This window comes from Bombina bombina, chromosome 2 (genome assembly GCF_027579735.1).
Source record: "Bombina bombina isolate aBomBom1 chromosome 2, aBomBom1.pri, whole genome shotgun sequence".
NCBI lineage: Eukaryota > Metazoa > Chordata > Amphibia > Anura > Bombinatoridae > Bombina > Bombina bombina.
Window position 1 is genome coordinate 1,418,752,244 of NC_069500.1, and position 72,089 is coordinate 1,418,824,332.

The 72,089-nt window shown below is 41.2% G+C and overlaps 1 protein-coding gene and 1 long non-coding RNA gene across 6 annotated transcripts; one reads left to right on the forward strand and one right to left on the reverse strand.

Annotated features, from left to right (window-relative positions):
• Positions 1–9,426: 9,426 nt before the first annotated feature.
• Positions 9,427–55,281, reverse strand: LOC128650432 (probable N-acetyltransferase camello). Of its 4 annotated transcripts, none has more exons than XM_053704375.1 (2): positions 55,247–55,281; positions 9,427–10,652 (listed from the first exon to the last, which is right to left on the reverse strand). In XM_053704375.1, the coding sequence occupies exon 2, from the start codon at positions 10,623–10,625 to the stop codon at positions 9,966–9,968; it is 660 nt and encodes a 219-aa protein (XP_053560350.1). In that variant the 5' UTR covers positions 10,626–10,652; positions 55,247–55,281; the 3' UTR covers positions 9,427–9,965. The 4 variants fall into 4 exon arrangements, with proteins under 4 accessions (XP_053560350.1, XP_053560347.1, XP_053560348.1 ...); XM_053704372.1 differs by lacking the exon at positions 55,247–55,281 and adding an exon at positions 43,299–43,407; XM_053704373.1 differs by lacking the exon at positions 55,247–55,281 and adding an exon at positions 42,901–42,998.
• Positions 43,364–45,073, forward strand: LOC128650433 (uncharacterized). Of its 2 annotated transcripts, XR_008400753.1 has the most exons (3): positions 43,364–43,473; positions 44,369–44,884; positions 44,962–45,073. It is a non-coding gene; the product is annotated as an uncharacterized LOC128650433 (long non-coding RNA). The 2 variants fall into 2 exon arrangements; XR_008400752.1 differs by lacking the exon at positions 43,364–43,473 and having other exon boundaries at positions 44,149–44,884.
• Positions 55,282–72,089: the final 16,808 nt, after the last annotated feature.

Here is a 72,089-nt window from a genome sequence, read left to right on the forward strand (position 1 = left end):
AGGGAAGGAGAGTAAAATTCATAGTAGACCTAGTGCAATCCTTAGGCCTCTCTGCTGACTATTCATTCCTTACAGTGATCCTGCACTGAACAGGCCTGATCTACACTGCAGTAATCTGTGTCACCCCTCCATATCTCAATCTTTAGCAGCCTCACATACAAGTGTTAAAAATCACAATACATTCACTATGTCTGGCTAAGCGGCCCACATGCTAGGGGGGGGGGGCTGAGGGGATGTGTACAATGCCACAATCTTAGCTGTGCTTCAACAAAGGATAACCCTATTCCACTGAAGGAGTTAAACCTGGTTTGCATCTCATCAACTCTAATTGTGTTTTGAGGATAATTCCAGAGCTAGATTTATTATTGTTTTTCTTCCTCTGTGAATGAGACAAACGGACTGTTGTAGACCACTTCAGCACCTCAGGTGACCCTATTCAAACCCACGCAGCACTAGTGATGGAGTCTAACTCCTTTCCTCCTTCTAGCCCAGAATCGTCATCTTTATCTATGGCAGCCTTGCAAAACCTACAAAATGGAGATCACTCCCAGGCATCTCCATCCTTTATTCTTCAGTCTTTGAAAACACTGTTGGATGACCATCATGCCTCATTTTCAGAGAAGCTGACCTCCACAATTGCTGACCTAAAGAAAGACTTACACTCCACCACTGAGAGGCTTGACACTGTCGAGCGTAAGCAGGAAGACCTCGTGGTAGAGCAATCAAATCTTCTCAACTACACACAGATTCTAGCAGGGAATATCACTGAATTGGAAGAGAAAATGGCGGACCTAGAAAATAGGTCCCGCAGGAACAATCTTCAAATTAGTGGTATACCTGAAGAAATTACCAACTCAGAATTGCTACCTTTCCTAATGGAATATTTCACACTCTTAGCCAAACCCCAATCTCCCACAGAAAATATGGTTGACAGAGCTCATAGATCCCTGAGGCCTAGAGGATTACCTTCTGAACAGCCAAGAGATGTCATTGTGCGACTGCACTTCTATACATATAAAGAACGTATACAAAGAGCAACGTTTCGCAATCTTGATTTGCCTGAAAAATACTCCAACATCAAGGTGTTTGCCGATCTATCTCCCAGAACCCTTCAACAGAGGAAAACTTTCAGTGACATAACAAAGAATCTGCGCCAACACAACATCAGATATAGATGGGGGTTCCCCACTAAATTGCATGTTTCTAAAGATGACCGTACTTTCACCATTACATCCGTTTCTCAAGGCCTTGCTCTACTGAAATCTTGGAACCTAGGCTTTGTGTCTGTGGAAGTGGAGGAGGACATGCTACACAAGGAAAACAGGAGGAAACAAGTCCCTCCTCTGGCTGGATCCTCACTTTTGCTGCCAACTCAGTCCTCTCAGGCTTCATTGAGGCCTTCAGCCCCAATCTGGAACCCTATGCCCCAACCTGAGGGACTTTGTGACAGTCTGGTCACACATGGTATGAATCTGTTCTCAAACTGTTAAGTTTATAAGTTGAAATGTTTATGATATTTTTCCATGTATTAAATGTTTTCCATAAAGATGGAGGAAAACAGTACACCATTATTATAAGTTAATTGCCTAGGGTTTATAATCTTTCACTACCACCAGGTACACTTATGTTTAACAGGGTGCATATTATGTCGCAGGAACTTGTGTAGAGACCTTGGGGGAGTGGGGTGGGGGGGTGCGTGCGTGTGTGTGTGTTAGGGAAGGGGGGGGTTTGTCCCCCTCCTTTTTTTTTGCCTCTGCACAACTGATTCATGAGCTGTGATACGCTTCTAACATGTTCTTCATTTACAATGTACCTGTAATACCTGCTAGGTGCCTTAGAATGATGTCAAACACTACTGTTAACTCCTTACAATGTTCACTTAAGTTAATGTTTAAGATATTTGATTTAATTGTTTTGCCTGCTATTACAATCTTATGGTATTGCTGCTCTGTTCATTTTGACAAAAGTGGATATGTCGTGGTCAACTAAGATAATGCTCATGGTAAATGGTTTATTTGTTATGGCCTCCATTATAGTTTAGCAGTACTACCACTCTACCGTGACCAATAGGGGCAGACATATCATGGAACCTTTTGCACTTTATTAAGTTCATACATAAAATAATATGCAATTACCACTACACACCTCATTATAGGATAAGGGTTCATTGTTGTTATTTAAAAAAATAATAATAATAATAATTTAATTCTTATTGTATGCAGAAATGTTGGGTTTACTTAAATGTGTGGCATTTTCCCCCTTGATCCCTCCCCCTTCTTTTTCTTTTTCCCCTTTATTTACACTCAGTTCTCACTCAGGCACTTTCTGGCCTATAGAAAAAGGAACTTAGGCGACAAAGGCCAGACAAGTTACACTATACTCCTTATACCGCTGGGTCCATTCAGTGCTTTTGAACATAGGAGCCCTTCATACCTCCCCCCCCCCCACTCATTTACCCACTTACTTTCACAATCACCCATCCATTCGTCCACCTATTCACCTATTTAATCACAAAATCATATATGCTAGGTCTTATTATTACTGTTGCATATATATCATATTTTAACGAAGTGAGGCCCAGACAATCCCCTTCCCTACCATACACCCATTTATCTATTCATTCACCCATCTATTCATTTAATTGCTTTTATCTGTCCATTTACCCATTTGCTTAACTATCAGACTTCACCTCATTCATCTACCTATTCCCCACCCATATACTTACGCAAGTTGTGTTCCTTCGAGGTTATAGGTTACACACTACACTTTAAAAACAGACTACAATTAGTTTTTTCATTACCTACCCAATCACGTACTCAGTCACTCATAAACTCATTCCTTTAACCATTCATCCCTTTACCCACCTAATTACTCAGTGACTAGGTTGCCTCTTGAATTAATCATTGAAGTTCTGAACTATTTTTCAATAGATCATTATTCACTAAATATTATTATAGATCTCTGGTAAATTTGTGTACCAGTGACTTTTTGTGTGGTTTTTCCTCGTATATACCGCAAAATTAATCAAAGTTATTTACCCTTCCCTTTGCCCTGACAGCCTTGCTACCTTCCAGAGTGTAGCTTACGCAAAAGTTTTTTTTTTTTTCTCCCTTCCTCCCCTCCTCCCCTTTCTCCCTTCCCCTTCCTCCATGATGTCTATTTCCTTTTTTTTCACAAAATGTTAGGGGTCTTAACTCCCCCACTAAACGTAGTCTATTATTCCGCTCACTGTAGTATTTAAAAGCACAGATTGTCTTCCTACAGGAGACCCACTGGCGAACCAACAAACCCATACCTATTCATTCCTCCTATTTCCCGGTAGTGGAAGCAGCCTCCTTTACAAAAAGAATTAGAGGCACAGCCATATTGGTTCACAGAGATATTACTTATGAGAAATTACAGGTATAAACTGACCCCCAAGGGAGATTCATTATATTGGTATATAAATTAGAGGGTAATATTTATACCTTGGCATCTTACTATGGTCCAAATTCATCTCAAGTCAGACACCTCAAAAAGTTTTTAACTCGTCTAGAAAAAGTAAAGCGGGGTCTTTTATGGCTTGCCGGTGATTTTAATATGGTCATAGACCCTATGATAGACAAAAAATTGCTGCACCATAAATCAATAGACAAAGCTACTATAGATATGTCCAAAAAATTCTTCACCCTACTAACTTAGGCCAACCTCTTTGATGTGTGGCGTTCCTTTAACTCTACCAGTAAGGATTACACATATTACTCCTCGGTTCATGATTCTTATTCTAGAATCGACTTCTTCTTTAGTAACCCTTGGCTTCTAGATAAGATAGAGAGTTCATCAATTGGTGAGGTGACTCGGTCCGTCCACAGACCAGTATCTGTACATTTTTCTAGAGTGTCAGAATTAACGTCTAGACCTCCTTGGCGATTAATGGACTCATTGTTGTCAATCCCGGGGAATATAGAAAGATTCGAGTCAGAGAACAAAACAAAACTTTATGCTAAGATATTGGCTGAACGCCTCAACAAACTGATTCCATGTTTGGTGGTCCCGGACCAAGTGGGTTTTACATTGGGGCGACAGAGCCCTAATAACACAAGGAGGCTGCTAAATGTATACTTTGAAGCGGGTCGGCTCGGTCAGTCATGCGTTGCGGTATCCCTGGACGCCGAAAAGGCATTTGACTGGGTCGACTGGTTATATATGAAGGAAGTGTTATTGCATTTTGGGTTTACACCTTCTATTTGCACCAAGATCTTGGCTTTGTACTCCAATCCATCAGCTAGAGTGAGAGGTCTTGGCTTTTTGTCTCCCGAATTCAAGATCACAAATGGAACCCGACAAGGGTGTCCTCTATCCCCTTTGCTCTTTGCCCTTATGATTGAGCCGCTGGCGGAGGCCATCAGGGGGTCTTCTGAGATTTTGGGGATCCCAATCTATAATACTACCCAAAAGGTAGTCTTGTTCGCGGATGACTTAACTGTCCTAGTCACCGACCCATTGCAATCACTACCGAAGCTATTCGGTTTGCTAGAAACTTTTTCTTCTATTAGTATGTATAAGTTAAATTACACCAAGACTGAAGCATTCGCTTTAAACATCTCAAGCTCAGACCTCCATACCTTAAAACAACAATTCCCCTTTGTCTGGTCCATTAAACAGTTAAAGCACCTTGGGGTCATATTATCACAGGATATTTCCACCATTATAACTTCTAATTTCCAACCCTTACTACGCAAGTTTAAAGATTACTTTACAAAATGGGATTCGCCAAATATATCCTGGTGGGGTAGAGTGGCTGCTATCAAAATGAACCTCCTGCCAAAATTAACATACCTCTTTCGATGTCTTCCTCTTCCTATACCCAAGAGCATTATTTCACACTTTCAGCGACTGTGTAATAACTTCATTTGGAGAAATAAACGCCCTAGAGTGGCAATGAAAATTATGTCTCACCCAGTATTAGCTGGAGGCGCAGCAGCTCCTAATATTGCGGCATATCACGAAGCATCAAGGTTAGCCCATATTACAGCATGGGGTAAAGATTCTTCTGAGAGTAGATAGGCAGAAATTGAACAGGCATCTCTGCCACGGGTGTTTATTTTGCGAGATCTAATATGGATCCCGAAACACTCCATAAAACCGGAAATTAGTACGAATTATATTATAGCTTCTAATTTAAAGTTTTGGTATAAAATTCATCATAGAACTAGAATTGCTCCACATCCCTCCCCAATTCATTCTATCTCCGGCCTATTGAGTGCCCTGGCAGACTCACATCCTTTAGAGTGGGAACTTTTGGGGATTCAATCAGTAAAAGATCTGTTTTCAGATGCTGGCCTATTTACAGCCATTCAATTTCAAAGTCGATTTCCCTCCTCACCTTTGATGAACTTTGAATTCTTCAGACTGTGAAACTTTTTACGGGCTTGGGGTTTCACTTCTGGACCTCTAAGATCCCAAACACTCTGGGAAGCTAAAACTCTTACCTCAAGGGTGTTCTCCTTTGCCTATTCTGCTATAATACAGGCACCTTTGTATAATAAATCTTTCTATATAACACACTGGGAAGGCGCTTTACACTTTGAGGCTCCTGAGAATGCCTGGAGATCCGCAACTCTACTCACCAAGCGTGCAGTTCACAGCACCACCTACTTTGAACTTTACTTCAAGATCCTGACGCAATGGCACTATTCTCCCTTACGCCTGTTTCAGATATCCAAAACAACTCCCCTCTATGTTGGAGGGGCTGTGGCAAAGTTGGCTCTCCCACACATATGTGGTGGGAGTGTCCCAAGATTCAAAGACTCTGGAATAGAACTTTATACTACTGCTCTAAATTAGGTTTGGTGGAGACTAATCGCCCAGTTGCAGCATTGTTCCATTTAATTTCTGATAAGATGCCTAGACACTTAAAACTTCTATGTATATATATTTTCATGGCGGTTAAGCTAAACATTGCTAGGGCATGGCTCCAATCTAAGGGCCCAAGATGGAGTCAGATTAAGTCCACTATGGTACATATTGAAACAATGGAATGTGCGGTGTTTGCAGCCAACAATAATATCACGATGCACTGTATGTGTTGGGAAGCTTGGCGACAATGCCTAGAAGGAGTGATTGCTGAATGCTAGTGGGTCTCCTGTGGAGATTTAGATCTAGAATTAATTGTGCTCTTTGGATATATGTGGACGAAGTCACTGTCTCCTCTCATCCCCCTGCCCGCCCATCCCCTCCTTTTCCTCCCCCCCCTACCCTCCCCCTTTTTTTTTTTTTTTGCAAGGCTGCCACAATCCCTACCCACCTTTAATACTTAGAGATACCTTGCTGTCTTAGACACGTGGTCTGAGCTCTAGTTTGATTTACATAAGTCGGTCGTCAGAGAGCTTAGATAGCTAGTTTCACTTATTACCACCATTTGCCATCATCTATCCTTTATAATTCCTCCCCTATTTCCCTTAACCAATGCACAATTTTTACATACATAATGTATATGCCGAGTTTTTCCGTTTCTCAGCAAAAGCTTGTTATTACTGTACATTTTAATATACATGTTTATATTATGTCTTATTGTTATTTAAATATTGAAGAAACGCTGCAATACCTAAAAGTAAAAAATGTATGAGGTTTGCCTAATCTTGGGACTCTAAATATGACATACTACTGAATACTAGTACTTTGTAATTGGAAATTAATGTGTATTATGTTACATCTCAGTTTATTGTGCGATGATGTTCTTTTCTTATTTGTATGTCATATCTTTATACACCTCAATAAAAATTATTTAAACAAAAAAAAAAAAAGGGTACAAAATGAGCCAGTCTGGAAAATCGATCCACCACAACCTAGATAACTGTATGATGGTCAGAATGGAGGGAGGTCCACAATGAAGTCCATTGTTATGTGTGTCCAAGGCTGTTTGGCAATGGAGTAAGCCAGAAGGCAAAGATTGGGGAGTCTTATTGGCAGCACAAGTTGTGCAGGCTTTCACATAATCCTGAGTGTCAGACTCCATGGTAGGCCATCATACATGTTGGGAAAGAAGCTAAAAAGTCCTTATCAAACCAGGATGTGCCGAAAGTTTACTATCATGAGCCCAGGATAGCACAGGGGTGCGTAGGTTCAGAGATACAAAGAAGATATCGGGAGCCACGGGGGCTTCAGGAGGCTTTCTAGACTGGGGACGTTGCAGTCTTTGAAGAAGAGAGGTGTTCAGTTGAGCAACCTCACAGGAGGGGGGTATGATGTGTTCAATAGGAGCTTCAGAGGAATTACTAGAGTGAGGAATTTGACAGGAAAAGGCATCAGCCTTCTTGTTTTTGGTCCCAGAAAGATAAGAGACCACAAAGTTAAAACGGGAAAAGAACAAGGCTCACCTGGCTTGTCAAGGATTGAGTCGATGAGCAGTCTCTAGGTACGTTAGATTCTTGTGATCAGTGAGAATCTGAATGGCATTGGCGGTATCCTCTAGCCAATGACGCCATTCAATGAGGGCCAGCTTAATGGCTAAAAGTTTACGATTACCCACGTCCTAATTTCTCTCTGCAGGAGTAAAGCATTTAGAGAAAAAGGCTACAGTGTGCGACTTGAAGGTCGAATGATCCCTTTGGGTTAGAACTGCTCCAGCTCCTATCTCGGAGGCATCTACCTCTAAAGTGAACTGCAAGTCAGGATCAGGATGGCGGAGCACTGGAGCAGAACAAAAGGCATTTTTCAGATGAGAGAAGGCATCTACGGCTTCAGAAGGCCAATTCTTACAATCTTTGTTCTGTTTAGTCAACTCAATGAGTGGAGCGACTATTTGGGAAAAGGTCTTTATAAACTTGCGGTAATAATTGGAGAAGCCCAAGAATCTCTGTAGTAGTTCCTTTAATAAAGTGGGTTAAGGCCATTCTAGAACTGCTGTGAGCTTTGGAAGGATCCACGGCAAAACCCTCCTTTGAGATGACATAGCCAAGGAACTGGATCTGAACTTTGTCAAACTCACATTTTTCCAGTTTGGCTACCAGATAGTTGTCTCTAAGACGTAGAAGTACCTGTCTCATTTGTTCATGATGCTCCTCAAGGGTGGAGGAGAAAATAAGGATATCCTCCAGGAAGACGATGACAGTGTGATTGAGGAGGTCACGGAAGACATCATTGACAAATGCCTGGAAGACTGCAGGGGCATTACACAACCCAAAGGGCATTACGAGGTATTCGTAATGCCCTGATCTTGTGTTAAAGGCAGTCTTCCATTCATGCCCTGGGAATATACGAATAAGATTGTACGCCCCACGTAGATCCAACTTAGTGAAGTAGCGAGCGTCTTGGAGCAAATCATAAAGTTCAGTGATTAAGGGAATAGGATAGTGATTATTGATGGTGATGTTGTTTAGGGCTCTGTAGTCAATACAGGGTCTGAGCCCACCAACAATCCAGCAGTTTAGGGGTTAAGCAGGCAGAGTAGTCAGGCAAGCAGAATTCAGCAGCAGTATATAAATCCAGCAGTTTAGGGGTTAAGCAGGCAGAGTAGTCAGCCAGGCAGGGTTCAGTAACGCTATAACAGTCCAGCATAAGCAGATAATAGCACCCAGGAGCACACATGGTAAAACCTATACTTGGGCAGTAATAGGTAGAAAGTGAACAACTTACATAGGCACAGGATTCACGCCACAGGAGATCCTGACCGGCTTCAGAGGAAAGAGACATGTGGAGATGACGTCACCGCCGCACACACACAGGAGCCGACTCTTTCTTGGCAACGGCCAGAGCAGCAAGTGTGGCATCCCTGGCAACAGCCAGAGCGATGTGACACCTGGGAGCCATAGATTGTACCTAAGTGGCACTCTAGGTGGTGCTGGGCGTGGGCACAGATCCTGCTTGCTCACACCTGACACACAAAAGGAATAAAGTCTCTCACACATTTACACCACATCTTTGAGTGCACCTTTGGTTTACTTAAAAGGACAGTCTAGTCAAAATTAAACTTTCATGATTCAAATAGGGCATGCATTTTTAAACAACTTTCCAAATTTACTTTTATAATCAAATTTGCTTTGTGCTCTTGGTATTCTTTGTTGAAAGCTAAACCTAGGTAGGATCATATGCTAATTTCTAAGCCCTTGAAGGCCGCCTTTTATCTCGATGCATTTTGACATTTTTTCACAGCTAAACAGCACTAGTTCATGCGGGCTATCTAGATAACGTTGCTCACTCCTGTGGAGTCATTTATGAGTCAGCACTGATTGGCTAAAATGCAAGTTTGTCAAAAGGACTGAGATAAAGGGGCAGTCTGCAGAGGCTTAGATGCAAGGCAATTGTCTTTAAATAATGGGTCACGTGACCTTCTGGATATTTAGTGATGTAGAAATTCAAATTATTTATCTCACTATGTACATGCGTTAGAGATTTAAACAAGGTGGGTTTTAAAACTACAAATATATATTGATATACTCTGTTCAGTAGGTTTTACCATTTTATTTCTCATAGTCATCATTTATTATTGCAATGGTGTGTTTGGTCATTTAAACATGTTAATTATAAAAAGTTCATTGTAAACTTCATGAATTGAGATTATTGGATAAGTGAAAACACCTGAATGTAATTACAGGCAGCAATCATCATCAGTACCGAATCAATTAGCTGCCATGTTTTAGTTATGTTTTGTAGGTTGTACGTCCATGAAGTTGTCTGAAACCCATTAAACCCCCTTAAAAAGCCAAGTAACTTTTCCTGTAGGTCATATACTGACTTCTAATGACTTTGAATAGTTTTCAAATGAAAGTCAGAGAGCACCTGAGTTTGCATTTAACGTTATTGGATTGAAGCATTGATTGGGTTACAAAAACAAAAGAACTTTTAAAATCTGTTATATTATGAGAAAAATGCCTTCCCAGTTTTAGATCTTTTTGTTAATTAAAAAAAAGTCCTTGTTACTAATTGAAATTTTTTTCTGAATTAGATTGTGGTATATGATAATATATGGTTAATTGAAATTGTTGTTAAGGTTTTATGTTATATTCATAACATAGAATACAAAAGTTTGTTAATCTTCCAAACAATGAGGGAAGAGTCACAGCACTGACCTTCTTGAAGCCTAAATGCTCATAAAGTTTTTGAGCAGCAAATTGTATTATAGATGTTTCTAGACTCATAACTCTGCACCTGTGTTGTCGTGCAAAGTCAATAGCCTTCAGACACAGAGCTTTGGCTATTCCTTGTCCCCGATGATCCTTTGCAACAGACATACGTCTGAGCACCATCTCTTCATTGGAATCTTGGGCTGTTTGGACTCCCACCATACCTACAACTTTTCCATTAGACTCAACCACCCAGAAGCAGGAGCGTTCCATCTCCATGTAGGACTTCTCAATATCACGCAGGTCTTCTCTCTTGCTCTTTTCCACATACTGATTGAATTCACTTTTCAACAAATGCCAGCAAACAGCCAACATGGCAGCCAAGCCTACTAGGGACAATAAAAAGGACTTGGAAATGAAAAGCAAGATAATAAAAAACACCAAAAAAAAGATGTTAACTTGTGGGTGTTTCAGAAAGTAGAAGGCCGAAGCAGGAACAAGCCCAAACATCCCCTCTGCAAACAGAAGCCGAACAGCATCATAGTCACTGTTGTTGTATTTCCGGATAGAAAATTTGGCCATGACACATTAAATGATGCACAGAGTATTCTGCAAAGGACAAGAATAAAATATGTTTACATCAATGGAAAATATTACCTCACTTTGCTTGAGACAAGTAAAACTGCATTTGTTCTTTTAGTGTGATTGATGTGGGTTGGTGCTGAATTTATACGTTTTCAAACAAATTTAGATATTTGGTTTAAAAAAAACAAAAAAAAAAACACAATTAACTAACAAACTGCACCACTGCCATTTTGTTTGTCTGGGGAACCAAGCAGCACCTGCGGATAAGTAAGGGGAAGTATATGGCACAAAGGGAGCCGATCTGGCAAAGCAAATAACACCAGGGGACAGATAAGGGGGAGCCGGCAGCATCAGGGGAAAGATAAGGGGAAGTCAGCAGCCCCAGGGAACAGATAAGGGGAAGCCAGCAGCACCAGGGGACAGATAAGGAGAAGCCAGCAGCGCCAGGGGACAGATAAGGAGAAGCCAGCAGCACCAGGGGACAGATAAGGAGAAGCCAGCAGCACCAGGGGACAGATAAGGAGAAGCCAGCAGCACCAGGGAACAGATAAGGGGAAGCCAGCAGCACCAGGGAACAGATAAGGGGAAGCCAGCAGCACCAGGGAACAGATAAGGGGAAGCCAGCAGCACCAGAGAACAGATAAGGAGAAGTCAGCAGCACCAGGGAACAGATAAGGGGAAGCCAGCAGCACCAGGGAACAGATAAGGGGAAGCCAGCAGCACCAGGGAACAGATAAGGGGAAGCCAGCAGCACCAGGGAACAGATAAGGGGAAGTCAGCAGCACCAGGGAACAGATAAGGAGAAGGCAGCAAAACCAGGGAACAGATAAGGAGAAGGCAGCAAAACCAGGGAACAGATAAGGGGAAGCCAGCAGCACCAGGGAACAGATAAGGGGAAGTCAGCAGCACCAGGGAACAGATAAGGGGAAGTCAGCAAGACCAGGGAACAGATAAGGGGAAGTCAGCAAGACCAGGAGACAGATAAGGGGAAGTCAGCAAGACCAGGAGACAGATAAGGAAAAGCCAGCAGCACCAGGGGACAGATAAGGGGAAGCCAGCAGCACCAGGGAACAGATAAGGGGAAGTCAGCAGCACCAGGGAACAGATAAGGAGAAGCCAGCAGCATCAGGGAACAGATAAAGGTAAGCCAGCAGCACCAGGGAACAGGTAAGGGGAAGCCAGCAGCACCAGGGAACAGGTAAGGGGAAGCCAGCAGCACCAGGGAACAGATAAGGGGAAGCCAGCAGCACCAGGGAACAGATAAGGAGAAGCCAGCAGCACCAGGGAACAGATAATGAGAAGCCAGCAGCACCAGGGAACAGATAAGAAAAAGCCAGCAGCACCAGGGGACAGATAAGGGGAAGCCAGCAGCACCAGGCAACAGATAAGGGAAAGCCAGCAGCACCAGGGAACATATAAGGGGAAGCAGAAGCACCAGGGGAAAGATAAGGAAGTCAGCAGCCCCAGGGAACAGATAAGGGGAAGCCAGCAGCACCAGGGAACAGATAAGGGGAAGCCAGCAGCACCAGGGAAGAGATAAGGGGAAGCCAGCAGCACCAGGGAAGAGATAAAGGGAAGCCAGCAGCGCCAGGGGACAGATAAGGAGAAGCTAGCAAAACCAGGGAACAGATAAGGGGAAGCCAGCAGCACTAGGGGACAGAAAAAGGGAAGCCAGCAGCACCAGGGAACAGATAAGTAGAAGTCAGCAGCACCAGGGAACAGATAAGGAGAAGCCAGCAGCACCAGGGAACAGATAAGGGGAAGCCAGCAGCACCAGGGGACAGATAAGGAGAAGCCAGCAGCACCAGGGAACAGATAAGGGGAAGTCAGCAGGACCAGGGGACAGATAAGTGGAAGCCAGCAACACCAGGGGACAGATAAGGAGAAGCCAGCAGCACCAGGGAACAGATATAGGGAAGTCAGCAGGACAAGGAGACAGATAAGGGGAAGCCAGCCTCACCAGGGAACAGATAAGGAGAAGCCAGCAGCACCAGGGAACAGATAAGGGGAAGCCATCAGCATCAGGGAACAGATAATGGGAAGCCAGCAGTACCAAGGAACAGATAAGGGGAAGCCAGCAGCACCAGGGGACAGATAAGAGGAAGCCAGCAGCACCAGGGAACAGAGAATGGGAAGCCAGCAGCACCAGGGAACAGATAAGGGGAAACCAGCAGCACCGGGAAATAGATAAGGGGAAGCCAGCAGCACCAGGGAACAGATATGGGGAAGCCAGCAGCACCAGGGAACAGATAAGGGGAAGTCAGCAGCACCAGGGAACAGATAAGGGGAAGCCAGCAGTACCAGGGAACAGATAAGTAGAAGCCAGCAGCACCAGGGAACAGATAAGGGGAAGCCAGCAGCACCGGGGACAGATAAGGGGAAGCCAGCAGCACAAGGGAACAGATAAGGGGAAGCCAGCAGCACAAGGGACCAGATAAGGGGAAGCCAGCAGCACCAGGGTACAGATAAGGGGAAGCCAGCAGCCCCAGGGAACAGATGAGGGGAAGCCAGCAGCCCCAGGGAACAGATAAGGGGAAGCCAGCAGCACCAGGGAACAGATAAGGGGAAGTCTGCAGCACCAGGGAACAGATAAGGGGAAGCCAGCGGCACCAGGGAACAGATAAGGGAAAGCCAGCAGCACCAGGGAGCAGATAAGGAGAAGCCAGCAGCACCAGGGAACAGATAAGGGGAAGCCAGCAGCACCAGGGAACAGATAAGGAGAAGGAAGCAGCACCAGGGAACAGATTAGGGGAAGCCAGCAGCCCCAGGGAACAGATGAGGGGAAGCCAGCAGCCCCAGGGAACAGATAAGGGGAAGCCAGCAGCACCAGGGAACAGATAAGGGGAAGCCAGCAGCACCAGGGAACAGATAAGGGGAAGTCTGCAGCACCAGGGAACAGATAAGGGGAAGCCAGCGGCACCAGGGAACAGATAAGGGAAAGCCAGCAGCACCAGGGAGCAGATAAGGAGAAGCCAGCAGCACCAGGGAACAGATAAGGGGAAGCCAGCAGCACCAGGGAACAGATAAGGAGAAGGAAGCAGCACCAGGGAACAGATAGGGGGAAGCCAGCAGCACCAGGGAACAGATAAGGGGAAGTCAGCAGGACTAGGGGACAGATAAGGGGAAGCCAGCAGCACCAGGGGACAGATAAGGGGAAGCCAGCAGCACCAGGGAACAGATAAAGAGAAGCCAGCAACACCAGGGAACAGATAAGGGGAAGCCAGCAGCACCAGGGGACAGATAAGGAGAAGCTAGCAGCACCAGGGGCAGGGGAAGCCAGCATCACCAGGGAACAGATAAGGGGAAGCCAGCAGCACCAGGGGACAGTTAAGGAGAAGCCAGCAGCACCAGGGAACAGATATGGGGAAGTCAGCAGGACCAGGGGACAGATAAGGGGAAGCCAGCAGCACCAGGGAACAGATAAGGGGAAGCAAGCAGCACCAGGGGACAGATAAGGAGAAGCCAGCAGCACCAAGGAACAGATAAGGGGAAGCCATCTGCATCAGGGAACAGATAAGGGGAAGCCAGCAGCACCAGGGAACAGATAAGGGGAAGCCAGCAGCACCAAGGAACAGATAAGGGGAAGCCATCAGCATCAGGGAACAGATAAGGGGAAGCAAGCAGCACCAGGGAACAGATAAGTGGAAGCCAGCAGCACCAAGGAACAGATAAGGGGAAGCCATCAGCATCAGGGAACAGATAAGGGGAAGCCAGCGGCACCAGGGAACAGATAAGGGAAAACTAGCAGCACCAGGGGACAGATAAGGGGAAGCCAGCAGCACCAGGGTACCGATAAGGGGAAGCCAGCAGCACCAGGAAACAGATAAGGGGAAGCCAGCAGCACCAGGGAACAGACAAGGGGAAGCCAGCAGCACCAGGGAACAGATAAGGGGAAGCCAGCAGCACCAGGGAACAGATAAGGAGAAGCCAGCAGCACCAGGGAACAGATAAGGGGAAGCCAGCAGAACCAAGGAACAGATAAAGGGAAGCCAGCTGCACTGGGGGACAGATAAGGGAAGCCAGCAGCACTGGGGAACAGATAAGGGGAAGCCAGCAGCATTGGGGAACAGATAAGGGGAAGCCAGCAGCACCGGGGGATGGATAAGAGAAGCCAGCAGCACCAGTGAACAGATAAGGGGAAGCCAGCAGCACCAGGGAACAGATACCGGGAAGCCAGCAGCACCAGGGAACAGATAAGGGAAGCCAGCAGCACCAGGGAACAGATAAGGGAAGCCAGCAGCACCGGGAAACAGATAAGGGGAAGCCAGTAGCACCGGGGAACAGATAAGGGGAAGCCAGCAGCACCGGAGGACAGATAAGGGAAGCCAGCAGCACCATTGAACAGATACAGGGAAGCCAGCAGCACCAGGGAACAGATAAGGGGAAGTCAGCAGCCCCAGGGAACATATAAGGGGAAGCCAGCAGCACCAGGGAACAGATAGGGGGAAGCCAGCAGCACCAGGGAACAGATAAGGGGAAGCCAGCAGCACCAGGGGACAGATAAGGAGAAACCAGCAGCACCAGGGGTCAGATAAGGAGAAACCAGCAGCACCAGGGGTCAGATAAGGAGAAGCCAGCAGCACCAGGGAACAGATAAGGAGAAGCCAGCAGCACCAGGGAACAGATAAGGGGAAGCCAGCAGCACCAGGGGACAGTTAAGGAGAAGCCAGCAGCACCAGGGAACAGATATGGGGAAGTCAGCAGGACCAGGGGACAGATAAGGGGAAGACAGCAGCTTCAGGGAACAGATAAGGGGAAGCAAGCAGCACCAGGGGACAGATAAGGGGAAGTCAGCAGTGCCAGGGAACAGATAAGGGGAAACCAGCAGCACCAGGGGACAGATAAGGGGATGCCAGCAGCACCAGGGGACATATAAGGGGAAGCCAGCAGCACCAGGGAACAGATATAGGGAAGTCAGCAGCACCAGGGAACAGATAAGGGGAAGTCAGCAGTGCCAGGGAACAGATAAGGGGAAGTCAGCAGGACCAGGGGACAGATAAGAGGAAGACAGCAGCTTCAGGGAACAGATAAGGGGAAGCAAGCAGCACCAGGGGACAGATAAGGGGAAGCCAGCAGCACCAAGGAACAGATAAGGGGAAGTCAGCAGTGCCAGGGAACAGATAAGGGGAAACCATCAGGGAACAGATAAGGGGAAGCCAGCAGCTCCAGAGAACAGATAAGGGGAAACCAGCAGCACCAGGGGACAGATAAGGGGATGCCAGCAGCACCAGGGGGCAGATAAGGGAAGCCAGCAGCACCAAGGAACAGATAAGGGGAAGCCAGCAGCACCGGGAAACAGATAAGGGGAAGCCAGCAGCACCAGAGAACAGATAAGGGGAAGCCAGCAGCACCAGAGAACAGATAAGGGGAAGCCAGCAGCATCAGGGAACAGATAAGGGGTAGCCAGCAGCACCAGGGGACAGATAATGAAAAGGCAGCAGCTCCAGGGAACAGATAAGAAGAAGCCAGCAGCACCAGGGAGCAGATAAGGGGAAGCCAGCAGCACCAGGGAACAGATAAGGGGAAGCCAGCAGCACTAGGGGACAGATAAGGAGAAGCCAGCAGCACCAGGGAACAGAAAAGGGGAAGCCAGCAGCACCAGGGGACAGATAAGGAGAAGCCAGCAGCACCAGGGGACAGATAAGGGGAAGTCAGCAGGACTAGGGGACAGATAAGGGGAAGCCAGCAGCACCAGGGGACAGATAAGGGGAAGCCAGCAGCACCAGGGAACAGATAAGAAGAAGTCAGCAGCACCAGGGAACAGATAAGCGGAAGCCAGCAGCACCAGGGAACAGATAAGGGGAAGTCAGCAGGACCAGGGGACAGATAAGGGGAAGCCAGCAGGACCAGGGGACAGATAAGGGGAAGCCAGCAGCACCAGGGAACAGATATGGGGAAGTCAGCAGCACTAGGGAACAGATAAGGAGAAGCCAACAGCACCAGGGGACAGATAAGGAGAAGCCATCAGCACCAGGAGACAGATAAGGGATAGCCAGCAGCACCAGGGAACAGACAAGGGGAAGCCAGCAGCACCAGGGGACAGTTAAGGAGAAGCCAGCAGCACCAGGGAACAGATATGGGGAAGTCAGCAGGACCAGGGGACAGATAAGGGGAAGCCAGTAGCTTCAGGGAACAGATAAGGGGAAGCAAGCAGCACCAGGGGACAGATAAGGGGAAGCCAGCAGCACCAAGGAACAGATAAGGGGAAACCATCAGCATCAGGGAACAGATAAGGGGAAGCCAGCAGCTCCAGGGAACAGATAAGGGGAAACCAGCAGCACCAGGGGACAGATAAGGGGATGCCAGCAGCACCAGGGGACAGATAAGGGAAGCCAGCAGCACCAGGGAACAGATAAGGGGAAGCCAGCAGCACCAGAGAACAGATAAGGGGAAGCCAGCAGCACCAGAGAACAGATAAGGGGAAGCCAGCAGCACCAGAGAACAGATAAGGGGAAGCCAGCAGCACCAGAGAACAGATAAGGGGAAGCCAGCAGCACCAGGGGACAGATAATGAAAAGCCAGCAGCACCAGGGAACAGATAAGGAGAAGCCAGCAGTACCAGGGAACAGATAAGGGGAAGCCAGCAGCATCAGGGAACAGATAAGTGGTAGCCAGCAGCACCAGGGGACAGATAATGAAAAGCCAGCAGCACCAGGGAACAGATAAGGAGAAGCCAGCAGCACCAGGGAACAGATAAGGGGAAGCCAGCAGCACTAGGGGACAGATAAGGAGAAGCCAGCAGCACCAGGGGACAGATAAGGGGAAGCCAGCAGCACCAGGGGACAGATAAGTGAAAGCCAGCAGCACCAGGGAACAGATAAGGGGAAGCCAGCAGCACCAGGGGACAGATAAGGGGAAGCCAGCAGCACCAGGGGACAGATAAGGGGAAGCCAGCAGCACCAGGAGAGCTAATCAGGGGATTAGGTGGACCCAGGAAGTCAAGTCAGAGGAATCAGGGTGCATCAATATAGCAGGTTAAAAGGACATTAAACACCCCCCAAAAATATGGGCTATTTAATTAAAGCATCAAAATAAGATACTCACATGCATTAGCAATTGTCATGAGATGCAGGACATATGCAGGACACAGCAATGATGGTACAACTCTATTTTATTGCAGAGCATAGCAATACACATCTAGTCAGGTTGATTGTACTAAAACTAACTGCGACACAGACACCGGACCTAAGCCCCGCCCCCAAACTAGTGACATCACATCCTGCTCTCATCACATCTTCCCCTTTTTCAAAGGCGAAGCATACATTTGCATATAACAAATAACAAGGTATACGAACAGAGTATACAACAACATTTTTTTTTCTGAACATTATATAAACAAATAGGTTAGAAAACATAAACAAATAAATTACATCCTGACTTGGACATCGGGGTAGACTACTCTAGTCCACAGTGACCATGGGATTATTCTGCCCATACTTCCGGTCACTGTTCTAGCTAAAGTCAGTCCCTATATCGGGCCGGAAGTTTCACCACTCTCCCGCTTGATGTAACTTTGCATGAACTGTCCTCTGATACAGAAGATGGTGAATTAGAGTCTGCTGGAGGCAAAGATATATCCCCGCTGTGATCTTGCTGAGGGGAAGGCACCTCTCTTAGAACAGGGGATCCCACCGGCGGTGGTACTGAGGCATCCAGTTCCAGACTCTCAGGTACAGGCTGAAGATGTCTTCGGTTACGGCGTGTAACCGTCCCTCCCTCAGTAAGGACTGTATAAGACCTTGGTTCTGGAGAGCGGCCAACTACCGTAGCAGGCGTCTTCCATTTCTTCTCATCATCCAGTTTAATTCTGACACTTTGGCCCGCTTTCAGTTCCTGTAAGGGCCTGACAGAATGTCTCCTGTCGTAGAAGAAACGATAACCCTTTTTGGCCTCTTCATCCCTCCTAAGGACTTCGTCCCGAGGAACAGGGCCAGGCGGCTTGAAGACACCCACTGAGGGTAAAGTGGTGCAAATCTGGCGTCCTAGCATCAGCTGTGCCGGGCTAAACCCGGTGGCTTGAATGGGCGTCATCCTGTATGACAAGAGGGCTAGGTACGGCTCAGATTGCTTTAGAATGAATTTTGTTGTTTGAACTGCCCTTTCAGCCATTCCGTTGGCCTGCGGATAATGTGGACTTGACGTGGAATGTACAAAATCATACTCCCTGCTGAAAGCACTGAACTCTGTAGAAGCGAACTGCATACCATTATCACCCACTAGCTCCATTGGAATGCCCCAGCGGGCGAACAAGCTCTTCAGGCGAATGATAACGGCCTAACTTGTGATATCATTCAGGGGTGCAATCTCCAAATACCTGGAATAGTAGTCGATCACAACAAGGAACTTTTTCCCGTGCAGTTCACACAAATCAGCAGCTATTTTCTGCCACGGCCCCGCAGGCAGCGGAGTAGACATCAAGGGCTTCCTTCTCTGAGTAGGCCGGCGTTCCCGGCAAAAGGCACATTTAGACACGTGATTTGCAATGTCGGAGCTGATCCCAGGCCACCACACAGCAGTAGCTGCCCTTTCTCTGCACTTTGTAATGCCTAAGTGGCCATCGTGAATCCTGTTTAACATCTCCTTCCTCATGCTGACAGGAATTACAATGCGGTCTTGGAACAGCACCAACCCCTCCAGCTCCGTGAGCTGCGACCTCTCTGGCTGGTAAGCACTTAAAGACATCCAGGCTGCCCGGCTCTCGGGCCAGCCTTCTTTTATGTACTTTATAACTTCTTGCAGATCAGTGTCCAAATATGTCTTTTTCTTTATCTCTTCCAGTTTCCTTGAAGAAATGGACTTAGAGGCCAGAACTGAATCAACATACACTTTCACATCCGATTCTGTGGAGGATTCTTCAGCAGCAGCCAGCGGGAGCCTGGATAGTGTATCTGCCACAACCAGTTGTTTCCCCGGCACATGCACTGCCTGAACATTGAACCTGAGCAGTCTCATTAAAAGTCTCTGGCATCTCAAGGGTGTTTTGTCAATGTCATAAGAATTGATTAGAGGGACTAGCGGTTTGTGGTCAGTTTCCAGACTAAATTTCTCCAAACCCACTAGATAACGCTGAAAGCGCTCACAGGCCCAAACTGCAGCCAGGCACTCTTTCTTAATTTGAGCGTATTTTGACTCCGCAGCCATCAGTGTGCGGGAACAGTAGGCAATGGGCTGTAGTTTATTCTCATTTAACTGCTGGAGTGCAGCCCCCAACCCATAACTGCTTGCATTGGCACTAACCACAGTCCTTTTTGAAGGGTCATAGAACCCAAGCACAGGAACAGACCCCAGCAGGGACTTGGCCTGCAGGAAAGCTTTTTCTTGTGAAGGTCCCCAGACCCAGGCAACGTCTTTCTTAAGCAACTCTGTGACAGGCTGTAAAACTGATGATAAATCTGGAAGAAACTTGCCCACGTAATTTACAAGGCCCAATATCTGTCTCAGCTCATGTACATCAGAAGGACTTTTCATCTGTTCAATAGCACGGATTTTCTCGGGGTCTGGCTTGATGCCATCCCCGTTGATGATATGCCCAAAGTAGCATAATTCAGTTTTCCTAAAATGACATTTTTCTTTATTCAGCTTCAGCCCAGACTTTTTGATAGCCTGTAACACACAACTTAAACACTGATCATGCCCCTCCACTGTAGACCCATACACTAGAATGTCGTCCATGACGACCGCTGTGCCCACGTGGTCACTCAGGAGAGAACTCATTTCCCTTTGAAAGATTTCAGGAGCGGAGGATATCCCAAAGGGGAGTCTGCAGAAGCAGAACCGACCTACTGGTGTGATAAAGGTAGTCAGTTTGCAGCACTTTGGATCCAGGGGGATCTGCCAAAAGCCACTAGAAGCGTCTAATGTGGAAAAGAACTTCGCCCCAGCCAACTTTGGAGCTATATCTTCTAATGTCGGCAGCACAAATCTCTCTCTCTTCACTGCCTCATTCAACCTTTTCAGGTCCACACAGATGCGCACCTTTCCGTTTTTCTTTGCAACTGGAACAATGGGGGCACACCAATCAGTCGCTTCAACAACCTCTTCAATAACCCCCATAGACTTCATGCGCATAAGCTCTTTCTCCACTTGAGGCATGAGCGGGAACGGAATTCTACGAGGAGTAGAAATACTGTATGGGACTGCGTCAGTTTTAAGTGCTATATGGACTGGTTTGCAATTCAGTAGGCCCAACTCGCCAAACATATCTTCGGAAATCTCATTCACTCTGGCCACTAGGCCCAAATCACAGGCTGCTTTTCTGCTCAATAAATTGTTAACACACTGACCTCGAATCACATGCACCCACATGGTGAACTTTCTTTGCTTGTACTCACAGCTGGCAAGAAATTTCCCCGCACAATCAATGCGGCCACCAGGACTATGGACATTTGTAGTAACCTTCGCCAGCTGGGGCTGTCAAGGCAGTTTCATAAATTCAGGAAAAGACATTACAGTGATATCTGCTCCTGTGTCAATCTTAAAATCAACTTTGTCTCCCATTACAGTAAAAGTAACTTTCCAATCTTCCTCCGAGCTTGGCCGTTCCACAACGGACCCCACAAAAGACACTTCCTGACCCTCCTGGTCACCGTCCACCTGCATCTCCTTAATATATTCAGTTCTACACAACACTTCAAAATGGCCCATTCTGTTACATGTTCTGCATCTTTTATCTCTGGCCGGGCATATAACACTCTGATCATGGGCACGGTAGCACCGCGTGCATCGGGCATGTTGCGCCCATCCATTTCTAGGCCTTTCCAGTACTTTAGATCTACCGCTCACACTGTGCCTTTCACTAGCATTTTTCCTAGACTGTTGCACTTCATCCACAATACTCTCAGACCTCAGATCAGCACTTTGCTTTTTCACCAGTTCACTCTGGCGGGCCATCCTAATAGCCCCATCTAATGTTAAATCAGGCTCTAACTGCAGCTTCAGTGAGACTTCAGCATCTGCAATCCCAATAACTATTCTGTCTCTGATTTGCTCTTCTTTAGCATCACCAAACTCACAGAATTCAGCTAGTTCATACAGGCTGCGCACAAATGACTCCACAGATTCTCCCACATGCTGATTACGTTTGTGAAAACAAGCTCTCTCATGAATCACATTTCTTTTGGGCACAAAGTGGGCACTGAGTTTATCCATAACTACACTGCTCAAAAAAATAAAGGGAACACTAAAATAACACATCCTAGATCTGAATGAATAAAATATTCTAATTAAATACTTTGTTCTTTACATAGTTGAATGTGCTGACAACAAAATCACACAAAAATTAAAAAATGGAAATCAAAATTTTCAACCCATGGAGGTCTGGATTTGGAGTCACACTCAAAATTAAAGTGGAAAAACACACTACAGGCAGATCCAACTTTGATGTAATGTCCTTAAAACAAGTCAAAATGAGGCTCAGTAGTGTGTGTGGCCTCCACGTGCCTGTATGACCTCCCTACAACGCCTGTGCATGCTCCTGATGAGGTGGCGGATGGTCTCCTGAGGGATCTCCTCCCAGACCTGGACTAAAGCATCCACCAACTCCTGGACAGTCTGTGGTGCAAAGTGAAGTTGGTGGATGGAGCGAGACATGATGTCCCAGATGTGCTCAATTGGATTCAGGTCTGGGGAACGGGAGGGCCAGTCCATAGCATCAATGCCTTCGTCTTGCAGGAACTGCTGACACACTCCAGCCACATGAGGTCTAGCATTGTCTTGCATTAGGAGGAACCCAGGGCCAACCGCACCAGCATATGGTCTCACAAGGGGTCTGAGGATCTCATCTTGATACCTAATGGCAGTCAGGCTACCTCTGGCGAGCACATGGAGGGCTGTTCGGCCCCTCAAAGAAATGCCACCCCACACCATTACTGACCCACTGCCAAACTGGCCATGCTGGAGGATGTTGCAGGCAGCAGAACGTTCTCCACAGCGTCTCCAGACTGTCACGTCTGTCAAATGTGCTCAGTGTGCCCCTGCTTTCATCTGTGAAGAGCACAGGGCGCCAGTGGCGAATTTGCCAATCTTGGTGTTCTCTGGCAAATGTCAAACGTCCTGCATGGTGTTGGACTGTAAGCACAACCCCCACCTGTTGACGTTGGGTCCTCATACCACCCTCATGGAGTCTGTTTCTGACCGTTTGAGCAGACACATGCACATTTGTGGCCTGCTGGAGGTCATTTTGCAGGGCTCTGGCAGTGCTCCTCCTGTTCCTCCTTGCACAAAGGCGGAGGTAGCGGTCCTGCTGCTGGGTTGTTGCCCTCCTACGGCCTCCTCCACGTCTCCTGATGTACTGGCCTGTCTCCTGGTAGCGCCTCCATGCTCTGGACACTACGCTGACAGACACAGCAATCCTTCTTGCCACAGCTCGCACTGATGTGCCATCCTGGATGAGCTGCACTACCTGAGCCACTTGTGTGGGTTGTAGACTCCGTCTCATGCTACCACTAGAGTGCAAGCACCACCAGCATTCAAAAGTGACCATAACATCATCCAGAAAGCATAGGAACTGAGAAGTGGTCTGTGGTCACCACCTGCAGAACCACTCCTTTATTGGGGGTGTCTTGCTAATTGCCTATAATTTCCACCTGTTGTCTATCCCATTTGCACAACAGCATGTGAAATTGATTGTCACTCAGTGTTGCTTCCTAAATGGACAGTTTGATTTCACAGAAGTGTGATTGACTTGGAGATACATTGTGTTGTTTAAGTGTTCCCTTTATTTTTTTGAGCAGTGTATATCAAAGTTAAATTCTTCCCCTTCTTGGAAAGTAAAAGCATTGAACACTGGCTCCACATCTTTCCCCATAGAGTATAAAAGAGAATTAACTTGTACTTCACCACTCTCCTTGTTCAGTTTGGAAACAATCCTGAAGCGCTGAAACCGCTGACGCCATGTGGGCCAAGCTGCAGGCTGAGAGAAGTCAAAAGGCTCAGGTGGGGTAAACTTTGACATTGCAATCGATCAGGAATAGAAGCGCAGTCCAGAACTTCTGACACCATGTAATGAGATGCAGGACATATGCAGGACACAGCAATGATGGTACAACTCTATTTTATTGCAGAGCATAGCAATACACATCTAGTCAGGTTGATTCTAGCTGGCATAATGATAATTGAACAAGACAATGAAACAAGTTGCCTGGGACTCACCAGTAAGTGCAGTGCTCAGGATGTCGTGCTGTACAGTAATATGTCCTGATGTGCCAGCTAGATCCCCAGTGAATACATGCAGCCTATACAGTCAACACTATGGTGTACTTCTAAGCTTGAATTCCAGGGATCCTAAAGGGAGGTTTTTATACTCGCTGGTGACTCCTCCTCTCCATTGCCTCTGTCTGTTGGAGTACCTCAAGGCTCTGTCCTGGGTCCTCTACTCTTCTCTATTTACACATCTTCACTGGGTAAACTTATCAACAGCTATGGCTTTAACTACCACCTCTATGCTAATGATACACTGGTCTACCTATCCACCCCTAAACTCTCTACTTCTGTCAATTCTCACATCAGCGACTGCTTATCTGGCATTTCCTCCTGGATGGCCTCTCACCACCTAAAAATAAATATGTCCAAAACCAAACTACTTCTAATCCCCCCCTCTAACTCTACTCCAGTTTCTAATTTTTCCATCACTGTTGGCGGCACCACTATCTCCCTATCCCATCACCCCAAGTCCGCTGCCTTGGAGTCACACTTGACTCAAATCTGTCCTTCATTCCCCACATCCAATTGCTCTCTTCATCCTGCCGCAACCACCTATTCAATATCTTCAAAATTCGTCCATTTTTGAGTGATGAAAATACTAAACTGCTAATCCACTCCCTGGTAATTTCCCGACTTGACTACTGTAATAACTTGCTAACTGGCCTCCCTCTCTCCCATTCAATCCATCCTAAATGCCTCTGCCAGACTAATCCACCTCTCTCGACGCTCTGTTTCTGCTGCACCTCTCTGTGAGTCCCTTCACTGGCTCCCCATACACAGCAGAATTAAATTCAAAATTCTCACCTTGACCTACAAAGCCCTCACCAATGCTGCCTCACCCTACCTGTCCTCACTCGCCCTCAATTCCCCCTGTATTTGCCAGAAAGAACAACATGGTTAAGTCAGCTAGTGACTGTAATATCCAGCCTGCCTTATATGCACTATTGTTTTGGTAGTGCCACCCTGGTTGTTACCCATTTGGGATATTTAATTTCTCCTTTTAAATAGATCATCTACATTATGAGGTGCACTTTTGTGTTTTGTTTCCAGCTATCCTAAAAAAAGATTACATTGAAAAGGGTTTTTGGTAGGGCATTGAACCAAAGTGATTTTAGCTCTTTTAGGAGAAAAAACAATCAAAGCCCTATTCTAAAAACATCCTAAACTAAAATGGGCAAAAAAAACCCCCTAAGCTTAAAAGTAGAAAGGCGCCCACCCCAAAAAATCCTAACACTAAACCCTAAAGTTTGTACTCACCTACTTGAGTGGTAGCGGTCCTGGGGGGCAGTCCACTTAATTTTCATGGTGTTGTTCCTCTTTTTCCATCTTATGTCTTTCTTCTTTTTCCTTCTTTTTCCATCCAATCCTTCTTTTCTTCTTATATTCTTGCAGATATCCTTGCATTTCAATTGGCTGATTTTTAAATGCTTAGTCCAATCAACCAATAGAATGAAATCTTTTTCTATTGGTTAATTGGACCAATAATTCATAAATCAGCCAATAGAAATGCAATGGCACCCCTATTTTAGGAACAACCTCGCATTTAAGCTTCAGTATGCCACAGTGACTACATGAAGGGGCTCTGCCCTACCAAATACCCTTTTAAGGGCAATGCTCAGCCAAATGCCCTTTTCAGAGCAACCTTTTTTTTTTAGAATAGTTGTTTTCTTTGGAATAGGTTTTTATTTGTTTAGGCAGAAAAAGAGCTGTGGGCACTGCTCTTCTAAGGGCAATGCCCAATCAAATGCCCTTTTCAGGTCAATCTTTTATTAGTATAGGGTTATTTTTCAGATTAGTTTTTTTTTAGGGTACTTTTATGGTAGTATGGGGTTGTAGTTTTAGATTGAAAAGAGCTGTTATTTTTGTCAATTTAGTGTTTGTTATTTTTTGTAAGTTTGGGGCTGTTAGCTTAGAGGTAGGGGTTAGGTATTTGGTAGTTATGTAGTGTAGAAGTAGTTTGCGTTAGTAGGTTGTGGTAGTGTTGGGGTTAATAGGTTAGGGGGATTATTGCATGGGGGTATTGTGGCTGTGTAGGGGTTGTTAGGTCTTTAGGTTATGGCAGATTAGGGGTTAATAGTGTAGGTTGTGTTGGGGGTGAGGGTGCTTAAGTGGTTTATAGTTTATTTTAGTATTGAATTTATATCCAATGTAAAAATGAAAAATTTGTTTTCACCAATCAGAAGTTTCATCGGTATGGCACCTGTTGGTAGCACTATATCGATGATATCTTTGGTATTTGGTGGGGCAACTTTGGTTCCCTAAAGGCTTTTGTAAAGGACTTAAACTGTGCCACTAGGCACATCAAGTTTAAATTGACCTGGAGTGAGGATGGTATATCATTTTTGGATACTAAGGTGATTAAGGAGGGCTCTTCACTTAAAATTGATCTTTTTAGAAAAGATACAGACCGTAATAGTTTATTGAGGTTTGAGAGCGCCCATCCAGAAAATTTATTGAAAGACTTACCCATAGTTAATTTTTAAGAGTCTGTAGAATTGTCTCAGATAATGCACTTTTAGATAAAAGGTTGAAAGAGATGAGTCTGAGATTTGTGGAATGTGGGTACCCCCTTGTGATGATCAATAAAGAAATAGATTATGCTCTATCAGTTCCAAAAGAGACTTTATTAAGTCCCAGTAAAAGGAGTAATAAGGATGAGCATTGTCTTATATTTGTTTCTGAGTTTAATGCCCAAAGTAACCAGAAACAACTTATTATGATAAAACATTGGAAAGTACTTACTGATTGTAATCCAAATATTCTTGAGTTTAAAATGTATCCTATGCCTGCCTTTAAACAGGGTCCCAACCTTCATCAACAATTGATAAGAGCTGATATAGACTCTAGTAAGAAATATACACAAAAATGTATTTCTAGTAAGAATGAGGGTTGTTACCCTTGTTTAAAATGCTCATGTTGCAATAATATGATAAAGGGCTCCCTGTTTTATCATCCCAGTACTGGAAAGAAATTTAACATTAGGGGCTACCACACCTGTTATTCCCAATATGTTATACACATTATTAAATGCCCCTGTGGGCAGAGTTATATAGGCGAAATGACTAGGGCCATTAGAGATCGAATTATTTAGCATAAAAGCAACATTAGAACAGGTAATGTCCCATATATTGGCTATAATGATTGTGATGCGTTAATGATATCATATGTACCTAAATTTTTATTAGGTAAGATATTTGTTACTGATATATAAGATTGCATGAGTAGAAATTGTTTAGGTGAAAAATATAAAGAGTTAATTATTCTTCTGTCTCTTTAGTGCCCTCTAGTGGCCATAAGGTATAAATAAGAAAAATTGTCAGTTTGTTTGTTAGCATGAATAAGGGTTATACACCCGAAACGTCGCTGCTACTTTTGGCTGTGTTGTGACTCCAATAAAGCTGTTGTGCTGCCACTTCTACTTGTTTTTTTGGGTATTGTAGTCACCAGCTGACTAGACTTGTTTGGTATAAATGTGGTACTCACATGTGAGAGAGCACTTTCAGGTAGTGCTGTAAAGGCAGGCTGGGTATTGTAGTCACCAGCTGACTAGACTTGTTTGGTATAAATGTGGTACTCACATGTGAGAGAGCACTTTCAGGTAGTGCTGTAAAGGCAGGCTGGGTATTGTAGTCACCAGCTGACTAGACTTGTTTGGTATAAATGTGGTACTCACATGTGAGAGAGCACTTTCAGCTAGTGCTGTAAAGGCAGGCTGGGTATTGTAGTCACCAGCTGACTAGACTTGTTTGGTATAAATGTGGTACTCATGTGGGAAAGAACTGTGTCAGGTAGTGCTGTAAAGGCAGGGTGGGTATTGTAGTCACCAGCTGATTAGACTTGTTTACTATAAATGTGGAAGGCTGCGTTTGGGCAGCGCTCCAAACAAACTGGGACTCGCTTTGAGCGTTTTCTTCACACTTGCAAGTTAGACGCTGGGCGTTTTTTTGAGTGCTCTGCTGACATAAGTCCCAGTGCTTCCAGCGTGCTGGAAAAGCTGGGACTTTTCAGAGCAAGCGCAGACGCTTGGCAACATGGCAGCCTCCACACACATGTTGCTTGTTGAGCCTGCCATGTTTTAATAAGCAGCAGAGGAGGGACAGGTGAGGCGGATAAGTCTGACGGCAGCATTTAGTACAGGGCAAAGTGGAGATAGGTTACTTAACTCTAGGTTTGGACACATTTCCAGAATCAGCTGCTTGTCCTGTCTCAAGCTTTTATGAATTCCAAATAATCCTGAACAGCCATCGCCCTACGTTTTAAATGGCATCAAACAAGTAATGATTGTTTCCACATGTGGGTTTCTGTACATTTGAAAGCAATAGTGATCTACATGCTTTAAGGTTACTGAAACGTTGTTATGCCGAGAATGGTTTCACCAGTGTTTCTGGTTTCCCCTGCCTCTCGGCAAACATCAGAACTCTGACCCAACTCCATTCAGTTGCTCCCAGCTCAGCCCCTGTAGCTTAACCTGTCCCATTCATAAATAACTTGTGCAGCACAAACATTTTACAGGGATGTGAGTGATGGAAGCTGCAGCCCTTATATCTTTATTCATTATTAGCTGAATGGGGCAGGATATGCTACAGGGGCTGAGCTGAAAGCAGCTGAATAGAGGGGAGAGCGGAGTTCCAATTTTTGCAGAGAGACAAGGAATCCAGAAACACAGGGGAAACCATTCTCGGGGTAACAACGGTGTTGTGTAACAATGCTACAAGGGAGCTTAGAATAAACGTTTGCATGCGCAAAGTCCATTATTGTGCAGCAGATCCCTTTTCTAAGCTCCCTTGCTTGTGACGTCACCTAGCGCCATGTCATCGCTGGAAGTGAAGTGCCTTCACTAGCTCCTGAGCGCTGCCCGAACGCGGCCGTACTCACATGTGAGAAAGCACTGTCAGGTAGTGCTCTAAAGGCAGGCTGGGTATTGTAGTCACCAGCTGACTAGAGTTGTTTGGTATAAATGTGGTACTCACATGTGAGAGAGCACTGTCAGGTAGTGCTGTAAAGGCAAGCTGGGTATTGTAGTCACCAGCTGACTAGACTTGTCTGGTATAAATGTGGTACTCACATGTGTGTAAGCACTGACAGGTCGTGCTGTAAAGGCATGCTGAGTATTGTAGTTACCAGCTGACTAGTCTTGTTTAGTATAAATGTGGTACTCACATGTGAGAGAGCACTGTCAGGTAGTGTTGTAAGACAGGCTGCTTATTGTAGTCACCATCTGACTAGAGTTGTTTGGTATAAATGTGGTAGTCACATGTGAAAGAGCACTGTCAGGTAGACTTGTTTAGTATAAATGTGGTACTCACATGTGAGAGAGCACTGTCAGGTAGTGCTGTAAAGGTAGGCTGGGTATTGTAGTCACCAGCTGACTAGACTTGTTTGTTATAAATGTGGTACTCACATGTGAGAGAGCACTGTCAGGTAGTGCTGTAAAGCATGCTGGGTAGTGAAGTCACCAGCTGACTAGACTTGTTTGTGTCAGGGTGCCAGGAATCAGACTGAGATGAGAAGTGCAAAATTAATCACACCTTTATTAATAACAAAAAATAATAAAAAGTCCACAAGTCAAATAACAAGCCAGGAGTCAAAAACAGAGCTGGTAGTCAGATGAGCCGAGTCAGGAGCGAAAGCTAATAGTCAGACGAGCCGGAATCAGGAACAAGGAAAACAGCAGAGTCAGGAACAAGCCAGGGATCAGGAACGACGTCAGACAGCCAGGTAATACACAGGAACTCTCACAAACAGGTCTGAGACAACGCAAAGGCAAAGCATACTGAACAGAGGCCCTTTAAATAATAAGTGATGACATCACAATTCTGAGACTGCATCCTGTCTCACACAGATGATGCACACCAGTCTGGCCATAAAAGGAAGTGCAGGAAATAAGCAGCATCCCCCACAATGCACCATAGTCAGCAAGAGAGGTGAGTAAAATGGCTGTCAGCAGCACATGGCAAACAAAACAGGGAAAAAACCCTGACAGTACCCTCCCCTCAACGACCCCTCCCCCGCGGGAGGACAAAAGGCATATTGGGGAAACGAGCATGGAAGGCACGGAGGAGGGTGAGAGCATGAACATCAGAGGAGAGAACCCAAGAATGCTCCTCCAGAACGTCGCCCCTCCAGTGAACCAAATACTGTACACGGCCCCTGGACATACGAGAGTCAATAATGCTGCTGACCTCATACTCCTCATGGTTGTCAACAAAGATAGGATGGGGACGAGGCAACACAGTGGTAATTCATTTACAAACCAATGGTTTCACGAGGGAGACATGAAAAACTTTGGAGATGCGCATTGCAGGAGGAAGGTCAAGAGGGTAGGCCACTGGATTGACCCGTCGGAGTATTCGAAAAGGACCAAGAGAATGGGGAGCCAGTTTATTGGAAGGCACACGAAGGTTCAAGTTGCGGGAGGACAGCCAAACTCTCTCACCAACCTGGTAGGAAGGCGCGGGCAGACCCCTACGATCAGCCTGGAACTTTTGGCGCTGCATAGAACGATGAAGGCAATCCTGAATTTGCACCAACGTGGAGTGGAGTTGCCGGAGATGCTCCTCAAAAGCCTGAATACCCTGAGACATGAATGAATCAGGCAACAAGGATGGCTGAAACCCGTAATTTGCCATGAACGGGGATAACTTGGAGGAAGCATTAATAGCACTATTACAAGCAAACTCTGCCCAAGGTAACAGTTCAGACCAATTATTGTGGTGATCTGAGACATAGCAATGGAGGAACTGTTCCAGAGCTTGATTTGACCGTTCCGCAGCCCCATTGGATTGAGGGTGATATGCCAGGTCAGGAGGTATAACAAATATGGTCAGGAGGTATAACAGGAGTAGGTACAGACTCCTCCTTGGATAGAGGAGATAGAGGCGAAAATTGTCGAGAGATATGTATGTATATTAGATGTATATTTTAGCAAGATTTATGCACTTAATCAAGATAAAATAATACTATATATTGTAATTTTTAATTAATCCTTTTTAATAATGCCTTGTATTAGCAATTGACTATGTATAAACAATGTGTACAAATGTCACCATAGTAACCACATGATGATGTGTATTTACAGTGCCATATTTTCACTGATTTTCTTTGTGAAGTCTTCAAAAATGTTTTTAAAAATGATTGCAAGAAGAAAATTTGGCTTTGAAAATTTGTATTATTCTTGATAATGCACCAAGTCATCCTCCAACAGTTGCTGAACTTTTACCACATATCAAAGTTCTCTTTTACGGAGCGCCCCAGAGGTATCACACAAGATTTTTCTTATAAATCATGAGTACATTTTACTAAATAGTGCTCATATTTTGCTAAATCGTGCTCACATTTTGCTAAATCGAACACACAATCTATACTATAATTGTGTTTGTAATGTCCGTCGCCATCGGCAGTTGCACACGCATCCTCAATGGAATGTTGGTAGTGAAGCTGCATCCAGTGTGGATTCTTCCACCACCCTGCTATTTTCGGAATCCACCGGGATGCAGCGAAGGCAATTGGAGCATTACAAAAGCAAAAATATAACAACAAAAAAAGAACCTCCCACCCGAAGGATTTACAGCTACACCGCAAACCCCCACATAGCAAAATAATAAAGTAATTAACCCCTTAATCCCTTAACCGTAAACCACCCACAATGCAATAAACCTAATTACCCTATTAACCCCTAAACCGTAAAACCCTCACATCGCAATAAACCTATTTACCCTATTAACTCCTTAATCGCAAAAAAACCCTACATCACAATAAACCTATTTACCTTATTAACCCCTAAACCGCAAAACTCCCACATCGCAATAAACCTAATCAACTTATTAACCCCTTAAACCGCCAAAACCCACAACGCAAATATCTATTTAAATAACTAAGCCCCCTGACCTAACACCCCCTAACCCAACATCCCCTAACCTAACACCCCCTTAAATTAATCCAAATTACCTAAACTAATAAAGTCTAAAGTGACAAAAAATAAAAAAACTTAGGCCTAGATTTAGAGTTTGGCGGTAGCCGTGAAAACCAGCGTTAGAGGCTCCTAACGCTGGTTTTAGGCTACCGCCGGTATTTGGAGTCACTCAAAATAGGGTCTAACGCTCACTTTTCAGCCGCGACTTTTCCATACCGCAGATCCCCTTACGTCAATTGCGTATCCTATCTTTTCAATGGGATCTTCCTAACTTCGGTATTTAGAGTCGTTTCTGAAGTGAGCGTTAGAGCTCTAACGACAAAACTCCAGCCGCAGAAAAAAGTCAGTAGTTAAGAGCTTTCTGGGCTAACGCCGGTTCATAAAGCTCTTAACTACTGTACTCTAAAGTACACTAACACCCATAAACTACCTATGTACCCCTAAACTGAGGTCCCCCCACATCGCCGCAACTCGATTAAATTTTTTTAACCCCTAATATGCTGACCGCCACCTACGTTATACTTATGTACCCCTAATCTGCTGCCCCTAACACCGCCGACCCCTGTATTATATTTATTAACGCCTAACCTGCCCCCCACAACGTCGCCGCCAGCTACCTACAATAATTAACCCCTAATCTGCCGACCGCAAAGCGCCGCCACCTACATTATAGCTATGTACCCCTAATCTGCTGCCCCTAACACCGCCGACCCCTATATTATATTTATTAACCCCTAATCTGCCCCCCACAACGTCGCCGACACCTGCCTACACTTATTAACCCCTAATCTGCCGAGCGGACCGCACCGCTACTATAATAAAGTTATTAACCCCTAATCCGCCTCACTAACCCTATAATAAATAGTATTAACCCCTAATCTGCCCTTCCTAACATCGCCGACACCTAACTTCAATTATTAACCCCTAATCTGCCGACCGGAGATCACCGCTATTCTAATAAATGTATTAACCCCTAAAGCTAAGTCTAACCCTAACACTAACACCCCCCTAAATTAAATATAATTTTAATCTAACGAAATTAATTAACTCTTATTAAATAAATTATTCCTATTTAAAGCTAAATACTTACTTACCTGTAAAATAAATCCTAATATAGCTACAATATAAATTATAATTACATTATAGCTATTTTAGGATTAATATTTATTTTACAGGCAACTTTGTAATTATTTTAACCAGGTACAATAGCTATTAAATAATTAAGAACTATTTAATAGCTAAAATAGTTGAAATAATTACAAAATTACCTGTAAAATAAATCCTAATCTAAGTTACAATTAAACCTAACACTACACTATCAATAAATTAATTAAATACAATATCTACAAATAACTACAATGAAATAAACTAACTAAAGTACAAAAAATAAAAAAGAACTAAGTTACAAAAAATAAAAAAATATTTACAAACATAAGAAAAATATTACAACAATTTAAAACTAATTACACCTACTCTAAGCCCCCTAATAAAATAACAAAGACCCCCAAAATAAAAAAATGCCCTACCCTATTCTAAATTAATAAAGTTACAAGCTCTTTTACCTTACCAGCCCTGAACAGGGCCCTTTGCGGGGCATGCCCCAAATAATTCAGCTCTTTTGCCTGTAAAAAAAGAAATACAATACCCCCCCCAACATTACAACCCACCACCCACATACACCTAATCTAACCCAAACCCCCCTTAAATAAACCTAACACTAAGCCCCTGAAGATCTTCCTACCTTGTCTTCACCATCCAGGTTCACCGATCCGTCCTGAAGAGCTCCTCCGATGTCCTGATCCAAGCCCAAGCGGGGGGCTGAAGAGGTCCATGATCCGGTCGAAGTCTTCATCCAAGCGGGGCAGAAGAGGATCTTCCATCCGATTGAAGTCTTCATCCAGGCGGCATCTTCTATGGTCTTCCATCCGGAGCGAAGCGGCAGGATCCTGAAGACCTCCAGCGCGGAACATCCATCCGGCCCGACGACTGAACGACGAATGACGGTTCCTTTAAATGACGTCATCCAAGATGGCGTCCCTCGAATTCCGATTGGCTGATAGGATTCTATCAGCCAATCGGAATTAAGGTAGGAATCAGCCAATCAGAATCAAGTTCAATCCGATTGGCTGATCCGATCAGCCAATCAGATTGATCTCGCATTCTATTGGCTGATCGGAACAGCCAATAGAATGCGAGCTCAATCTGATTGGATCAGCCAATCGGATTGAACTTGATTCTGATTGGCTGATTCCATCAGCCAATCAGAATATTCCTACCTTAATTCCGATTGGCTGATAGAATCCTATCAGCCAATCGGAATTCGAGGGACGCCATCTTGGATGACGTCATTTAAAGGAACCGTCATTCGTCGTTCAGTCGTCGGGCCGGATGGATGTTCCGCGCTGGAGGTCTTCAGGATCCTGCCGCTTCGCTCCGGATGGAAGACCATAGAAGATGCCGCCTGGATGAAGACTTCAATCGGATGGAAGATCCTCTTCTGCCCCGCTTGGATGAAGACTTCGACCGGATCATGGACCTCTTCAGCCCCCCGCTTGGGCTTGGATCAGGACATTGGAGGAGCTCTTCAGGACGGATCGGTGAACCTGGATGGTGAAGACAAGGTAGGAAGATCTTCAGGGGCTTAGTGTTAGGTTTATTTAAGGGGGGTTTGGGTTAGATTAGGGGTATGTGGGTGGTGGGTTGTAATGTTGGGGGGGGGGGTATTGTATTTCTTTTTTTACAGGCAAAAGAGCTGAATTATTTGGGGCATGCCCCGCAAAGGGCCCTGTTCAGGGCTGGTAAGGTAAAAGAGCTTTTAACTTTATTAATTTAGAATAGGGTAGGGCATTTTTTTATTTTGGGGGTCTTTGTTATTTTATTAGGGGGCTTAGAGTAGGTGTAATTAGTTTAAAATTGTTGTAATATTTTTCTTATGTTTGTAAATATTTTTTTATTTTTTTGTAACTTAGTTCTTTTTTATTTTTTGTACTTTAGTTAGTTTATTTCATTGTAGTTATTTGTAGATATTGTATTTAATTAATTTATTGATAGTGTAGTGTTAGGTTAATTGTAGGTAATTGTAGGTAGTTTATTTAATTAATTTAATGATAGTATAGTGTTAGGTTTAATTGTAACTTAGATTAGGATTTATTTTACAGGTAATTTTGTTATTATTTTAACTATTTTAGCTATTAAATAGTTCTTAACTATTTAATAGCTATTGTACCTGGTTAAAATAATTACAAAGTTGCCTGTAAAATAAATATTAATCCTAAAATAGCTATAATGTAATTATAATTTATATTGTAGCTATATTAGGATTTATTTTACAGGTAAGTATTTATCTTTAAATAGGAATAATTTATTTAATAAGAGTTAATTAATTTCGTTAGATTAAAATTATATTTAATTTAGGGGGGTGTTAGTGTTAGGGTTAGACTTAGCTTTAGGGGTTAATCCATTTATTAGAATAGCGGTGAGCTCCGGTCGGCAGATTAGGGGTTAATAATTGAAGTTAGGTGTCGGCGATGTTAGGGAGGGCAGATTAGGGGTTAATACTATTTATGATAGGGTTAGTGAGGCGGATTAGGGGTTAATAACTTTATTATAGTAGCGCTCAGGTCCGCTCGGCAGATTAGGGGTTAATAAGTGTAGGCAGGTGTCGGCGACGTTGAGGGGGGCAGATTAGGGGTTAATAAATATAATATAGGGGTCGGCGGTGTTAGGGGCAGCAGATTAGGGGTACATAGGGATAATGTAAGTTGCGGCGGTTTACGGAGCGGCAGATTAGGGGTTAATAATATAATGCAGGGGTCAGTGATAGCGGGGGCGGCAGATTAGGGGTTAATAAGTGTAAGGTTAGGGGTGTTTAGACTCGGGGTACATGTTAGGTGCAGACGTCGGAAGGGTTACCGCATAGCAAACAATGGGGCTGCGTTAGGAGCTGAACGCGGCTTTTTTGCAGGTGTTAGGTTTTTTTTCAGCTCAAACAGCCCCATTGTTTCCTATGGGGGAATCGTGCACGAGCACGTTTTTGAGGCTGGCCGCGTCCGTAAGCAACTCTGGTATCGAGAGTTGAAGCTGCGTTAAAAATGCTCTACGCTCCTTTTTTGGAGCCTAACGCAGCCTTTATGTGGACTCTCGATACCAGAGTTATTTTTATGGTGCGGCCAGTAAAACGCGGGCGTTAGTTTTTCGGGTCGTTACCGACAAAACTCCAAATCTAGCCGTTAGTTTACAAAAATAAAAAAAAGGCTAACATTACATAAAATAAAAAACAAAAATTACCAAATTTTACAAAATTAAACCTAATCCCTATGAAAATAAAAAATCCCCCCAAAATAAAAACGCCCCCTACTCTAAGAATAAACTACCAGTAGCCCTTAAAAGGGCTTTTTGCAGGGCATTGCCCCAAGATAATCAGCTCTTTTACAAAAAATACACAAAGTCCCAACTAACAGTAAAACTCCCCACCCACCAAACCCCCCAAAATAAAAAACCTAACACTAAAAAACCTAAACTACCCATTACCCTGAAAAGGACATTTGTTTGGGAATTGCCCTTAAAAGGGCATTTAGCTCTTTTAAGCTGTATCCCGGTGGATTCCAAAAATGGCAGGAGGGTGAAAGAATCCGGTTTAGGGGTTAATAGGGTAAATAGGTTTATTGTGATGTAGGGGTTTTGCGGTTTAGGGGTTAATAGGGTAAATAGGTTTATTGCGATGTGGGGTTTTTGCAGTTTATGGGTTAATAAGGTAATTAGGTGTATTGCGATGTAGGGGTTTAGGGGTTAATATGATAATTAGGTTTATTGTGATGTTGGGTTTTGTGGTTTAGGGGTTAATAGGGTAATTAGGTTTATTGCGTGGTTGATGGTTAAGGGGCTAATAGGTTAATTGAGTTTATTGGGATGTGGGTGGTTGACGGTTAAGGGGTTATTAATTTTAGTTTTACTTGCGATTTTTTGGGGATTGCGGAAATACAGATAAAGAAGTGTTAGGTGTATTATTGGGAGGTGGCTCAGTGTACACATTATTTATACAGTCACAATGCATAATGTAGACACTGACACTACTATAATAAGCATTTGTAAAATATATATATATAATGTTCATATTGACACTTGAAAGGAAGTGTATATATAAGTGTCAGTTTGTACATGATTTTTATTAATGCTTATTTTTCAGTGTCAGTGTCTACATTATTGATACATTACCTAGGCATTGATACAGTATAAATTATGTGTGGACGGAGTTACGGAAATTGCCAATCGCAACTTCTGAAAATATTTTTAGGTCTTAGGAACATATACGTCAGTGTCAATCAAACACTGCACGTTTGTGGAAAGCCACGCCTATTGCTCGCGCAAATCGCGTGTGTCGCTCACGACTAACTACGCCCCTTCTTTGCGCCGGTTTGTCAATTTAAATAATGAGTTAAAACATTATCTGACGCAGTTAGGAAAAAGCAATCTGTGAGGAGAGTTGTTGTAGAGAGAGATCAGTTAGATTACTAGCGGAAGATCGTATTTAGTTTATCTTTTTAGCATTATTAGATATTACAACCGAAAAGCTTTTATAAAAGCTAAAGATAAGCCGGTTGTTTTTTATTTTGAAAAGCTTTTTTCAAAGCTTAAGTTGTTAAAAAAAAAAATGATTGGACACATTTTACCTCATAAGCTTTATAGAAAGCTAAATAGCAGATGCTAAATAATGTTATAAAGCTTTTTAAAAAAACGAAAGTAGTAAAAAACTAAAAAAGTCTGATATTAAAAAAAAAAAAATTGGGTTAATGTTTGAATTTTTTTTAAAAAGTTGTAAATTCAACTATAGATAAGAAAAATATAAGATATTGCAAATAGGGGTTTGCAACATCTATATGTTATTTAGGATATATATATATATATATATATATATATATATATATATATATATATATATATATATATATATATATCAGTGACGTGCGGTGAAGTCAGAGGCTGGTGAGGCACTCGCTATGATAGAAAAAAACAGAAGATAGTGGTGCACAGGATAGCGCTTTAAATTATAATCATTTATTTTAGCAACAGGATAAAACAAAATTATAGACCATAAACTCGCTATGATACACCCAAAAAAAACACAGACAGTAAGGCTAGTCACAACCATATTGTTAGAATAACGTGTTTTGCACGTTCTGTTAAAGCCAGTTAGGGAAAGATATGTAGCCTTGATAAGTCTGCAGGGTAGTAAAGTGTGGATTTCTAATTCTCAGAGCTAAATTACATGAAAATTGACAAAATAGATAGACACAAAACACAAACATCTTTGTTTATGATTCAGATTGAGCATGCAATGTTAAACAAATTTCCAATATATTTTAGAACATTTGCTTCTTTCTTTTAGTATTCTTTGTTGAAGAAACATAAATGCAGTACTGCGAGTTGGCTGAACACATCAAGTAAGCCAAAGACAAGAGGCATATATGTGCAGCCACTAATCACCAGCTGCTCCCAGTAGTGCATTGCTGCTCCATAGCCTACCTAGGTAAGCTTTTCAACAAAGGATACTGAAAGAAAAAAGCAAATGAGGTAACAGAAGTAAAATGTTGTTCAATATTGTGTGTTCTTTGTGAAACATAAAAGAAATATTTTGTGTTTAATGGTCCTTTACATTTAAAAACACATCCTTTTTACTGCAGCTATCTCCAGTAATCAAACTTCATCCATTATTTACCTTATTTAAAGAAGCTAATCTGGGCTTTATTCCTCAGACAACAAGGTCACTGTCATAAAGTTAGTAAAGAGTTTTGCAGCTGTTATCCACTAAAGCCAATTAGGGACAGATATGTAGCAGATTTAGCCTTGAGAAGTCAGCAAGGTGCATTTAATATTATGATATTTAGACATTGCTCAACTTTCAGTGGTAAATTACATGATAAAGGGAGCAAAATAAATAATGAAATATATTGCAAATTAATTCATTAAATGCTTTATTAAAAAAATTCAAGGTTTTTTCCAAGGGAAATGGGACAGGATTGGTAAATAGTTAGTGGTTCAAAGCGGACACAAAGATCTACAGTAAAAAAGAAAATAATCCTGTTTCAATAATAAAAAACAAACAGTTTTATAACTTTCAGCCAAGCATTTATTGATAAATTATGAGGACCAGAGGCAGCCCTAGAGTTAAAGGGACATAAAACCCAAAAATTTTATTTCATGATTTAGAAGATATGGCAATCAGTTTTAAACAACTTTCAAATTTACATCTATTATCTAATTTGCTTCATACTCTTGGTATGCTTTGTTGAAAAGTATACCTAGGTAGCCTCAGGAGGTTGCACACTTAGTTGTCTTGTCATTGGCTGATTGCTGCTCTATCAATAAAGGTTACCAAGAGAATGAGGCAAAGTTAATAACAGAAGTAAATTGGAAAGTTGTTCAAAACTGTGTGCTCTGTCTGAATCATGAAACATTTTTGGTTTCATGTCCCTTTAATGACTGGAGTCAAGCTATCAGACAGTTTAAAAATCCAAGTCAAGCTATCAGACACTGTTTTGGAGCTATCAGACAGGTTTAAAACAGTAGTCAAGCTATCAGACACTTATTTGTTAGTACTTTCTTAAGACTATTAAAGGCTGTACCATACATATATGCTAATAAGAAATGTTTTAATGAATACCACAAGCATTTTTGTTATAAATGTCACTCAAATGTAAAAAAAAAGTCATATTCCAGCATTTCTCTAAGCGTTAAAAACTAAATTCCCCATTGTGCCACTACATTTTCACCACAGCTAGTTCAAACAATGACCCCACTAAGATATCACAAAGTATGGAAACTTTTTAGTGTGGAATTTTAAAAATATAGGGCCCCAAACTTCCCTAAAATTGCAAAAATCATCACTTTCAAGCAATTTCACTTAGGGATAAAAGCAAAATCTCCCATTGTGCCACTACATTTTCACCACAGCTAGCTCACACAATGACCCCTCTACGATATCATACATTTTGGAGAGTTTTTACTGTGGAATTTTAAAAACATTGGGCCCCAAATGTCCCTCAAATTGCATAAATTGGCCCTTTTCAGCAAATTTACTTAGGAATAAAAAAGAAATCTCCCATTGTTCCACTAAAATTTCACCACAGCTAGCTCACACAATTACTTCTCTACGGTATCACTAAGATTGGACCATTTTTACTGTGGAATTTTAAAAATATTGGGCCCCAAATGTCCCTTGAATTTCATAAATCGGCCCCTTTCAGCAAATTCACTTAGGAATAAAAAAGAAATCTCCCATTGTGCCACTACAATTTCACCACAGCTAGCTCACACAATGACCCCTCTACGATATCACACATTTTGGAGAGTTTTTACTGTGGAATTTTAAAAATATAGGGCCCCAAATGTGCCTTGAATTTCATAAATCGGCCCTTTTCAGCAAATTCACTTAGGAATAAAAAAGAAATCTCCCATTGTTCCACTAAAATTTCACCACAGCTAGCTCACACAATGACCCCTCTACGGTATCACTAAGTTTGGACTATTTTTATTGTGGAATTTTAAAAATATTGGGCCCCAAATGTCCCTCAAATTGCAAAAATATTCACTTTCCCAAAATTTCACTTTGGGATAAAAAAGAAATCTCCCATTGTTCCACTAAAATTTCACCACAGCTAGCTCACACAATGACCCCTCTACAGTATCACTAAGTTTGGACCATTTTTACTGTGGAATTTTAAAAATATTGGGCCCCAAATGTCCCTTGAATTTCATAAATCGTCCCTTTTCAGCAAATTCACTTAGGAATAAAAAAGAAATCTCCCATTGTTCCACTAAAATTTCACCACAGCTAGCTCACACAATGACCCCTCTACAATATCACAAAGTTTGGAGACTTTTTACTGTGGAATTTTAAAAATATTGGGACCCATATGTCCCTCGAATTGCATAAATAGGCCCTTTTCAGCAAATTCACTTAGGAATAAAAAAGAAATCTCCCATTGTTCCACTAAAATTTCACCACAGCTAGCTCACACAATGACCCCTCTACAGTATCACTAAGTTTGGGGTATTTTTACTGTGGAATTTTAAAAATATTGGGCCCCAAATGTCCGTCAAATTGCAAAAATAGTCACTTTCCAAAAATTTCACTTTGGGATAAAAAAGAAATCTCCCATTGTTCCACTAAAATTTCACCACAGCTAGCTCACACAATGACCCCTCTAAGGTATCACTAAGTTTGGACCATTTTTACTGTGGAATTTTAAAAATATTGGGCCCCAAATGTCCCTTGAATTTCATAAATCGGCCCTTTTCAGCAAATTCACTTAGGAATAAAAATGAAATCTCCCATTGTTCCACTAAAATTTCACCACAGCTAGCTCACACAATGACCCCTCTACGGTATCACTAAGTTTGGACAATTTTTACTGTGGAATTTTAAAAATATTGGGCCCCAAATGTCCCTTGAATTTCATAAATCGGCCCTTATCAGCAAATTCACTTAGGAATAAAAATGAAATCTCCCATTGTTCCACTAAAATTTCACCACATCTAGCTCACACAATGACCCCTCTATGATATCACAAAGTTTGGAGACTTTATACTGTGGAATTTTAAAAATATTGGGCCCCAAATGTCCCTCAAATTGCAAAAATAGTCACTTTCCAAAATTTTCACTTTGGGATAAAAAAGAAATCTCCCATTGTTCCACTAAAATTTCACCACAGCTAGCTCACACAATGACCCCTCTACAATATCACAAAGTTTGGAGACTTTTTACTGTGGAATTTTAAAAATATTGGGACCCATATGTCCCTCGAATTGCATAAATAGGCCCTTTTCAGCAAATTCACTTAGGAATAAAAAACATTTCTTATTAGCATATATGTATGGTACAGCCTTTAATAGTCTTAAGAATGTACTAACAAATAAGTGTCTGATAGCTTGACTACTGTTTTAAACCTGTCTGATAGCTCCAAAACAGTGTCTGATAGCTTGACTTGGATTTTTAAACTGTCTGATAGCTTGACTCCAGTCTTTAATGAGGCTTTAGGCAAAGAAAAAATGTGAGGCCCCTGAAGCAGAGATGAAAACATGCAAAAATGAACCCAATAAATAGTTTTTGTATGCATATCCCATGTTATAGGCAAGCACTGACAAAATGTAATACAGTTCTGGCTCATAACATTTTGAATTCTTTTATGTAACTATACAAAAATGAGGAAGAAACTTGCAAAGGTTTGACTGTATATGGAGACATTTCTCCTACTCACTAGTTAAAGGTATAGAGTTTCTATAGAGTTTTGACTTGTTTCTCCCTCAGTCCCTAACTAGTGTGTTAACTGACAGCCCTCCTGCTGGAGCTGTCTGTGTAAAAATGCTTTATGTAGTACTATCTGCAAACTACAAGCATAACAAAACAGTGCAGGAGGATTTGTTTTTCTTTCTGAAACCAAAACAAGGTTTTAAATAAATCTGAAAAAAATACTTTGTCCTTCTTAATTAATTACAAATAGTTTAATGCACAGCTAATGCAAACTATGCAGAGTTACTCACAGCTTATTCTCTCCTCTCTGCCTTCCGTTGTGTCTCTCTTTGCAGGAATTCCACCCCCTCCTCCTTCCCGGTTCAGCAGTGTTAGAGGAGGTTGCTCCGGTGTCAGGAGAACATAGTTAAATGCCGTGGTAACCGGGAGGGGGGTGAAATTCCTGCAGAAATACAACAAAAGGCAGAGAGGAGATCATAGTTAAATGCCGTGGTAACCGGGAGGGGTGTGAAATTCCTGCAGAAATACAACAAAAGGCAGAGAGGAGAACATAGTTAAATGCCGTGGTAACCGGGAGGGGGGGGAGGGGTGTGAAATTCCTGCAGAAATACAACAAAAGGCAGAGAGGAGATCATAAGCTGTGAGTTTAACTGCTCTTTATCGTCTGCTTCTGTTGTGTTCCTGCAGGAATTCCACCCCCTTCCCCCCACCGGGTTACTACAGCATTTAACTATTTTGTCCTGACACCGGAGGAATTCACTAGAGCAGACTCGTGTGTGCAGCACATGAAGAGAGGGGCAGGCTGCAAGGCAATCCCTCTCTCTAGCCAAGTTGTCACTCCTCTGATGGAGTCATTATAAACAGTGTGTGCAAACCTCCTCTAACTGTCAGATACTAGCACTGTTACTTACCGCTCTGTAGTAGGCTGTCAGGAATTGTGGTTATGCTGTACCTTTAAGGAATTCAACCAATAGGATTCTTCATCCTCTCATTTAAACACCTGCTCAGGTTACAAACGTTGCTTAGTATTTGTTATTTTCACCAGTAACACTGAGCCTTGCTACAGCTGAACTACAGCCTTCTCTCTGCATTTGTTTAACCTCTTGGTCTTTTGTGTTTGCAAATAGGAACTACAGTCACTGGAATCAATTCCTTTTATTTAGGAACTTTCTGTTTGCACATTCCTGCACAGCCAGTGACTGCAACTAAATATCCATCTACCTTATCAACACCCTCCAACTGCCTTCCTCCAGACTCACCATTGTCTACTTAACAAAGGTACTCTGCAGATGTACATATTTAATTTTACCTTATATTTCTTGTGAATTGCATAATATCAGTTTAAGCTCTCCACTCTGTCCTGTAACATCACAAGCTCTGCAAAGACTCATCTGTGCACACAGAACAGGAAGTCTCCTCCCCTCCAGATCAGATACCAACATTCAGAGACTCTAGTCACTGCTGTGAGCTTCACAAGAGATTCTGTGAGTACACAATGTTTTATTGAACAGACTTGGCATTTAAGAAACTGCTACTTAATTGTGGATTGCATAAAACATATAAGGTTGTCTAAACTGCTACTTAATTGTGGATTGCATAAAACACATAAGACTGTCTTACTTCTCTTGCCTGATTAACTCACTCACTGCAGCTTAACTGTTAAAGCAACTCTCAAGTATATTCTAAGGAAAAGACAAAGTAATTCCACCTTATTTTAGTTTTTCTTACTACTCAGTTAATTATCTTTAAAGTTCCATTATCTATAAATCATAGATTGAATGGATACCAAAGTTATATCTTGTTTGTATATTCTCCATACAAAATTAACCTTTGCAAACTAAATGACACTATACTACTTGGTTTCACTTTGAAGCTAGTGTTACCATATCAATTCGTGTTACATTCAAATATTTCTAAATCTTACATACTACTAAGCCCAATAAGAAGGAAAAGAAAAAATATATAAATAAAAAAAAAAAAATGAATAAGAATTTAGTGATTTATATTCAGCTAGTATGGATCCTGCTGAAATACCTCAATTTGTATATAATTTAAATCAAAAGGTGGATAAAATGGGACAAGCCATTTTAGATTTGCAACTTGAAACTCAGGTACTTAGAGAACTAATTAAAGATCTCAAAGATCAAAACACGCCAAGTACTGAGCCACAAGTAAGCCTACCAGAACCTTTCACTGGTGATAGGAGGTTATACAGGCAATTCAAAAATGCATGCCATTTGTTATTTAACCTAAAACCCAAAACGTACCCTACAGACAGGGTCAGGGTTCTTTCAACAATTTCATTTCTTAGGTCAGAACCCAGGGTGTGGGCTGACCACTTATGTGAAACAAATGATCCTTTGCTGAATTCTTTCTCAGGATTTTTTTCTGCTATGGATGAGCTGTACAGGGATGCAGATATACAACTCACCGCTGAACAAAAAATGAGGAGTCTCAAGCAAGGAAAAAAAACAGTAGAAGACTACATCACCAAATTTAAATTATATGCATCAGATTCTGCCTGAAGTTCAGTTTCCCTAAGAAATCAGTTCAGACTGGGATTGTCTGACTCAGTTAAAGATGAACTTGCTCGAATAGAAATGCCAAGTACCTTAGAAGCACTTATGAAAGTGGCAACATAAATTGACCGAAGACTCAGGGAACGCAAGGCAGAACGCAGCTATTCTGAAACTACATCTAAGCCATCTTCATCTACTTACTCACACCAGAGACCTATAACTACAGAACAAGCAACACCCATGGAGATTGGAGTTATTAGAGGACCCCTTACCGCAGATGAAAGAATGAGACGTAAAACCAACCATCTCTGTATGTATTGTGGCAATTCCAACCATATGGTCACAGATTGCCCCATCTTACGCAAGAACAAAAAGAGTAAGTTTTCAACTATAAATAATACTAGTCATGTAGAAAAAACACTTTCTTATTGCAATCTATCTCTTACTCTGCAGTGGGACCTTAGAAGACTCACAACCAATGCCATAGTGGACTCCGGAGCTTTTGGCAATTTCATAGATATCAGCACTGTTCAAAAAAATAAAATACCTACCGTATTAAAAAAAACTCCAGTCTCTCTCAAGGTTATTGATGGTTCTGATCTAAAAAATGGTCCAATCACACATAACACAATTCCAATATTAGTTACTATTGATGGGGCACATACAGAATATCTTACATTTGACATCATACCATCACCACATTTTCAGGTTGTTTTGGGTCTGTATTGGTTACAGTTACACAACCCCAGCATCAATTGGTCTAGTTTCTCAGTAAACTTTAATTCACCCTATTGTGAAAGCACTTGTTACCCACAGCCTGTAATACTTCAAGCAACTACTGAAGAAGTAAAAATACCTGAAGCCTATCAAGATTTTGTTGAAGTCTTCAGTAAGTCTGAGGCCGAATCATTACCCCCGCACCGGGTTTATGACTGCCCGATAGAACTAATCCCTGGAGCAACATTACCAGTTGGTCACTTATACCCATTAAGTCAACCGGAATTGGATCATTTAAAGCAATACCTACAGGACAACCTAAGGAAAGGTTTCATACGCCCCTCTTCCTCTCCTGCCGCAGCTGGTATGTTCTTCGTGACCAACAAAGACTCTACTCTCAGACCTATAATAGATTATAGGGAGCTCAACAAACGTACAGTAAAAAAACGGTACCCACTTCCATTGATACTGGAACTGATCGAACGCCTAACCAATGCATCCATTTTCACAAAGCTTGATTTAAGGGGGGCTTACAACCTAATCCGTATAAGGGACGGCGACGAATGGCTCACTGCATTCAGAACGAGGTATGGCCTCTATGAATACCTAGTGATGCCATTCGGCCTTTGTAATGCCCCCGCAACCTTCCAACACTTCATAAACGACATATTCCGTGATTTACTAGATGTCTGTTTGGTTGTATATCTTGATGATATTCTAATAACATATCAGACCACATAAAACATGTACGTTGGGTGTTAGCTCGTTTAAAAATACATAAGTTATATGCAAAATTAGAGAAGTGTTCTTTCCACAACACTTCCATTTCATTTCTAGGATACACCATTTCCTCAGCTGGCATTCAGATGCAATCAGAAAAGGTCGAAGCAGTTAAACATTGGCCACAGCCTACTGATCGGAAATCTTTGCAAAGATTTCTTGGTTTCGCTAACTATTATCGAAAATGTATAAAGAATTTTTCGACGGTTGTAAAACCACTCACTCAACTCACTGGAACTACATATCCATTCCTATGGGAAGAGAAGCATACTCATGTTTTTGAAAATTTAAAAAGATTATTTACAGAAGCTCCTATACTAATGTTGCCAAATGTTGAACTACAATACATACTGGAGGTAGACTCTTCAGATTATGCTATAGGTGCTGTATTATCCCAACAAAAAGCTCCTAACGAACCTATGCACCCAATCTCTTTCTTTTCTAAGACCATGACATCAGCAGAAAGAAACTATGCAATTGGGGATAAAGAATTGCTAGCCATTCGTCGATCATTGGAATTCTGGAGACACCTTCTTGAAGGTGCAAAGAAAACTTTCATAATCTACACTGACCATAAAAACCTACAATATCTCCAAAATAATAAAACCTTGTCAGCCAGACAGGTTAGATGGAGTCTTTATTTTGCTAGATTCGATTTCCAAATCATATATCGACCTGCTTGCAAAAATGGAAAAGCGGATGCACTTTCCCGTCAACTATCAATACCTCCAACATTTTCAAAACCCTCAAATATCATACCAACGGAAAGATTCATTGGGTTGACCTCAGATTTCATCTTGGATGTTAAGAAGTTTTCAAATACTCCACCCCCTGACTCCAAATTTGACTTGATCATCAAGGATGGAATATATTACTATAAAGATATAATCTACTTACCTGAACCCCTCAGACTAGAAATAATCAAAGAACACCATGATACTCCATTATCTGGACACCCAGGAGAAACTCGTACATTACAGCTGTTAACTAGATTATACTGGTGGCCGAACATGAAAAGATCTATCTCTGAATACATCAAGGGCTGTATTACCTGTCAAACTTGTAAAACTGAAAAGAAAACACCATATGGCTTATTAATGCCCATTCCAGTTTCAGACAGACCATGGAAACAAATCGGAATCAATTTCATCGTTGATTTACCTCCCTCTAAAACTCACCACTATAATGGTAGTCGTTGATAGCTTCTCAAAAATGGCACATTTTATACCATTCCATAAGCTGCCAAGTTCAGCTGAAACTGCCACTCTCTTTATCAAACAAATAGTCAGGTTACATGGAGTACCATCCATTGTGATCTCAGATAGGGGTTCCCAATTCACTTCCAGATTCTGGAAAAGCCTATGTCTTTCCCTTTGGTATCAAACACCAATATACAACATCATTCCACCCTTAAGCTAACGGACAAGTAGAAAGAATAAATCAATGGTTGGATGAATACCTACGTTGTTTCTGTTCCTATCAACAACATAACTGGATAACATTTCTACCATTTGCAGAATTTGCGTACAATAATCTAACTAATTCTTCAACTAAACTTACTCCGTTTTTCGCGAATTATGGATATCATCCTTCTTTCACTCAAGTTTCCTCTACTCCTTCAGATTCTCCCTGGTGGATGAATTCAATAATTCACTACAGGATAATTTCAATTTTATTAAAGACAATATTATAAAGGCACAAAATTCACAGAAGTACTACTATGATTTAAGACGCCGGGAACCACCTCGCTATCAAATTGGAGACCAAGTTTGGTTATCAACCAAAAACTTAAGGATACAAGTACCCAGTAGGAAATTGACTCAAAAGTATTGTGGACCATTCACAATTGTGAAAGTTGTTAATCAGAATGCGGTTACACTTAAATTACCACCTTGTATGAAAATACACGCTACTTTTCATGTTTCCCTCCTTAAGCCTTATACTCCAACGAGATCTAAAGCTCCTATACTCCCATCCTCACTCAGCATGCAAGACTCGGATGTGTATGAGGTTAAGGAACTCCTTGATTCACGTCATTCTAGAGGAATGTTACAATACCTTGTGAGGTGGAAGAATTATTCGGAAGAAGATAATTGGGAGCCTGCTTCTAATATTTACGCACCTAGGTTGGTGGCACAATTTCACAGATTTCCGGACCGTCCCAGGCCTCAAGCTGAGGATCAGCTTGCTTGAGGGGGGAGTCATGTCAGGAATTGTGGTTATGCTGTACCTTTAAGGAATTCAACCAATAGGATTCTTCCTCCTCTCATTTAAACACCTGCTCAGGTTACAAACGTTGCTTAGTATTTGTTATTTTCACCAGTAACACTGAGCCTTGCTACAGCTGAACTACTGCCTTCTCTCTGCATTTGTTTAACCTCTTGGTCTTTTGGGTTTGCAAATAGGATCTACAGTCACTGGAATAAATTCCTTTTATTTAGGAACTTTCTGTTTGCACATTCCTGCACAGCCAGTGACTGCAACTAAATATCCATCTACCTTATCAACACCCTCCAACTGCCTTCCTCCAGACTCACCATTGTCTACTTAACAAAGGTACTCTGCAGATGTACATATTTAATTTTACCTTATATTTCTTGTGAATTGCATAATATCAGTTTAAGCTCTCCACTCTGTCCTGTAACATCACAAGCTCTGCAAAGACTCATCTGTGCACACAGAACAGGAAGTCTCCTCCCCTCCAGATCAGATACCAACATTCAGAGACTCTAGTCACTGCTGTGAGCTTCACAAGAGATTCTGTGAGTACACAATGTTTTATTGAACAGACTTGGCATTTAAGAAACTGCTACTTAATTGTGGATTGCATAAAACATATAAGGTTGTCTAAACTGCTACTGAATTGTGGACTGCATAAAACATATAAGACTGTCTTACTTCTCATGCCTGATTAACTCACTCACTGCAGCTTTGCATAAAACATATAAGACTGTCTTACTTCTCTTGCCTGATTAACTCACTCACTGCAGCTTAACTGTTAAAGCAACTCAAGTATATTCTAAGGAAAAGACAAAGTAATTCCACCTTATTTTAGTTTTTCTTACTACTCAGTTAATTATCTTTAAAGTTCCATTATCTATAAATAATAGATTGAATGGATACCAAAGTTATATCTTGTTTGTATATTCTCCATACAAAATTAACCTTTGCAAACTAAATGACACTATACTACTTGGTTTCACTTTGAAGCTAGTGTTACCATATCAATTAGTGTTACATTCAAATATTTCTAAATCTTACATAGGCTGAGGGCTCAAGTCTCAGGCAGCTGATGACATCCGCTCAGGAGGCAGCAGCCTCTTCTTTCCCGCAGTTTCTTGTGTTCCTGTGTGCATTCGCAGGGAGCCAATCAGCAGTCAGTTCTCCTGGTGCTGTCAATCACCAGGAGAACATGACCGTCTCTGATTGGCTGGAGGCAGCATGAGGGATGCCTCCTATTGGTTAGAATTTTGCTGCAAGTATTTTTAAGGTTGTTTTACAACCAGTGGGTGGTGCTGCTGCTATCAAAGTAATCTATCCATGTTTTGCTATGGAGAGATGCAATCCTGTATGATGCCTCTCCATAGCATTGAAAAAAAAAATTATTTATTTTTTTAAATTTTTCATTTTTAAATTAAAATGAGCTTAATTTAACTTTGGCCCCAAAAGGCAGGGGAGGCTCTGCCTCCCCTGCCTCCTATGAGTTGCTAAATAGTGTTGCAATATCGGTAACATTATAACATAAATTAATTTTGTTGCTACATCTGTAGCCTTATTATATGTAATATATTTAGGACAAAAGTCCATTCCCATAAGGTTGTCACTACATCTGTTGGTTATATATATATATATATATATATATATATATATATATATATATATATATATATATATATATATATATATATATATACATACACGTTTTCAATAAGTTTGGCAAATAGGGTTTGGCTAAACTGGTATATTTATTACATATATAGGACAGTTGAACATAAAAAAGGCTGTCACTAAACCTGTAGAAATATTTATATATAGATTAAAGCAGTTTTCACAATACATTTGCTACTTTGGCAGCTTGATTATATATTCTGTTGTTTTATTAGAAATTTCATATTTTTAGTCTATTTAAGACAGTAGTCCATTCAAATAAGGGTGTTGTTACACCTGTAGGATATGTATCAATATATATATATATATATATATATATATATATATATATATATATATATATATATATATCCCCTGTAGATGAATTTCTATATATAGATGAAAGCAGCATAGCTAATAAAAGTGTTGCTATAACAATATCATTATAACAAAATAAATATTGTTGCTACATCAGTAGCCTTATTATCTATACTATATTTGGAATATATTTCGGACAACAGTCCTTCCAGATAAGGTTGTCACTATACCTGTTGGTTATATAAATATACACACGTTTTCAAAATAGGGTTTGGCTAAACTGGTATATTTATAATATATATAGGACTGTTGAACATAAAAAAGGCTGTCACTACACCTGTAGAAATATTTATATATAGATTAAAGCAGTTTTCACAATACATTTTTGCTACTTTGGTAGCTTTATTATATATTCTGTTGTTTTATTAGAAATGTCATTTTTATATAGAAAATATTTTTGATATATTTAAGACAGTGGTCCATTAAAATTATAGTATTGCTACACCTGTAGCTTAAATATTTATATAAAAGAAGAGTTACAAAATATGTTGTTTCTACATCTGTAGTTTAAAAAAGAATTAGACTGCCCTCATAATCATGCTATTACACCTTACGCATGTGATCACTGATTGGCTAAATTATCTGTGATTACCTTGTATCTAAGCCTTTGCACCAATCCCCTTATCTAAGAGGTGGGTACATACTTGAATTTAGCCAATCAGTGTTATAAATTCATGAGAGTCAGTTCAGTGCTATCTATATGGTACACATTAACTAGCTTTTGTCTTGCTGTGAAAAACGTATAAAATGCTATGAATTCTAGTTCTAATAAATTATATTAATATAACAATGTTGGTTGTGCAATGCTGGGGAATGAACAGTAAATGCATTATCTATCTTTTTACACAATAAAACATTTGAAGTAGACTGTCCCTTTAAACTTTACACTGTACTTAGACAGGCAGATCTGTAATGGGGGGGGGGGATTCATGTTTAAAGGGACATGAAACCCAAAAAAATTATTTCATGATTCAGATAGAGAATACAATTTTAAACAATATTCCAATTTACTACTATTATTTAATTTGCTTCATTCTTTAAATATCCATTGTTGAAGAAATAACAATGCACATGGGTGAGCCAATCACACAACACATCTATGTGCAGCCACCAATCAGCAGCTACTGGTCCTATTTTTATATGCTTTTCAACAAAGGATATTGAGAGAACGAAGCAAATGAGATGATAAAAGTAAATTGGAAAGTTGTCTTAATCATGAGAGAAACATGTGGGTTTCATGTCCCTTTAAGGTGGAATAGCATGTTTATAACTATTTATGAATAATGCGCACAATTTAGCAAAATGTGCTCATGATTTAGCAAAAAGTGCTCATGATTTAGTAAAATGTGCTCACAAATTATTAAAATGTGCTCACGATTTAGTAAAATGTGCTCACAATGTAGTTAAATGAGCTCACGATTTAGTAAAATGTGCTCACAATGTAGTTAAATGAGCTCACGACGATTTAGTAAAATGTGCTCACAATGTAGTTAAATGAGCTCACAATTTAGTCAAATGTGCTCACAATGTAGTTAAATGAGCTCACAATTTAGTAAAATGTGCTCACAATGTAGTTAAATGAGCTCACAATTTAGAAAATGTGCTCACGAATTAGTAAAATGAGCTCACGATTTAGTAAACTGTGCTCACAATGTAGTTAAATGAGCTCTCAATTTGGTAAAATGTGCTCACAATGTAGTTAAATGAGCTCACAATTTAGAAAATGTGCTCACGATTTAGTAAAATGTGCTCACAATATAGTTAAATGAGCTAACGATTTAGTAAAATGTGCTCACAATGTAGTTAAATGAGCTCACGATTTAGTCAAATGTGCTCACAATGTAGTTAAATGAGCTCACGATTTAGTCAAATGTGCTCACAATGTAGTTAAATGAGCTCACGATTTAGTCAAATGTGCTCACAATGTAGTTAAATGAGCTCATGATTTAGTCAAATGTGCTCACAATGTAGTTAAATGAGCTCACGATTTAGTCAAATGTGCTCACGATTTAGTAAAAAATGTTGTGTGACGCCTCTGGGGCGCCGTACTCTTTCTACCTCCTAACACAACCTCTCTAATACAACCCCCTGAGCAAGGTGTGACTGAGGTCTTTAAAGCATATTATGTAAGATGAACATTCAAGATGTTAATTGCAGCTACTGAGGGTGATAATGCACAAACAGTTCTTGAATTCTGGAAGTGATTCTACATCGAGCTTGTAATTGATATTATATATGTTTATATACACACAAATACACCTACACACACACACACACACATACACACACATACATACACACAACCATACGCATACACACACACATACACACATACATACCCATACACACACATACATACGCATACACAAACACACACATACATACACACACACTCATCACACTCATACACACACATACTCATACACATAAACACATACATACACACACATACATACACACGCATACACACACACATACGCATACACACACATACATACGCATACACAAACACACACATACATACACACACACACATACATACATACGCATACACAAACACACACATACCTACACGCATACATACACGCATACATACACATACATACACATACATACATACACACACACACACACATACACCCATACAGACACAGACACATACACACCCACCCACATACACACACGCATACATACACACACATACCTACACGCATACATACACACACACAGACACGCATACATACCTACACACATACACACACACACACACACACACACACACATACACTGATACATACACACATACACATACCTACACGCATACATACACACACACATATACACACATACATACACAGATATAGATGTGTATTTAAATTACACACAACATTTTTTACTAAATCGTGAGCACATTTTACTAAATCATGAGCACATATTACTAAATCGTGAGCTCATTTAACTACATTGTTAGCTAATTTTACTAAATCTTGAGCACATATTAATAATTCGTGAGCACATTTTAATATTTCGTGAGCACATTTTACTAATTTGTGAGCACATTTTAATAATTTGTGAGCACATTTTAATAATTTGTGAGCACTTTTTGCTAAATCGAGAGCACTTTTTGCTAAATCGAGAGCACTTTTTGCTAAATCGTGCACTTGATTCATAAATAGTTATAAACATGCTATTCCACCTTAAAGGGACATGAAACACACTATTTCTTCTTATTCTTAACGCACCTCTGGCTTAGTGCTGGAACGAACGCCAGAGATGAGTTTAGTAGCGCTCCCCATACAGGTCTATTAGATGAAAATAAAGATACCAAGAGAACGAAGAATAATTGATAAGAGTAAAATAGAAAGCTGATTAAAATTGCTGCTCTATCTGATTCATAAAATAAAAACAAATTGGGTTTAGTATCGCTTTAAAGGGGAATTTGCCACAGCCTATAGTAAAGGAGAAAAGATTAACACATTTTAACTGCTGATGTCACTGATGATGTCATGTACAATGTAATCCTCACAAAGGGTAAGTTCAGAACTCAGTCATGTGTTGTGTATGTAAGCCGTGTATATCCTGAAACTATAATACGTTTATAGGATCATTTCTTATTTATTTTGTGTGTAACAAGTACAAGATATTATGTAAACAGATATAATTAGATCTGTAAGAAAAGGCATACACAGTGAACACAGTCTGCCACTCTTTGGTCACAGCGAAATGCCATTTTATTCAACATAAACCTCACCAAGCGCATGTGTTTTAAAAGTGTCCAACAATCTGATGGGAAGATTGTAATTTATGACGTGCTGGGATTGATACATAATCTGCCCTACATCCCAGCCCTATGACAGCCTGACCTACAGCCCCCAATCCCATCACCAGCCTTTAACAAATAATGCCCAGCCTGAGACCAGTAGCAGCACAAACTATGGGTGCTCACCATAAACCAGTGGCGGCTGGTGAATTTTAAAGATGGTGGGGCGCTAGACAGCACCCCTTTAAATAAAGCCCCTCATGGCTCCTCCTATATCACTACAATATAAATATAATCACAAACTTGGGGACAGATAGGAGACAGAATACTGCAATGTTTTGAAACCTGAAAGTGAACAGGGTTAAGATCCAGCTCTTGCAATATTGATAGTGCAAATACTTTTAGTGAACCTAAGGCAACCTCACCATTGTCCCACAGATACGCTTGCAGTGTGTATTTGATTGTAATCACCTCAAACCATTACTTCCCATAACTGCATGTTAATGGAGACAACGGACAATAGTTCTGTGTGACATGCAGGTCTTCATGTATAGTGTAGCATTCTGATGACAGGAGGTGACCAGGATATACAACAGTTAATTAGAGACAACGGACAATAGTTCTGTGTGACATGCAGGTCTTCATGTATAGTGTAGCATTCTGATGACAGGAGGTGACCAGGATATACAACAGTTAATTAGAGACAACGGACAATAGTTCTGTGTGACATGCAGGTCTTCATGTATAGTGTAGCATTCTGATGACAGGAGGTGACCAGGATATACAACAGTTAATTAGAGACAACGGACAATAGTTCTGTGTGACATGCAGGTCTTCATGTATAGTGTAGCATTGTGATGACAGGAGGTAACCAGGATATACAACAGTTAATTAGAGACAACGGACAATAGTTCTGTGTGACATGCAGGTCTTCATGTATAGTGTAGCATTCTGATGACAGGAGGTGACCAGGATATACAACAGTTAATTAGAGACAACGGACAATAGTTCTGTGTGACATGCAGGTCTTCATGTATAGTGTAGCATTGTGATGACAGGAGGTGACCAGGATATACAACAGTTAATTAGAGACAACGGACAATAGTTCTGTGTGACATGCAGGTCTTCATGTATAGTGTAGCATTGTGATGACAGGAGGTAACCAGGATATAGAGCAGCCGCATAACACACACACACATGGGTTATATAAGGCTGTGCCTTCACACTCGCTCTTACCTTCCCTTTCACAGGCACGTTATTGTCCCTTAAACTCCTGTGCTCAGCTTCTCAGCACTTCCTGCTAGAATCATCATGATGACGTCACTGCAGCTCAGTGAGAGGGCTAATGACGAGGCAGAGCAAGTGCTATTCAGTATTGTTAACCGTTACAGCACTGGCTGCTAATTCCTGCTGCATGATTATACCCATAGCAGCAGGGATTTGCAGTTCTTGTTAGGATCGTTTGTTTGAGCAGTGGATTAGAGTTAATGAGCAGCTAACAGTCACCTAGATACGAGTTTTGCGTTGCGGGTTTTAACTCTGAAAAATTGGCAATTTCATCGAAAAACTAGTAACACCGCTATCGGGAGTCGTGTCGGTATAGCTAAACCGCAAGAATTTTAGCCTGTAACGTAACGTCAATCGCGCACTCAGAAAAAATTACATTTTTGTGTGGGATTTCTATAGCGTCTGTATTACAGGTTGTGCGATGAGGCTAAAATGCTTGCGTTACAGCCTATACCGACACGATCCATACCAGCATCTGAGACCAATAGTTATGGGTTTATCGATACAAAAATGTTTCACAAAACTCATAACTAAAGTGCTACAAAAGTACACTAACTAACACCCATAAACTACATACTAACCCTTAAACCGCCATCCCCACATAACAAACAGTATATTAAACCTATTAACCTCTAATCTGCCGCCCACCCACATCGCTACTATTCAATAAAGTTATTAACCCCTAATCTGCCGCCCACCCACATCGCCAACACTATTTAAATATATTAACCCCTATTCCTCGCACCCCGACGTCACCACCACTATAATAAAGTTATTAACCCCTATTCCGCCGCTCCCCGACATTGCCAACACTAAATAAACCTATGAACCCCTAAACCGCCGGCCCCCCACATCGCAAAACACTAAATTAAATATTAGCCCTTAAACCTAACACCTCCTAACTTTAAATTAAAATTACAATATACCTATCTTCAAATAACTTACCTGTGAAATAAGAAAAAAACTAAGTTTAAACTATCAATTAACCTAACATAACTATTATACTAAAATGAAAAAAACTACCAATTAAAAAAACTTAAATTACACATTTTAAAAAAACTAACACTACGAAAAAAAATTAAAAGTCTAACATTAAAAAATAAATTACGAAAAATAAAAAAACCCTGAGCTTACAAAAAATAATAAACGAAATTATCAAAAATAAAAACAATTACACCTAATCTAATAGCACTATCAAAATAAAAAATCCCCCCCAAAATAAAAAAAAATCCCTAGCCTACAATAAACTACCAATAGCCCTTAAAAGGGCCTTTTGTATGGCATTGCCCTAAGTTAAACAGCTCTTTTACCTGTAAAAAAATACAAATTCCGCCCAACAGTAAAACCCACCACCCAACTAACCCCCAAAATAAAAATCCTAAATCTAAAAAAAAACTAAGCTCCCCATTGCCCCTAAAGGGGCATTTGTATCGGTGTGGAGTGTCCTCTTCATACGGTCTTCATACGGTCACCACCATACACTGAATCTTCAATGCAAGGGAGCCGTTTCAAAATGGGGTCCCTTGCATTCCTATTAGCTGATTTGATTTTTGAAATTCAAATCAGCCAATAAGATGAGAGCTACTGAAATTCTATTGGCTGTTCAAAATAGCCAATAGGATGAGAGCTACTGAAATCCTATTGGAAGACTGCTCACTGCCTGGATGAGGATGGATGTCCGGACTTCAGAAACCGTGAGTGGATATTCAGGGGTTAGTGTTAGGTTTTATTTTAAAAAAATTTGGGTGTTTTTTTTTTAGATTAGAGTTTGGGCTTTGAAGAAGAGTTGAATGCCCTTTTAAGGGCAATGCAAAAGAGCTAAATGCCCTTTTAAGTGCAATGCCCATACAAATGCCCCTTTAGGGGCAATGGGTAGCTTAGGTTTTTTTGTTTGGGCAGAATTTGTATTTTTTTAAAAGAGCTGATTTATTTAGGGCAATGCCCTACAAAAGACCCTTTTAAGGGCTATTGGTAGTTTATTTTTTATTTTTTGATAGGGCTATTAGATTAGGTGTAATAATTTAAATTTTTGACAATTTTGTTTATTATTTTTTGTAAGCTTAATGTTTTTTCTTTTTCGTAATTTAGTGTTTTTTATTTTTTGTAATTTTAGAATTTTTAATTTTTTTTCGTAGTGTTAGGTTTTTTAAATGTGTAATTTAGTTTTTTTAATTGGTAGTTTTTTTTAATTTTAGTATAATAGGTATGTTAGGTTAATTGATAGTTTAAACTTAGTTTTTTTATTTCACAGGTAAGTCTTTATTTATTTGAAGATAGGTATATATTATTTTAATTTAAAGTTAGGGGGTGTTATGTTTAGGGGTTAATAGTTTTATTTAGTGTTTTGTGATGTGGGGGGGCAGGATGTTTAGGGGTTAATAGGTTTATTATAGTGGTGTCGGGGAGCGGCGGAATAGGGGTTAATAACTTTATTATAGTGTCGGCTATGTTGGGAGTGGCAAATAGGGGTTAATAACTTTTGTTAGTATCGGCGATGTAGGGGGCGGCAGATAACGGGTGTTTAGACTTGGGGTTTATGCCAGGGTTTAAACGTAACTTTCTCCATAGACATCAATGGGGTTGGATTACGGTGCTTTTCATTCCGCACTTCAGGTGTTTTTTTTTTTTCTAACACTCTTTCCCCATTGATGTCTATGGGGAAAGCGTGCACAAGCACGTCAAAGCAGCCCTTGGATTTTGTGTGGTATGGAGCTAAACACAACCATATCGCACGCACAAGGAGGCTTTTCAGAAACTTGTAATGGCAGCACTATAGGGGTGATATAACGCAAATTTTGTTGCGTTTGTTTTGCACCCTGTTTAGCGCAAAACTCGTAATCTAGGTGAGTGAGAGCAGTCAGAAGCAAAGGAGTCACGATTGGTTAATTATAGTCGGCAAACAATTCCAGCTTCAGCTATGCCTGGCTCTTACCTCCAGGGGAAGGGACACCCATGCTGTTGAGTCTGCAATCAGCCTCCTGCTTTATTTTGGTAACTTAATCTGGCTGTAAATAAAGGAGAAGAAGAGATAAAATCTGTATGCAGATGCCTGACTGGGGATCACAATAAAGAAAGGAGAGCAGTTCTCCATCTTTGTTTATCAGGATACTCAGTGAGGCATTAGAGGCTTTGCAAGCAAAATACAGATATGATCTCTCCTTCTCCTTTTTTCACAGCCATACAATACGAACAAACCGGAGTCTGACAGTAAGTGCAAGTGTACCAAAACACCTCTATACTGCTTACTCCTATAGGAGGCGCTCGAGGAGTTAACCAAATGGTAAACTGATTAACAAGCTATCAGTCTGTATTAGGCGAAAATCAGTAAGTAAATGAATATACTGTATATAGATGGTTAAAATCAATAACACAATCTATGAAACCAAAAAGGGAGAATTAAAGAACATATAGTCCTCACAATTATATTCAGTCCTTTTCTGACTCTGTCCAGATGTCAATGGAAATCTTCAGTAAGCAAAGGATGAAACAGGCAGCAACTTCACCACACACGATGATAGGACTCTGAAGCAAAACAACAATAGAGAAAGAGGCGCCACATGTGTAGATCAATCTTAACAATGGATATCAGATTATTAGGAGATACAGGGTACTCACAAGTGCGAAGGCACTCTCTTGTGCCAGTAGAAGCATAAACAGCAAACCAGCTGGCTGGACTCAGGCAAGATCTTGGAACCACCAGGATACTCAGGTACAGGAACACTGGAACCACAGATCGGCTGCAAGTGGTATGAGGGAATAGGGCAATAAAGCCCCTTGGTAGCGTATAGAGGTATCAAACACACCGTATGCCAGGAGTGATACTTAAAAAAAGGATTTATTAAAAGGTATATCTCTATACCAAAAGTAAAAACAACTCCTGCTAGGTGTATAGAATCTCTACAGTGAGATTAAAAACTGTGACGCGTTTCTTGGGATAACCCATTTCCTCAGGCATAAACTGCCTGCTCTCTCCAGCAAGAGGGAGCAGGAGGGGCTCTCAGTTACATACTCACTGACAGGCACTAAAGATGCACTCAGCACTCGCATTATTAAAATATAAGCTCCTACTCACTCAACCCTCCCTGCCAGCAGCGTGAGAGTGAACAAGTGGAAGTCCAATGAGAAAGGAGTAGCTCTAACACACCCCTGCTGCATCCAATCAGAGAATAAAAGTCAGTTTGTGCTTGGACATCCAAATGGAAACTGGATGGGTCACATGACAATCGTCCAATAGGGGCAGACAAAGCATGTGCAACGTGCTCTGATACAGGGCAACACCCTTAGATTCTAGTTTACTTGCTAAGAATTTCTTATAAGCTTATAATTATTTTACTAACCACCAACCCCCTACCAAACTTCTTGAAAAAAATATAGTAACCTAAAACAACTTGTCCCATTGACTTTACCATGAACTTTTAATTTATTTTTATTTTTTGGCAAATAGCATTTTATTTTATTTTTATTTTTCCTCTGGTAGAGAGGGCATTGCCCCATTTGCCCCTATGGATGAGCCTCCACTGCTATAAACACCTCATTATGCATGTATTATAGGATGCTTTAAATGACAGACAGAAGCATCCCATTCATACTAAGCAGTTACACTGCCAAATAACAACATAAGTGACAGCCAACATAATTATTAATCCTCTCATTGACATCTAGAAGAAAACACACGCACAGCGAACACAGGCTGCCACTGTTTAGTCTGAGTGAAATGCCATTTTATTCAACAGACCTCACCAAGCGCATGTGCTTTAAGTGTCCAACAATCTGATGGGTCTAATGTTATTAGTGCGCGCATGCGCTTCTAAAGTGTCCAACAATCTGACGGGTGGATCATAATTTCTGACATGCTGGGAATGGAATGCGATGACGCAGTGGAGCGCATGTGCAGTGAGTATTTGAGGTCAGACAGCTGACAGAATGTCACTTCCGTTAGATGATCTGACAAGTTTGATAATCTAACAGAACACAGGCCTACTAATCTGTGCATCTGGGCTTTATCTGATGCAAGTACCAGAGCTCACAAGCATTCTACAGTTTGTGGATTTGTCTGTATTTGGGATCCTTTCTCTGTTCGAATTCTGGTCTAGCGCATAAACACTATAAACACACGAGACCTCCAAAACTGTTCAGGTATGTTAAGACCTGCCCAGAACCTGCAGAACAACTCCCAGGCTCTGCCTCTAAATTGTTTGGCTCCACCTCCTTATGACACAGGCTCCACCCAGAAATGTCTGCTCACATTCCACCTGTAGAGGCTGGATGTTGGTAAGAAATTTATAATATTACTGTACAAGTCTAAAATCAACCATTATAACAAATATAACAAATCAGGTTATAAAATGCAACAATCTGCCTAGAAAATACTTATTATTTTTACATATTGGGAAAAGCAAATTACATAAACTATTTCAATGAAAAATTCTTAAGGGGACATGAAACCTAAAATGTGTCTTTCATGAGTCAGATAGGGCATACAATGTTAAACAACTTCATATATACTTTTATTATCAAATTTGCTTCATTCACTTGGTGTCCTTTGTTGAAGGTGCAGCAATGTACTACTGGGAGCTAGCTAAACACACTGAGTGAGCCAATGACAAGAGGCATATATTTGAAGACACCAATAAGCAGCTTGTTTCCAGTAGTGCATAGATGCTTATGAGCCAACCTAGGAATGGTTTTCAACAAAGGATTGCAAGAAAACAAAGCAAATCAGATTAAAAAAAAGTAACATGGGAAGTTGTTTGAAATTGCATGAAAGTTTAATTGTGATATTTCTGTCCCTTTAAGTATAAGATATTAACAATGGATCAAAATCAAGTGTACTATTCTAATAACCCAGACCAGCATATTGATGAATTATCCAGCACCACGGAATTTTGCAGAGTTATACTGTACATATAAATGATAATAATAATAATATCCAATCACATTAGTGTTTAGGGTTTTTTAAAATCGTGCGTCCAACCTATGGGGTGTCCATAGGCTAAGACTACGGCTAACCACTCAAACGCGTCAGTTTGTCTGATGCAGGAACCACTTGTTTCCCTAGGATGTTCCTGTTTTTTTATGCAACTACAATATATATTATGTTTTAATTTGGATACATCCTGGCAATTGGGTTTATCATGCCTGTTTGAGCGCATCAGAAGTAATGTGCGTATTACATGTTGAAAGTAAACACGGATTAGGTTAGCGCAACCTCAGAACTTTGATTAACTGTTACATTCAAATAAAAAGTTGCACAAAACACATCAAAATGACATGTAGAAGTGCAATTACACTAATAATAACACAATACATTTAATACAAATTTTAAAAAAAAATGCACAAAAAACCCAAAACAAAGGCAGACAAAGGGCTTTAACATAGACATAAATACATTTACATTTCTAAATATGTATATGTATTGTGACAGACACCGGCTACCCCGACTGGGTAGCTCCACCAATGGGTCCTTCCTATCTCTGAAACCTGTAGTTGTATAAGTGGTAAGAAGTAATTATAGCCAGAGCGCCCCTAAATAACCAGAGAAAACCAGTATTCAGATGGAACAAGAACATGCTTTATTGTGAAACACACTCTGCTTATATACACACAAAAGGGTCTTATCTGACCCCTACATCTCCCGCTATCCTTGCCCCTTCAGACAGTCCGGCGTCTCCATAGGAGCCACAGTCCCACAGAGTCCCCACTGTACCTAGGTCGCAGTTTCAGGGTGATCCTGGGGGAGCGGCGGCACTTACAGGGTGTCATCGGTCTCCAGGTGCCACAGTACAAAAAGCGGCATTATCCATTACTGGGGAGTTACCAGAGTTACAGCCTGGTAAAGATATGAAGGTGGCAGTGTCCAAAAGCCCCGGCTCCCAAGGGATCTCCCTACCAGCAATCACCCCTCCTCTTGTCCTGCCTAGGGGCTACCAATCCCCAAAAGAGCAGAGCTCTGGGTCAAGGGGCCACTGGAGCGACCTGGGGTAAACGTTAGCGAGTATCCAGGGTGGTGCGGTTGATCGGCAGTTCCAGGAGCCCGGCCAGCCGAGAAGGGTTTTCTTTGGTAAGGGATCAGCTCTTTTGTGAGGAGGTACAAACAAGAAAGTAAGCAATATTAAGAGTTTGGGAGATCCCGTAAGCCCTTGGAAGGCCAAATTCATTGTAAAAGGGAGTGAGTTGTTAGCCCTTACAGCCTGGTATCCGTGACAGTGCTCCCCGCTAAAAAATCCAACTCAGTTTGCCGGGAAAGTCCTTCAGCATTCCCATTGTTCATTCCCGGCCGGTATTGGATAGTGAAATTGAAGGGCTGCAAGGCTAAACCCCACCGCAAGAGGCATCCATTGTCCCCAGAGACCCTGTTGAGCCAAAGCAGGGGGTTGTGGTCTGTGAGAACTGTGAAGGCTCATCCATAGAGGTATGGTTGTAGTTTTTTAAAGGGACACTCAATAAAAATGAAACTTTCATTATTAAGACAGAGCAGCCATTTTAAACAACTTTCCAATTTATTTCTATTAACAAAATGTGCACAGTCTTTTTATATTTAAACTTTTTGAGTCACCAGCTCCTACTGAGCATGTGCAAGAATAAGTGTGTATGCATTTGTGAATGGCTGATGGCTGTCACATGGTACATGTATGAATTTGTGATTGGCTGATGGCAGTCACATGGTACAGGGGGAGTGGAAATAACTTTTAAAATTGTCAGAAAAAAATCTACTACTCATTTGAAGTTCAGACTAAGAACTATTGCATTGTCTTGTTATCTTGCATTTGCCGATTATGCAAATCTACTGTGTTGACTGGTCCTTTAAGTGCCCACACCAGGGCCAGGCACGGGCTATAAAAGTGCATGGTACTTACCTGTTAGCACCCTTGTCTGCCATGCTCACCTTAGCTGCAGAAGACTACTTCCAGTAAATGGGTTAAAAATATCCAAGTTGGAGGGCGCTAAAAAGCAAAGGGTACTCTATCTAAATGAAAATTCACAATTTATTTTTTACCAATAAATTCTTAAAAAATAGTAGTAAAATTTTCACTTTCAATACATTCATATAAATACTGTAATAAGAATCTTTGGCAACCACTGTCTTCTAGGGTTTAAATGCAATAGAGTACAATTCAGTTAAAGTTTTCAAAACTTTATTTTTTTCCAAAAAAACACCAAGGTGACTTTAACAGCAGCAGACAGTTTGTTTACAGGTAAGGCAAAAGGAACAGGTTCAGTCTCTGCACAAACTTTTAAAACAGCAAATCTCTGTCTGCATTGTCTGCAGCAACACAAATGTCCTTTACAGAATGTAACAGCAAACAGAAATCCAGCAAAACGTTTAGTACATAATATTTTTCATAACACATCAAGCCTCCTGCCTGGCTGTAATCTACTTAGCTAGAAAAATGCTTCCCTATTAAACCCTAGGAACAGTAATCATAAGCCACACATGAGTTTATTGTTTTTAACAGCTGTAAGGTATTCACAACTAAAAAACACTAATCACTTCCCTGGGGTTTCTTAGCAAAATGGTAAAGTGAAATGTATTAAACTTGGTCTAATACAGTATATACTCCCTCTATCACCAAACCAGACTTTTTGTCACACTTCCTCCCCCCCCAGCTCACACTGACATTAAAGAGTGTACCCTTAAAAGACCATCAGCATTGCCCTGCAAAAGACCTGCTCTGTGCTCAACAATGAAATGAAAAGGCTGCAGACTAAGAAACCATTTAGTCACTCTTGCATTCCTCTCCTTATTCTGAATCATCCATTTGAGAGGAGCATGATCTGTAATCAACCTGAATTTCCTCCCCAACAAATAGTACCAAAGAGACTCCAAAGCCCACTTAAAGGACCAGTCAACACAGCAAAAAACACAAAACCAAAACCAAAATAAATATACAGCCACATAGAGGATTAAGTTTATAATGTATATGAGCATTCAAAATAAAAACTTAGATAGTAAAATTATTATAAAACTTACTTTTCTCCTGTCTGTTTTACCAATTGTTCTGAGGCTTGTCCACCTCCCACGCCTAGAGGAGGATGGGCTCACTGTGAGTGACACATTTTATCTTCCAATCCAAGATTAGCCTATTTGCATTTTTTTTCCACCATTGTGTGCATGTGAGTGCACGTGAGCCCCCGGAGTGTGCACGTAACCCCCCCTTGCATGTGCACGTGACTCCCTCCTCAGACGTGCACTATTGTCTTTTATAAATTACAAGCAAGTCTGTGTAATTTTGAACTTTAAATTACTTATTTTATAATTATCATCCCTAGTTTTAATTATAGGCTACCCATGCTACATATCTATTTATAAATGTATATTTTATATAGTCTTCCATTGATACTCGGCAGGCAATATGGGTATTTAAATAATGGAATTTATATTTTTTATACCTTAGAAAGCACCCTGGCTTTTTGTGGATATTTTACAAAGCACCCTGGCAGTTGTCTTTTTCTATGCAAAGAGTGCACACATGTGGAGAAGAATGTGTATATATATATATATGTATGTATGTATATGTGTGTATATATATATATATATATGTGTGTGTGTGTGTATATATATATATATATACATATACAGTATAATAAATAAAGATGTGTGGTAGTGCACAATTAAACTCTCAAATTCCAACACTCACAAACTGTGCTGGCAGTCCCAAAATAATATGCAATACAATATGAAAGAAGGATTGAGCGAAAAATTATCAGTCAATCAAAGAGGGACACAGGCCGCACTTAGTTAATCAGAGTTTTATTACTATGTAATTCTGAACAACCGTAAATCAGAACGTCTACCCTCCACCCTATTGATTTACGGTTGTCCAGAATTACATAGTAATAAAACTCTGGTTAACTAAGTGCGGCCTGTGTCCCTCTTTGATTGACTGATAATTTTTCGCTCAATCCTTCTTTCATATTGTATTGCATATATATATACATATATATATATATATATATATATATATATATATATATATATACACACACACACACACTGCTAGACATGTATAGATTATCATATATTATATATTATCAGGGCTGATAGATATATTAAAATTGTATTAAATTATTATATTATTAAATATTTCTAAATTTAAAAAAAAAAAAATGTCTTTTTACACCGGTTTTACTTTTAGCACATTTATAAAAATATCCTAACATAAAATATTCCTGCTTTAAAATATAAACTGTCAAAAAAAAAAGTAAGGCCTCATGTCTTCCTATAAACACCTGTCATATTTAGAGTAGAAGCTGAATATCACATTCTAGGCTATTCACCTAAAAGGAACTCACACATTGTATATACATTGTGTATATATATATATATATACACACACACACACTGTGTATATTTATATATACATATCTATAATATACTGTGTGTATATATATATATATATATATATATATATATATATATATATATATATATATATATACACACACACACACACTCATATGCACGCACACCCACATAGATATACGCTCATAAGCATGCACACCACACATATACACTAGCATATGCATGTACACAACACAAAAACACTCACGAGAAAGACAGACAGAGAGGGGGGAGAGAGACATAGGGAGGGGGGAGAGAGAGAGAGAGACAGAGGGGAAAGAGATACAGAGAGAGACATAGAGAGAGAGGGGGAGAGAGATAGAAACACACACACACACAGAGATAGAGGGGGGAGAGAGAGACAGCGAGGGGGAAAGAGAGAGAAAGGAGAAAGAGGAGAGAGAGAGAGGAGAGAGAGAGAGAGAGAGGAGAGAGGGGAGGGAGGGAGAGAGGGAGAGAGAGAGGGAGAGAGAGAGAAACACACAGAGATAGAGGGGGGAGAGAGACACACACAGAGCAACAGAGAGGGGGAGAGAGAGAGACAGCAAGGGGGAAAGAGAGTGGGGGGAAAGAGAGAGAAAGAAGAGAGAGAAAGGAGAAAGAGAGAGAAAGGAGAAAGAGAGAAAAAGGAAAGAGAGAGAGAGACAGGGGGGGGGGAGAGAGAGACAGGGGGGAGAGAGAGAGAGAGAGACAGGAGGGGGAGAGAGATACATAGTAAACACACATAGCAAATTCTAAAAATGTTTAATCTGAAATACTTTTGTAATCCCCTCTTAAAACCTTTTGCCATATACATCTATTTTTTATTATTATGGCATGATGCACAATAGACATAATTTTCAACTTTTATCATGGTAATCATAGGGAAATGGTTTTGCCACTGCAAACTATTTTGTTCCTTAATAGTTAAATAACCCTGGCAAGGCAGCCAATAAGGACTCTAACCCCTATCTGGAATGTATTAGTATGCACTCTGCAGAGCCCGTTATTGCTGCTACATAGAAAGCACACACATTAACACAGAAAGCTGTATGCTGTGGAATTTAGCTTCTGTCTAAACGCTGCCTGTCAATGACTGATATATGCAGTGTTTAACACAGCGCTAAATTGCAACGCATAAAGCTTAGATTCCTCTGCCTCTCAATTTTAGCAGTGTGGGAGGGAAGACAAGCTACTGAAGGGTGACTGCCAGAGTCCAGACTGGGGAAAGAAGCCAGTTACGTGCAGCTGCTTTTTTACTACAGTGATAGTCACTAATAGTCTGCATCAGCCGACAGCTTCTTGTTCTTCCCTATCCCCCTGCCTTGAGACACAGCCTGAGCCTTACAGTAATAATAATAACTAACTGACCACGCTGCAGTGTGCACTCAGGATTCGGAACTTCCTAAACACAGATATCTATGCATTATACCGTGCGGTATATAATGCATAGATATCTGTGTTTAGGAAGTTTCTGAGTGCACACGGCAGCGTTGTCAGTTAGTTATTATTATTACTGTAAGGCTCAGGCTGTGTCTCAAGGCAGGGGGATAGGGAAGAACAAGAAGAAGTCGGCTGATGCAGGCAAAGTGACAACGGCCAGGCAGCAGATAGAATTATAAAAAATTGCCCGTTTTAAAAAAAATTCAATTGATGTTGTGCCGTGGGCGTGTAGCATTGTGTGCATACACACTGGGCCACCACGCACCGGAAACAAACTAAGTAGTAATCTAACTAAATACACAGCAGAGTAGTTGTATTAGTTACATAGTGATCAGACGCCATGAACATTTACCTTCTGCTTCTACACGCAGGCGCGCTTCTGTGGACAGTGCACATCCTTTTATGTGCACTGCTCCACCAAAGAAGCGCGATGCCGATGTGCCCACCACTTCCGGTTGCGGCTGCGCAGTGAATGAAAAAGGCATATACGTATATGCATTTTTCATTCGAAAATGACAAACACGTGACAAAGAGGACAGGGAAAGCTGCCAAAAATGTAAAACAATCATTTGAGGGGAAAAAATTACATAAAAATTATAAGGTACTGTTAGAAACATTTAATATAGCACAAGGAATATTTTTAGTATTGTTGTGTATAGTGTTGACTGGTCCTTTAATAGCTAAACATTCTTTTTCAACAATAGAGTAATTTTTCTCTTGCTGGTTTAATTTTCTACTAATAAAAAATACAGGAGGCTCCTCCTCTTGGTACACTTGAGAAAAAACAGCCCCCACACCAACATCAGAAGCATCAGTCTGCACTATAAAATCCTTACAAAAATCTGTAGTTACCAAAACTAGATAGACACACAGGGCATCTTTCAAATGCTTTAAATCCTTGTCTGCTTCTGTAGACCATTTAACCATCATGGGTGATTTTGCCTTTGTAAGATCAGTTAAAAGAGCAGCTATTGTAACAAAATCTGGAATAACCCTTCTATAATATCCAGTCAAACCCAAAAAAGCTCTAACTTGTTTCTTAGTTAGGGGCTGGGGCTAGTTTTGTATGGCTTCTATTTTAGTTGTCTGTGGCTTAACTAATCATCTCCCAATTGTATATCCCAAGTACTTTGCTTCCTCTAAACCAATGGTACATTTTGAAGGATTTGCAGTTAAGCCAGCAGAGAAAATGGAGTCAAAAACTGCCTGAACTTTTGGAAGATGTGATTCCCAATCTGTACTATAAATGATTACATCATCAAGAAAAGCTGCAGAATAACAAACATGGGGCTTTAGAATTCTATCCATCATTCTCTGAAATGATGCAGGATCACCATGTAACCCAAATGGCAAAACTGTATACTGAAACAACCCATCTGGGGTTGAAAAAGCAGTTTTCTCCTTTTCCTTAATCAATGAGGGGTACCTGCCAATAGCCTTTCATTAAATCAATTGTTGTTAAATAACGTGCTTTTCCTAGTCTTTCTATTAACTCATCAACCCTTGGCATTGGGTAGGTATCAAATTTTGAAATACAATTTAATTTACGATAATAGTTACAAAATCGTAAAGTACCATCCGGTTTAAGAACTAACACAATTGGACTGCTCCAATCACTGTGTAATTCTTCAATCGCCCCAAGTTTTAACATTTTTTCCACCTCCAATTTAATAGCCTCCCTACGGGCTTCAGGAACTCTATATGGTTTAAGGAAAACTTTTTTTCTTGGTTCTGTAACTATGTCATGTTTAATTACGTTAGTTCACCCTGGCATCATGGAAAAAAACCTCTCTGTACCTCTTGATTTTGATGCACAGATAGGGTTTCAGAAATATTTACCTCTGGCTCAGTAACAGATATCTCTGTTGTATTTACTGCACACAAAACCTCCCTATCCTTCCAGGGCTTTAGTAAATTAATGTGATATATCTGATCAGGTTTTCTTCTCCCTGGCTGACTCACCTTATAGTTTACATCACCCACCTTTTCAATTATCTCATATGGGCCATGCCAAGTAGCCAAAAAATGTATTTTCTACTGTAGGGACTAAAACTAGTACCCTGTCACCAGGCTGAAACACTCTAACCCTAGAATTACGATTATAACTGTGTTTTTGTGCTTCTTGGGCTTTTCCCATATGTTCCCTAACTATGGGCATGACAGCCTCCATTCGATCCTGCATTTGAGATATATGCTCAATAACACTTCTATAGGGTGTAGTTTCCTGTTCCCATGTCTCTTTAACAATATCAAGTAACCCCCGTGGATGTCGACCATATAAAAGTTCAAAAGGTGAAAACCCTGTGGAGGCCTGAGGAACTTCCCTGATAGAAAACATAAAATAAGGCAATAAAAGGTCCCAATTTTTTCCATCCACATCAATTGCCTTCTGTAACATACTCGTTAGGGTCTTATTGAACCTCTCTACCAGCCCATCAGTTTGAGGGTGATATACTAAAGTTTTCAGATGCTTAATATGGAGCAGTTTACACAATTCTTTTGTAACCTTAGACATAAAATGAGTCCCTTGATCTGTAAAAGGTTCCTTGGGTATACCCACTCTACTAAACATAAGCATAAATTCCTTTGCTATAAATTTTGCAGAACTATTACGTAGGGGTACTGCCTCAGGATAGCGAGTTGCATAATCCAGGACAACCAGTATATACTGGTATCCTCTGGCTGACTTCACCAGTGGACCTATCAAGTCCATAGCAATTATTTCAAATGGCACATCAAAGATTGGTAAAGGCACTAATGGACTACGAAAATCCTTAGTGGGAGCAGTTAGCTGGCACTTGGGACATGAAGAACAATAATTAGCCTTAAACACACCTGGCCAGTAAAACTTCTAAAAACCCTTTCTTTAGTCTTATCCCAGGTGCCCACCTAGTATGTGACTATGTGCAAGATTTAACACTGTATTAAGAAAAACTTGAGGTACCAACAACTGTTTAATAATATCTGTGCCCTTTTTGTCTGCTCTGTATAGCAGGTTATTATTTACTTCAAAGTGAGGATAAGGTAATGGATTTTCTGGCTGTGAAATAATACCATTTACAACCAGGATATAATTTCTTGCTTCAGCCAAAGTGGGATCCTCCCATTGGGCACATTTACAATTACCACAATTAACCTCCAAATCTATTAAATCATCATTGCTTTCTGAACTAACACCTGGCTCATTATTCTGGATAGGCTGGTCTCCTATCAATACAGGCATAGGACAATAAGTTTTACTTTTACCGTTTTGTCTTCCAAATCAATTTCAGAAAAAGGAAACACAAAATCCTCAATTGTTTCATTCCCTTTGGACTCCTTAGCTGAATTTACTATTAAAGCCCATAATTCTAAAAACTTAGGAAAATCTCTTCCTATAACCACCTCATGAGCAAATGTGGGTACTACACCTACTTGATGTTTTAAAGAACCACGTTGTGTTTCGAAATTGACATCAGCTGTAGCATATTCACGTTTATCACCATGAACACAAAGAATACCCATTTTATGCATATGATCTATAGTCACATCAGGTACTATACATTTTGACACTAATGTAACCATACTACCTGAATCAAGTAATGCTTTACACATTCTACCATTTACAGTCACCAAACACATGTGAGAGACATCACTATTATCAGGATGAATACAGTTAGACAGAAATGAGTGCGGCCCTGTATTATCACTTGTGCTATAGTCCATCAGTTCATCTTTAAGGGCACAGTCTCTGGCAACATGACCAACCTCATTACACTTAAAACCTTTAATACTATAATTAGATTTCCTTCCTGGTGAGTTATATTTAAATGTTCCTCTATCTCCTAGAGGAGTGTCCCTTGTATCTTGTAAATATAGCTGCTAGTCTCTCACCCCCCCTTCCCCCTTGAACAGTCTTACTAGTTCTGAGATAGATGCAATATACCTTTCCACTAAAGCAATCAGTTGGTCTGCAGTTTGAGGGTCACCCTGACTGACCCATCGATGCAGGAAAGCAGGTAATACTCGTTGAAAGCGATCCATCACCAATAACTCCACAATCTTATTAGTGGAGTTAACCTCTGGTTGCAGCCATTTCCTGGCAAGGTGAATGAGGTCAAACATCTGTGATCTTGCAGCTTTATCAGATGCATATCTCCAAGAGCAAAATCTTTGAGCACGTACTGCAGAAGTCACTCCTAGGCATGCCAGGATTTCAGCCTTCAGCTTGTCATAGTCACGGCCTTGCTCCGGCTCTAGGTCAAAGTAGGCCTTTTGAGGTCCTCCACTTAAAAAAGGTGAAGGTATGCTTGCCCACTCATCTGCTGGCCATCCTTCTCTTTCTGCTGTTCTCTCAAAGGCAAGGAGATACCCCTCAACATCGTCCGCTGCAGACATCTTTGAATATAGTGACTAGCTCGTATAACTTTAGAGCCTTGACAGCCACCAGCAGGATCAGAGTTCAGTCTCTCAGATATAGCGTGAATCTCTTGCCACAAGGTGCATGTGGCATTCTGTTGTTCATCACAAACCTTCCTGAATGTTTCTACTTGAAATTTGACAATCTGTTGCACCAGCACTTCAGTACTCTCTTTCTGTGTTTTTGCCATAATGATAGCCTTTTCCGTCTGTGCCAACACCAACTGCTGCAGAGCTGCACTTAATCTTATGGCGCGGTCGGGCCGGGCTGTGACTATACAGCTGGCCCGATGCGCTGTGTAAAAAAAGCAGACCCACTCAGCAGAGAGCGGGTCTGTAAAACAGCGTTTTTTGTTAAAAATGAAAAGGGAATATTATGTGTTAGAAAGTTTGGCTAATATAATGTTATATAATTCTGCACTATGTGCAGAATTATATAACATTAATTTTAAGGTTTACTGTCCCTTTAAACTTGGTCTAATATATACTCCCTCTATCACCAAACCAGACTTTCTGTCACAATACATACACATCAACTAATACAAATATAGGATTAGTCACTAAAGGGGATGTCTCCTCAAGTAATAAGCATGTGCACAAAGGAAAGCACTGTAAATGGGACCATTCAAG

Excerpts from the sequence above, each read along its gene's own strand:
- LOC128650432 (XM_053704375.1), bottom strand. The coding sequence starts at position 10,625 with ATGGCCAAATTTTCTATCCGGAAATACAACAACAGTGACTATGATGCT.